At 37.7% G+C, this 68219-nt stretch overlaps 4 protein-coding genes across 4 annotated transcripts; all 4 read right to left on the reverse strand.

Annotated features, from left to right (window-relative positions):
- Positions 1 to 5439: 5439 nt before the first annotated feature.
- On the reverse strand, positions 5440 to 9285 carry LOC116111802 (putative disease resistance RPP13-like protein 1). Its single transcript, XM_031397950.1, has 2 exons — positions 6351 to 9285; positions 5440 to 5963 (listed from the first exon to the last, which is right to left on the reverse strand). The coding sequence occupies exons 1-2, from the start codon at positions 9283 to 9285 to the stop codon at positions 5440 to 5442; spliced, it is 3459 nt and encodes a 1152-aa protein (XP_031253810.1).
- Positions 9286 to 12135: 2850 nt separating this feature from the next.
- On the reverse strand, positions 12136 to 14799 carry LOC116111803 (probable disease resistance protein At5g63020). Its single transcript, XM_031397951.1, has one exon. The coding sequence runs from the start codon at positions 14797 to 14799 to the stop codon at positions 12136 to 12138; it is 2664 nt and encodes an 887-aa protein (XP_031253811.1).
- Positions 14800 to 19868: 5069 nt separating this feature from the next.
- LOC116111804 (putative disease resistance RPP13-like protein 1) lies at positions 19869 to 21164 on the reverse strand. Its single transcript, XM_031397952.1, has one exon. The coding sequence runs from the start codon at positions 21162 to 21164 to the stop codon at positions 19869 to 19871; it is 1296 nt and encodes a 431-aa protein (XP_031253812.1).
- Positions 21165 to 25421: 4257 nt separating this feature from the next.
- LOC116111805 (disease resistance protein SUMM2-like) lies at positions 25422 to 28079 on the reverse strand. The gene has a single exon (XM_031397954.1). It carries the CDS (start codon positions 28077 to 28079, stop codon positions 25422 to 25424), a length of 2658 nt encoding a protein of 885 aa, XP_031253814.1.
- Between the last annotated feature and the right edge of the window lie 40140 nt (positions 28080 to 68219).

Genomic DNA, 68219 nt, shown 5'->3' on the forward strand with positions numbered 1-68219 from the left:
TTCACTATTTGTTGTATCATACCTATAAAATTCTTGTACCTTTTTTTTTATGTACCCATATTACTAAATTTCTATTATAGACTATAATTTGAATCTTAATTGTATTATTTATTTATTTTATTTGCTTGGAGCTCTAGTTCGACTTTGAATTTTGATTTTGTTATGTGTTTAGTTTGAGATTATAGTTAAATCTTAGTCATATATTGTATTTGAGTCTAGAAACAATAATTTGAATCTCAATTATATATTGTATTTTATTATTAGGTTTAATGATTTTTGTTTAATTAAATATTTTGCATTTGAAATGTTATATTGATTTTGTCAGGCCAAAAATTATCTTGGGTTTGACGAGACCCAACAACGAAATACACATGTCATAGCCTAGGGTCTCAACTCAATCCCGATTGGACCTACGCTTAAAATCATCTTATGAACTACCCACTCTATGAGTTGAGCTATCCTATAAGTTAAGCTAAACTAGGTTTCAACTCATTAGTCTGCAATAGTCTATAATTAGGAAATCAGAATCTCATTTTATTTTCTCTTCTACTAAGATTCCAAATCTTACTCAAACTATCAAACTTAATCTAATAAAGTCAAGAAATCATATCTCTTTCATAATAGAGATTATCTCTCAAAATAGGACTTAGTGTCCTATTAAGATTTCAAATCTTATTTAAACTATTAAACTTAATCTGCTTAAGGTTAAGAAATAAAATCTATCTCTTTATGATAGAGATTATCTCCCAAAATAGGACTTAGTGTCTTACTAAGATTAAATTATTTAAACTATTAACTTAATCTGATAAGGTCAAGATATTTCTTCTTTGATAGGGATTATCTCCCAAAAAAGAGGACTCAATGTCCTACTAGGATTTCAACCCCTTGAGTTCACTATAAAAACAGAGGTTTGCCCTCTATTAGAGGGGCAATCTCCCATAATCAATCTACAATCAAAATTATCTATTTGCTCATAAAGTTCTTGCTTCCAAGAACCGACGCCTTTGCTGTAGTCCTAATTTTCGACAAGATCTTGGTAATTCTTCATCTCCTTAATCTTGTCAAATAATCTCTTCAATCTCGCTGACATGAGCGTCAGAATGCCTACGGTAAACACCACCCTAATGTTTTTCAAAAGCTTTACGCTTGTCCTTTCATATGTGCAGTCTAACAGATTGTCAGTGGCCAACCTTACGAGATCAAACCCTATTTTCATGACGATAGATTTTTTGTATCTATATTTTAATCAAACGGTCTATAAAAATGTAAAATCAAGATTGATGTTGCCGTATTTTTTAAAATATATATTGGTAATATATCATATAAACTGCGTATGCCTTTATGCATTATATTTTTTTTTCTTCCAAACTTTAAAACTTTTTTATCATTTATCATATTATAGTATTATACCGTAAAATCTCCGTCCCTAGCTTATAGCTATACTCAAAGATATAATGAATTAATCTTAAGATGATGGAAGAATCGAGGAGGTCGGAGACGTGTCTTAACATTATTGAAACCGTGTGGACTCCACCACCTGCCACAAAGTTTGAAGACTGATTGACATGTTTGCTTGCTTTAATAATAGAGGCTGAAAGGAAAACTTAAGTAAGAAGGTTACAGTTTGATTGAGTGAATTTCTTGCATGATATATCAGTTATACCAATCTTTAGCACAAAACCTTTTGATCTTCTATTGCAAAACCCCAAAAATATTGTATAGGATTAATCTTTTGCATCAACAGCTAATCTTTCCATGGCTCCAACAGCAAGTGCAAGTGCAAGTACAAGTGCTCTACCTCCACCCAGCCAAGTACTCTAAGTCCACCACTACCAGCAGGTCCATTACTAAGTCCACTACTACCAGCAGGTCCACCACTAAGCCGCCCCCAAGCCGCACCACCACCAAAAAATAGACCATGGCCAAAAGCATAAGAAAATTGGAGCTTCTTCATCAGCACCAAAAGCTAAAACCAGTCAATGAGAAACCACTACCCGATCACCACTATCATCGACAAATATCAAAGCCAAAAGCACCAAAAAATGCCCTCACTAACCAAAGCCTACACTAGGCATGGCAAATGCCGGGGCCACCTTCAAATCCACCACCACCAAGGCCACCCTCAGGTTGGGACAAGGAGTAGAATTCGAAATGGTAACAGAAGAAGCAGTATTCAAGATGGACAGCTAGTTTTTATCAGTTAATGGCATGCAAGTTCTCAGTTTATAAGGTATCAAAAAACACTTTTTTTCTGAAGTTTTTATACATAGAAATTTTCTGTTAATATTTCTTTAGTTGACTGAATGAAAATTGTGTTTCATATTCAGGAGTTGGATGCTGCAGCTATGAAGGAATCCTTAGCTGAATCTATCCTGGGATTCATCAGAACTGTAATATGTTAGGAGATTAGTTGAAATTTTATTTTTTTTTTTCCTTTTCTGGTGTTTGTACTTGGTGAACAAAATAATAGAATTATCTAATTATAACTGTGGTTCCAATGCCGTCTAAATGAAGACAGTCTTGTGCAGATTAGGCTTCTTGATAAGGATTTTTACTCCACGAGATCATCAAAGTTGGTATATAAACCGTAATAGAGATTCTAGTTTCGGAAACACGATGGTTAAAACGATCCAGTTTGAGTTCTATGTCGCTAAGAGAATTTTGAAGTCATTTAGAATTTATAGATTAATGCAGCTGTTAAATTAAAGAATGTGAAACCAAATTATTGCAATATGCCCTGGCATTCCTCCCCACTGTCAATCTAATCTAGAACTTTCCTTCGTATGGTACATGTGGACTATTAACTGACACAATAGCATCTCCATCTCGATCAAAGTTTCATGTTTCGATACAACAGCCAAACCCTTCTCTTTGTCAGCTCGACCGCTCTTGTCTGTGAAGGATGTGGAACAAGGATTCTCCTTCACAAGCAGTATAGAACGGAATGCCTCTTGCTGGTCTCTTCCTCGCCATTTAATCCAATCCGCTACTTCCATGATCAATGTGGCAGGGTAAGTTTCCTTGCTCGGTATCAGCTTCTTCTATTCCTGATGTGGCATTTGGCCTGAAAACAGCTTGCATTCGATGCCTGCTCTTATATATGTCCCATCCCCTTCCTCAGGAGTGAAGTTACTTTCCTTGGATCAGACATGGCATTTCTCTATAAGATAAGCGGTTATTCCTCCAACTTGGGATACCTTTATACGCTGAAAATATGTGCCTTGCCTCTCGCATTTTTCACTTTCTGTATACAACAATACCTTGACTCTCCCGCATAAATGATGAATCCACTAAAAAAAATGCAACTAAAACCAGAGAGTATTAATATATTGGTATAAATTTGAGTCGGCACATCAACTGTCTTAACCTCTGTGTTACCCAGTCCCAAAACCGCTAAAGGGATTCTAAGTTCCCTTCTGAAATCCTATCTTTACAAGCGGGTTCAATTGGCGTAGGATCAAGTATGAAGAAGTGAAAGCAAAAATTTTGTTCCTAGGTCATACTGATTCAAGTATTGTGTGTTTCTGCTACAACCTATAGTTAATCTGTAACATGGTCACGGAATGGCGAAAGTAATGTCAATATTCTACAGGAGTAAACCATCAAAAATAATTCAAGATACGGAATATTAACCAAAAAAAACAAAGAGAGAATCATTAAAAACAATCATGAAATTTCCATATATTAATGATCAAAGACTGAAATTAATTACCAATCTACGTTTCGAAGGAGGGAAAGAAAGCAAATACATCAGATAGTAGTCTCAGATTCTGTATACACAAATTCACATCATTGTATCAAAATTGTCATTACAGGTTCATAGCACAGCAGGATAATATAAGAGGCTTTGAGAGAGAACATTCTGATCAATTGTATAAAGCGACATGCCGATTCAAACTTGAAGTACTCGGCTGCCCGAACAGAAGATGAACACATGCCGGATGAAATCCAGTTTACATAAATGATGAATCCACTTGATTTAAAAAAAAAAAAAAAAAAAAAAAAAAAGGTTAGAGTAGGATGAGTTCTACAAGAGAAAATTGAGTTTTAATACCTTCCTCTTAAATTTTTGTGATAAGATTAGTTATTTTTTATCAAGGCTAACATAAGGTCTTGGACATAATATTATGATAATCTTTATTTACTAATACAAATTTAACAGGTCTAAAGTAATAAAAAACCAATTTATTTTATATACTTCTTCAATACATTCATTAAGACTTATTTGAAGAAAAAAATCTTCCTTTTTACCAGACCATGCCAAGAAGAATTTCAGCCCTCCTCAAAATAAAATCCTGGTTTTGTCCCTGTGGAGAGCTCTGTCATTACACTGCATTGTCATTGAACTGAAAACATTATAAGTAATGAACTACAGAGTTAATTAGGGAAATGCATAATAGAGGGTATGATCAACCTCAATTTATATAAATACCAAACAACTATTAAACTTATTACTTTCATACTGATATCCAAATAAGACTTGCATACTATCAGGTCCATTTCCTCACATATCATAAAACGGCTCCACGAACTGTTCGTCTGAGATTAAAATAGTATAATTTAAAAAATTACAGTCAAATTTCAGATAGAATGTATTACATTCAACTAACCAAACAGAAAGACAAATGCAAAGCACTAATTACTACTTCAAAATATCTGCTACACCATTAAGCATCTTCTTGACAATCTCGTAAATAAGCATTGATAAGCCAATTTACTGGAGAATTGAAATGAGAAAATGTTAGTGACAGTTCTCATCAAGTCATGGCACTGATTACAAAAGCCAACAGGGGAAAAAAATTACAGAATTGAAACAAAAATTCATTTAACAGAGGAAAGAAAAAAAGGTCTAGAAACTGGGGCTTCATTGACTTCCATTTCAACTAATTCAGCAACTAATTTCAAGATGTAAGAACCTGACATACCAGGATTAGTGTGAGAGAAAGAATGAAGTAATTCTCTGATGTTATTCTATTTTCTTCATTTCTGAGATAAGGAGAGCTCATTCTTCCTCCTCCAGATCTGGATCAGAGATGAATCTGCCATCTATTCGAATGCGAGGAATATGGGCTATTTTGGACCAATCTTGAACTTCGTCCTTTTGCATCGTTTTTTTAACAGGGGACAGCCATAGATATAATTGTAGAAGCGACGATGGTAAGCCTGCCTCTGGAAAGGATGTGAGATTTGGACAATCGCTGATGACAAATATCAAGAGCTGAGAGGTTTTTAAAACCGTCAACAGATAGGAATTTCAATCTCTGGAACCTTGCAAGGGTTATCCGAGATAGAGAGGTGGGCAACATCATTGCGTTATCATCTTGTGGAAAAGACACCACATGGGCATCCTCTGATCTCAAGGTTTCTCAGAGATGTAAGTCTTGCAAACCCCATCAAATAGTGGCTTATAAATATTAAGATCTGCAATCAAAAGTGATTTCAGGTTAGTGGGAAAACCTTCTTCTGGAATGGATGCAATATCTGGACACTGCCGTATTGTAATTCTTGGAGAAATTTGAGGTTGTGCATGTGGTTCGGCAGAGCTTTAAGTTTCTTACATCTCTCAATTGAAAAAACTCTTAAGCTGGTCTTGGGAAGGCCTTCTTCTGGAAAGGAAACAAGATTCGGGCAATCCCATATGTAAAAATCACGAAGACTGCTAAGATTGTGGAGGCCCTCAGGTATGAATTTAAGATTGTTACATTTACAGAGCTTAATATATCCGAGAGAAGTGTTATTGCGAAATCTGTCAGCTATCATCTCCAGCTTTGCAACATCAACAATGTTGAGGTGTTGAAGTGTATCCGGTAACGTCGCCTGGTTGATAGGTTGTGAGTTTGGGCAACTCCAAAGCTCAAGGTGTTTAAGTGCCACAAGTTGTTGGCCTATGGATGATATGCTCGTGAGAGATGGGCACTCAGAGATATACAAGTACTCAAGACTAGATGTATCGCTACTGTGCACTGAAAAAGAAGAAGATGAATGAGAAGTACAAGTATTCTCTTTATAATCCAACAATCGCAGCAATTTTTCACAATTTTTTATCTCAAGCCGTTTTAAAGACAAAGGTGCTTGTCTTTTACAATGAATCTTAGAGAACGGCAACCTCCAATTCTCAATCTTTCAAGAACTGCATTGTTACCCTGTATTCTCCTCAGGCAAGGACAATAGAGCATTACAATTTTCATCACAAGGACACTCAAATTGGGAAAGAAAGCAGCCTCTGGAAATGAAACAAAACTTGGGAAATTTCAATATATAGTTCTTTGACAGAGGTGAGGCTGTGTAGCCCTTGTGGTTGCTTCATATGATGAATATCTTTATCCCAGACAACATTAAAAGTTCTTCACAATCAACAATCTGCAGATGTTCAACATTATGAAACTCTTGTTTTAACCAATTTCCAACGTCTCTGATATTTGCAAGAGTCATAGACTTCAGTGACTTAGAATCAATCTTTTGACTGCTGCACACAATCTCTTTGCAACCGTCTATTTCTAGTTTACAGAGCATTGGGAAGCTTGAGAATGAAACCACCAATTGCAAACATTGAAAAATAACAAGCTTCTTCAATGAAGGAAGATGACTAGGCAATCTTCCAGACAGTTTGGGGCATCTTAAAATGGAAAGCTCAAGAAGGCAAGGAAATCTGTCAGGTAATCTTCCAGAGAACTTGGGGCATCTTACAATAGACAGCTCACGTAGGCAAGGAAATATTTCAACATGCTTATTTTCTACGATAGAATCCCAAAGCTCCCATTCATCCAAATCCACTAAAGAAAGAGTCTCCAAACTTTGAAAAGGCTTTGAACAACTTTCCCCATAGATCTCTAGACCTATCCTTTTAAGTCCTGTCATCCCCTTGATGGTTAAGTCTTTAAGTGACCCTAAGAGCCCCAAAGAAGGCAAGGATGTACAGTTTCTACAGCTTTCCAATTTTAGGGTCACCATATTAGAGAATGATGGATCTCCTAACCAAGAAGGAAGTTCTTTGCCACCGTAGCCTTTAATAGTGAGCTCTTTTAGATTTCTATGAGGCTGTAGCATGGCGAGTATATCCTTTTCCAGTAGATTATTTCTTGAGTCATCAAATTGCAAACTCCATTGTAGCGACAATACTTCTAAATCTTTCTTCTCACTTAACAAGGCCTCTCTTGCATCATGAGAATTAATCACATTTTCTAATCCTGAAATACAAAGTCTTCCACAAAGGAACTTTAAATTCTTCAATTCTTTCAAACTAGCTCCAGTTTGTTTACCCACAACAAAATCAGACAATGTCCGAAGTTGTTTCAGATTTTTCATTCCAACAGGCATTTCTGTTATTAAATATACATTTGTAATATCGAGACGACGAAGATTGATCAACGTTCCTATCTCCAAAGGCAGTTTCTTGAGACGAGAACAAGCATTTAGAAGCAATGTTTCCAAGTGGTATACTAAGCCCAATGACTCTGGTAAACATCTAATTTGAGTGTCAGAAACATCAAGATACCTTAGAAGCCTCAATTCTCCTATAGAATGGGGTATTTCAGTGATGTAATATTTTGATAAAGATAGGGCCCTTAAATTTTGTAACTTGGGCAACAAATCAGAAATTACCCTATCAGATATGTATCGACTGTGACCATCTAGTGGCAATGGTAAAAATGTCCTTAGGCGATTAACTTCATCTAGGACCTGAAATTTACTTTTACTATCATAAGAACCAGTGATGCAAGAAAAATGACGAACCTTCTCACATTCTTCTGACTGCATATAGGCCTCTGATTCATCCTCCAACATAAAAGTAGTATCTCCAGCAGCCCATTCAGCCAGATCATGGATAAGGTCGTGCATGAATACCACAGAATGATCACCTTTGGAATGCTGAAAGAACGATCTTGACAATAGATCATCAAAATATTCACTGCCAACGTCTTCCAGCTGCTTATTTTTTGAGGGGTGAATATAACCTTGCGCCATCCACAAATAGACTAATTGCTCCTTGTAAATTTTATAATTCTTGGGAAAAATTGAACAGTACGCAAAACATCTCTTAAGATGAGACGGAAGATGAAGATAGCTTAATTTTAACACAGTGAGAATATCAGTTTTCTCTGATAAATCCCAAAGTTTGCTATCCAATAATTTCACCCACTCATCTCCTCTCCGCTTGTGGCGTAGAAGCCCACCCAGAGTTCTTGCTGCCAACGGTAGTCCCCCACACTTCTCAACAACTTTTTCACGGATTAATTCCAACTTCGGAAGCCCAGCGATAACTCGGCTCCCACCAACATGATTCTCAAATATATCCCAACAGTCATCGTACGATAGAAGATTCAAATGGTAAGTTTCGCCATTTCCAACCGTTAAAGCAACATCTTTGTTACGTGTGGTCAATACAATCCTACTCCCCCGTTCACCACCCATAAAGGGAGATTTCAGAACTTGCCACAGCCCATAATCAATCGACCAGACATCATCCAAGACCAGCAAATATTTTCGTCTAGAAATTGCTCTGCTCAGTTGTAGCTGCACCGCGTTTAAATCACTGAGATCACAGGAATTACAGGTGACAGACTCCAGAATTGTCTTTGAGATTCTCAGAACATCAAAATCATGGGAGACGCAAACCCATGAGTGTAGATGGAAGTTCTGCGTTGACACTTCATTGTAGAGTTTTTGAGCAAGAGTTGTCTTTCCAATGCCGCCCATTCCCCAGATGGATATAACACGAACGTCTGCATCACCGGCTTCATCGGTTAATAACATGTCAAGAATTTTGGCTTCATCATCATCTCTTCCAATAACAGCAGCTTCAGTTAGCACACATGTACTTGGTGGTCTTTGCCAATCACGAGTTAAAGAGCTTCCAGCAATCTCTTTCAATCCAAGATCAGTTTTTTCATCACAGAGATCTTCCAAACGGCCAGTGATTTTTTGTATCTTGGACTTCATATTGAGCTTGGACATGAGAGCACTTGGAGTCCAAGATGAGAGATGGTCAGAAACAATTCTCCTCGGTTGTTCCGTCACCAACTTGCGCTCCAAAACAAAGGCAAACTCATCCAATACATCATCCGCATCGTAAGCCAAGTGTCGGAGATCATCCAACCATGATTTCACATACACGTTCTTCACTTGCTTCTTTTCAGCATCATCAAGCACTCCCTGAATCGTCAACAATTGCTTCTTTAACTGCTTCAGCTCTGAACTTATCCACTCTTCACATGGCTTCAGAGTCGTCAATCTGTCAAACAACACCTCAAGGAAGGCAGATAAAAAAATATCTCCCACAGGCATATTTTCTGAAACGAAGGAACTAACAATGAGAAACAGACTATTACAGAAAACAGAACGATCAAACTAAGCAAGACCGACTGCAGTGCTATAAACTGTGAGTCTAGAATTATTATTCCATGAAACATTTTTATCAAAATCAAAGACTCAGTCACACTCCATTACCACAACTATGGTTATCCCTTTAACCATGGTTAACTGATCATAGTAAATATTTCCTTTTTTTTTTTTTTTTTTAAATTATTTAATTTGATGTCCACTGGTAAAGCCGTGTGGACTCCACCACGATAGAATATGAGAGCACCTTTTAACGTTTTCTTTGGAGCGTCTTTTGATATGTGTTTCTTCTGTCCGGGACCAGCTGGCCTCGGTAAATTGACTTTTCTCATCTGGCCCAAAGGCCCGCGTAAATGGGTCTGTAATTTGCTTTCCTTTTTATCTGAAAATTGAATGTTTTTGGTTCCGTTTGGTTCAAAATTTAGGGGTTTTGGGAAAAGTTTTTTGAAAAAAGTTAAAAAAAAGTTGAATTGGGCAGGTATTACGATGTAGAATTTATAAATTAATAAAATACCCTTTATGTTTATTTTTTTTACAAAATACCCGCTATAATAAAACATTAAAAGTTAACAAAAGTACCCCTAACCCACCCTCAAACACCCCCAGCCGGCGACCACCACCGGAGGTGGCCGGAGTCGCCGTATGGGCGCATGAACGGTTGGATCTTGCCAGTCATGCGTCGCTATGGCCTTTTCCGGCCAGATCCACGGTGGATCTGGCCGGAAAAGGCCAGATCTGGCCGTATTTGCTCTCAACATCAACGACGACCGTTTGTTGGCTGTCGTGACCGGGTGTTACGGCCAAAGATCTGGCCGTCAACGGCCAGATCTTTGGCCTTAGATCTGGCCTTTTCCGGCCAGATCCACCGTGGATCTGGCCGGAAAAGGCTAGATCGGCGCACTACCGGCCAGATTCAGCCGGTAGTGCGCCATCCTACCAGATTCCGACCATTTTCCGGTGGTGGTGGCAGGAATCTGGTAAATGTGGATTATTGGGGTGTTTTTGTAATTTTAAAAAAAAATATTTAGGGGTATTTAATTAAATTATCAAATTTAAGGGGTTTAAAAAAGTTGAATAATATTGGGAGTAGTATTCCTAAAAATCTGAGTTTTTAGGTATTTCACTGTTTAACTTTTTTGGGAATACTAAAAGTAGTATTCCCGATTATGAAACAAACGCAGCCTTTGTTACTTATGTTTGGTAAAAAAATGATTGATGAGTTCTTGAGGTTGAAATCCTTCTAGATCTAGGAACTTATCTGATACGAATCCAGTTCCTTTGATATATATATATATATATATATCCTCATATTTTAAAAAAATAAGAATTATTATACATATACCTAGATCCACAAAAAATTTACTATTAATATATATATTCCACACTCATATTATATTATAAATTTAAAATTCTCTCTATTGCTCTATCTGCTTTTTATGATTTTATCTCCCAAAGTCTTTACTCTCTCAATCAGTCTATTCGCTCTTAACACTTTTGAAAACTGAAATTGTCGAAGTTTTCACTATTCAAAGTACCACAATTACCTCTATTTTTTGTTTTATCAATTTTAGGTATGTGTATATTACTCATTTTAATTTAGTTTATTTTAGGGTTAAATCCTGCTTGTTTTTTAAAAGTTTTTTTATTCTAATTTGATGGAAATAAGCATGTATCTTATGAGTTTGTTTTGTGTTTTATGTTTAAGAATGTTCCTCATTTTCCAAATTAAACCTTAACTATATTTTACTAGACGTTATTCTTTACCCTGCACCCACTACTTTCCTATATTTCAAAGGTCATCGTTTAGCTGCTCAAAATTATTAAAGAAATTTGAGTTAGTATCTATGTTTATACCAAGAAAATTCCTTTTTTTTTTTTTTTTTTTAAATTCATTCATATCAATACAACGTTAACTTGATTTAAGTTTTGGTTGACTTTAGTTTAGGTTAGGTTAATTAAAATCTTGAAAATTTATATTATAATCTTTGGAAGCCAATATAAAAAAAAAAAAATTAAAAGAAAAAAAGAGGAGAAAAAAGAAATTTGTGTGAAATATTTTTTGTAGATTGTGATTGTTGTAAACTTTTTTTATTATATTGGATTTAAGTAAATCGTTAGATTTCATGATTTTGTACTTTCTTCACGTTGAAGAGGTTTTTCCATGTAACAATTTTCTTATGTTTCTTTATAAATTGCATGTTATTTTCAACACATTTACTCAATGTTTTACTTCTCATAGATTTATTCAAGTAAGAACGTTGCATTCTTTCCTTTCAGGTTCTTGCTATTGTATTATTTATTTTACTTAAGGTTTGATGATTTTTTAAAGTACCCCCTCAGGGGAAAAAAAAAAAATCTTGGGTCTGCCAGTGTCTGGTCGTCAACTTCAGATCTTAGAGGATTAATTACGGTGCAAATAAGCTGGCCCGAGCACCTCGGATTAAAAAAAAATATATATTTTGAATATTCCAGTATAATGATTAATGAATATGTTTATGGTTTAATGCACACACCGAAACCATCTCATAGAGATAAAGAGCCAAAATATTTTTTATTTCCACTTTTCTAATGCTCTTCTTGTGGTCTCATATCTTGTAATGAGTTAAAAAAAGAAAAAGAAAAAGAAAAAGAAAAAAAAGATACATGAGAGAGCTAACCGGGGCTTCAAAGAAACTCTATGTACAAAAATACAACACTGAAACTTGATTGGTATTACTGTATTAACAAGAAGTCAGTGACACAGGACGAAAATGGGGCTTCAAAATCCTCATCCATGACTGCTCGTTTGTATTAACCTTACCACCAAGGCTTGAAAAAAGGATCAAAAGTACTGCTAATGGTAGGGTCCTCCCATCGCAGCCCGTCCCACCATTGTTGCTCTCCCTTGATGACAATTCCACCTTCCTTTGAGCTTTCAGAATCAAGTGGAAGCGTCTTAAGCTGCGGGCATCCAATTACTTCAATTTCCTTCAACTTCAGGAATGGCAAGGCATTCTCATTGATGCTCTTCAAGTTTTGAAGACCTCGCAATGCAAGAAATTCGAGTTTTTTGAATGGGATACGACCTCGAACCCTTTCTGGAAAATCAACCAATCTGCCCACGCTGATAAGTTCTTCCATTTCAGGGCAATCAGATATCACAATGCGCCTGAGGCTTGTTGCAAGAATAAGCCATGTGAGGTCCTTCAATTTTGAGCAAGCCCTTATTTTTACTTCACAAAGGTTACGGAAACCACAAAATCCTTCCGTGTTTTCTAATCCGTCTTCACAAATAATCTGCAACTCTTCCAAATTTTCACAGTCCAAAATATGTAATTTCTTGAGATTCTTCAAATCAGCTAAGAGGACTCTGATGAACCTTGTTTGGGTTAAGTTTTGAAGGCATACAGATTCCAAACAGCTTAGCAACCTGTGGGAGGTCAAAAGTCTTTGGAGAGCAGAAGAACCGTTTAAGCTGATGTCCAAACTATTTAAACGTTGCAAGCAAATCACCTCCCCTACCAAAGATTCCCCATTTTGACTCAGAGCACCGCATTCCAACATTCTCAATACCCGCAACATTAAGAAGTTGGATATCAATGGCTGCGAAATTGTTTGGAGTGCGGGTGTATCCTCCAAAATCAAACACCTTAGTTTTGACAAGGCCCTCAACTCTTCTCGCAGTTCTTTTATACCAGTCCTCGATAGATCAAGATGCTGTAATGAAACCAAAATTGAAATCTCTGGAGGTAGTTCAGTAAGAGAGCGGTTATTTGAAAGCCTTAGAATTGTGAGACAAGACATAAACGTGAAGAAGCCACCATTAATAACCTTTAGATTGTTATCATTAAGAAACAAATCTTCAAGACAATGGGCTGAAGGTCTCTCTGGTAAAATCTCAACTTGATTTTCCATCATTGACACCCCTGTAAGCCCTCCCCATTCTCCAGCCTCAGGTGCTTCAGTTAATCCAGCACCAGTATTAACAAAAACATTTTCCTTCCCTTTGTCATTTATTATTAGCCACAAAGCCAAATCACGAGTAATACCATTTATTTTCACTCGGTCATCATCTTCTTCTTCCAACAACCCTGCATGGAGAAGAATACCAATTATGTGGTATCCTTTGTTTTGCGCTACATGTTTGTCGTCCAAAAATCTCCGACCAATCCAACAATCTATCAAATCCCTCTTAGAGATTATATGATTTTTTGAAAATAAACTACAATATAAGAAACAAGACTGAATTATCGGGTCTTTAGGCAAGTGATCATAACTTGACCTTAGCACCCGGTACACTTCCTGCATGCCTGAATATTCATGCCCCATTCTCTGAAACTCATTGATAGCATAATCCCATTCTTGAGGTGTCTTCTTGTGAGTCATGGCTTCAGCAACTTTGATAAGTCCCAGTGGCAAACCACCACACTCTTTTGCCATGGTTTCAGCAAGCGAAGGAATTTCTGGATGACTGCCAAGAGCCCAATCTCCAACAGTACTTAGAAATAACTTTAAGGCATTTTCATGTCCCAAGCATTCCACAGGAATCATGTGAGGTTTCATACGGCCACAAACATTCATCAGAAGGCGCGTTGTGAAGAACACCTTCGATACAGCATTTGAATCTGAAAGAGGGACACCTGCTTCGGTCAAATCAACCCACTCCCATATGTCATCTAATAGCAATACGAACTTCTTCGTTTTCAGAATCCTGAGGATATCCTTAGCTTTCTCCAGGGAACTTTTGTTTTTCCATGACTCATCATACAAACGTAGATTCTCCCCAATCTCATCTTGAATGTTTTCAAGATTTTTATTGGTCGCTGATATCCTGATCAAAATAATATCAGCTGACGTCTCACGAATTTTGTTGTAGATCTGATTTAATAAGGCAGTTTTTCCCACTCCCCCCCTGCCATACAGGCCAATAATCTTCACTTGATCTTCTTCATAACATCTCCAAACTTCATCGAAGGTTGATTCTAAACCCACCGTTGGTTCAGAAGGTATTTGATCATCCACCGGATCATCCGGTCTCCGATCAGCCACCACTCTAAATTCTCCTCCTTCTTCCTTCAAACTCTTCACAACTTCCAGCTTTTTAGCTACTCTTTTTCCGAAGCTGAAGCTTGCGTACTTGTAGTTCTTGTAACAAAAGCCTCCAAGACACAGCCTCTCCACTTCTTCAGAACTGTCTGTTATCAGTTCATCAACTTCGGTTAGCGTGTCTGCTACCCTTGTAAGCCACCCTTGCACTTGGCTCAGCCGTTCCCTTTGTGGTTGTTTCTCCTCATTGTCAACTCTTCGAAGCAAATCGTTCTTTACTTCAATCAACCTTTTCAATTCAGCCTTTAAGGAATCAATATTTCTTTTGAGTTCGCGTTTATACTTTAATTTTCTTGAAACATAATTTTTAAAACTAAATAAAGCGGCAAGAATTGTGTCTTCAGCTGGTTGTGGGATTGAATTGCAGCTACCCATAGTGGGAAAGGTTTCTAATATAGAAGAGAGTGACGAGTTACAGGCAACTGAGAGATTCAAAGGAAGAAGAAGGAAGAAGCCCTAGAAAGGAAATAGAGATGAAGAAGCAATAGAGTGATGGAAAAGACATGCTTCTAAGGTCTTGATCAGAGGAAGATTTGACGAGTTGGCGCACGGTGGTGGTGCTACTGCTGGAGAGAGAAAACTCTTTAGAACTACATTTTGTTGAGTAAGGGAGACTTGGGTGAAAATGACCAATTTCTAAGTTGATCATTGTGAGGATTAAGATGCCCTTCTTTTGAAAACTTCTGAGTAATTGTTGAAAGAACATTATTGAAAGTTTGTCAGCTTCCTTTTCTCTTACATTTTTTTTTTTCCATTAAATCAGAACAACTCCATTAATAGATGATAATAAATTCATATTGGTCTTAATATTTAGATCTTTGATCAAGTCAAGCTGACCCACATCTAAGACTTTTGAAAAACTTGGTAACATTACGTTAATTTCCAGTAACATAGTTAATCTAAATTAATCTGATGATCATTCAAGAATGGGGTAGATCACTAACGATGTTTCAACAATGAGTAAACAACATATTCCCACTTGAGGTTTAGTAAAATCCCAAGTTGATACCTCTTATTGCATTTATTTCAGATTCTCACCCTTAAACTAATACCGTTAGTGATCGTTGGAGGTGATTGGAAATGGTGAGTGAGGTTGACAAGTGAATGAATGAGTTTTGTACAGGAGGTTATGAGGAGTCCACTGGTGATCTTGGAAGTGATTTTGGACATCGGAATTGTTAGGGCCAAAAATCGTCCTTGGCCCAAATAGCGAAGAAGGACCAAGCCCAGTCCTGCAAAGGCCCAAGCCATAGTTCTCTTCTAAACATGAGGAACAAACCGACCCAAACTGAGCAGGCACAAGCCTCTCAAACCTGGCCCATGTCCTAGGTCCATGGACAAATCCAAAGCCCACAACCCCCTAAGAATACTTTCGTACTCCCGATCAATCTCTCATTCAAAGTCACCTTCCTATTCCTGATCACCTTCCTACTCTCCACTCTCACATGGCTCAGAGTCGTCAATCTGTCAAACAACACCTCAAGGAAGGCAGATAAAAAAAATCTCCCACAGGCATATTTTTAAACGAAGGAACTAACAATGAGAAACAGACATATACAGAAAACAGAACGATCAAACTAAGCAGACCGACTGCAGTGCTATAAACGTGGAGTCTAGAATTATTATTCCATGAAACATTTTATCAAAATCAAAGACTCAGTCACACTCCATTACCACAACTATGGTTACCCTTTAACATGGTTAACTGATCATAGTAAATATTTCCTTTTTTTTTTTTTTTTAAATTATTTAATTGATGTCCACTGGTAAAGCCGTGTGGACTCCACCGATAGAATAGAGAGCACCTTTAACGTTTTCTTTGGAGCGTCTTTTGATATGTGTTTCTTCTGTCCGGGACCAGCTGGCCTCGGTAAATGACTTTTCTCATCTGGCCCAAAGGCCCGCGTAAATGGGTCTGTAATTTGCTTTCCTTTTATCTGAAATTGAATGTTTTTGGTTCCGTTTGGTTCAAATTTAGGGGTTTTGGGAAGTTTTTTGAAAAAAGTTAAAAAAAAGTTGAATTGGGCAGGATTACGATGTAGAATTTATAAATAATAAAATACCCTTTATGTTTATTTTTTTACAAAATACCGCTATAATAAAACATTAAAAGTTACAAAAGTACCCCTAACCCACCTCAAACACCCCCAGCGGCGACCACCACGGAGGTGGCCGGAGTCGCCGTATGGGCGCCATGAACGGTTGGATCTTGCCAGTCATGCGTCGCTATGGCCTTTTCCGGCCAGATCCACGGTGGATCTGGCCGGAAAAGGCCAGATCTGGCCGTATTGCTCTCAACATCAACGACGACCGTTTGTTGGCTGTCGTGAGGGTGTTACGGCCAAAGATCTGGCCGTCAACGGCCAGATCTTTGGCTTAGATCTGGCCTTTTCCGGCCAGATCCACCGTGGATCTGGCGGAAAAGGCTAGATCGGCGCACTACCGGCCAGATTCAGCCGGTAGTGCGCCATCCTACCAGATTCCGACCATTTTCCGGTGGTGGTGGCAGGAATCTGGTAAATGTGGATTATTGGGGTGTTTTTGTAATTTTAAAAAAAATATTTAGGGGTATTTAATTAATTATCAATTTAAGGGGTTTAAAAAAGTTGAATATATTGGGAGTAGTATTCCTAAAAATCTGAGTTTTTAGGTATTTCACTGTTTAACTTTTTGGGAATACTAAAAGTAGTATTCCCGATTATGAAACAAACGCAGCCTTGTTACTTATGTTGGTAAAAAAATGATGATGAGTTTCTGAGGTTGAAATCTTCTAGATCTAGGAACTTATCTGATACGAATCCAGTTCCTTTGATATATATATATATATATATATCCTCATATTTAAAAAAATAAGATTATTATACATATACCTAGATCCCCAAAAAATTTACTATTATATATATATTCCACACTCATTTATTATAAATTTAAAATTCTCTCTATTGCTCTATCTGCTTTTTATGATTTTATCTCCAAAGTCTTTACTCTCTCAATCAGTCTATTCGCTCTAACACTTTTGAAAACTGAAATTGTCGAGTTTCACTATTCAAAGTACACACTTACCTCTATTTTTTGTTTTATCAATTTTAGGTATGTGTTATTACTCATTTTAATTTAGTTTATTTTAGGGTAAATCCTGCTTGTTTTTTAAAAGTTTTTTATTCTAATTTGATGGAAATAAGCATGTATCTTATGAGTTGTTTGTGTTTTATGTTTAAGAATGTTCCTCATTTTCCAAATAAACCTTAAATATTTACTAGACGTTATCTTTACCCTGCACCCACTACTTTCCTATATTTCAAAGGTCATCGTTTAGCTGCTCAAAATATAAAGAAATTGAGTTAGTATCTATGTTATACCAGAAAATTCCTTTTTTTTTTTTTTTTTAAATTCATTCATATCAATACAACGTTAACTTGATTTAAGTTTTGGTTGACTTTAGTTTAGGTTAGGTTAAAAAATCTTGAAAATTTATATTATATCTTTGGAAGCCAATATAAAAAAAAAAAAATTAAAAGAAAAAAAAGAGGAGAAAAAAGAAATTTGTGTGAAATATTTTTTGTAGATTGTGATTGTTGTAAACTTTTTTTATTATATTGGATTTAAGTAAATCGTTAGATTCATGATTTTGTACTTTCTTCACGTTGAAGAGGTTTTTCCATGTAACAATTTTCTTATGTTTCTTTATAAATTGCATGTATTTTCAACACATTTACTCAATGTTTTACTTCTCATAGATTATTCAAGTAGAACGTTGCATTCTTTCCTTTCAGGTTCTTGCATTGTATTATTTATTTTACTTAAGGTTTGATGATTTTTTAAAGTACCCCCTAGGGGAAAAAAAAAAATCTTGGGTCTGCCAGTGTCTGGTCGTCAACTTCAGATCTTAGAGGATTAATTACGGTGCAAATAAGCTGGCCCGAGCACCTCGGATTAAAAAAAAATATATATTTTGAATATTCCAGTATAAGATTAATGAATATGTTATGGTTAATGCACACACCGAAACCATCTCATAGAGATAAAGAGCCAAATATTTTTATTTCCACTTTTCTAATGCTCTCTTGTGGTCTCATATCTTGTAATGAGTTAAAAAAAGAAAAAGAAAAAGAAAAAGAAAAAAAAGATACATGAGAGAGCTAACCGGGGCTTCAAAGAACCTCTATGTACAAAAATACAACACTGAAACTTGATGGTATTACTGTATTAACAAGAAGTCAGTGACACAGGACGAAAATGGGGCTTCAAAATCCTCATCCATGACTGCTCGTTTGTATTAACCTTACCACCAAGGCTTGAAAAAAGGATCAAAAGTACTGCTAATGGTAGGGTCCCATCGCAGCCCGTCCCACCATTGTTGCTCTCCCTTGATGACAATTCCACCTTCCTTTGAGCTTTCAGAATCAAGTGGAAGCGTCCTAAGCTGCGGGCATCCAATTACTTCAATTCCTTCAATTCAGGAATGGCAAGGCATTCTCATTGATGCTCTTCAAGTTTTGAAGACCTCGCAATGCAAGAAATTCGAGTTTTTTGAATGGGATACGACCTCGAACCCTTTTGGAAAATCAACCAATCTGCCCACGCTGATAAGTTCTTCCATTTCAGGGCAATCAGATATCACAATGCGCCTAGGTTGTGCAAGAAAAGCCATGTGAGGTCCTTCAATTTTGAGCAAGCCCTTTTTTTACTTCACAAAGGTTACGGAAACCACAAAATCCTCCGGTGTTTTCAATCCGTCTTCACAAATAATCTCAACTCTTCCAAATTTTCACAGTCCAAAATATGTAATTTCTTGAGATTCTCAAATCAGCTAAGAGGACTCTGATGAACCTTGTTTGGGTTAAGTTTTGAAGGCATACAGATTCCAAACAGCTTAGCAACCTGTGGGAGGTCAAAAGTCTTGGAAGCAGAAGAACCGTTTAAGCTGATGTCCAAACTATTTAACGTTGCAAGCAAATCACTCCCCTACCAAAGATTCCCCATTTTGACTCAGCACCGCATTCCAACATTCTCAATACCCGCAACATTAAGAAGTTGGTATCAATGGCTGCGAAATTGTTTGGAGTGCGGGTGTACCTCCAAAATCAAAACCTTAGTTTTGACAGGCCCTCAACTCTTCTCGCAGTTCTTTTATACCAGTCTCGATAGATCAAGATGCTGTAATGAACAAAATTGAACTCTTGGAGGTAGTTCAGTAAGAGAGCGGTTATTGAAAGCCTTAGAATTGTGAGACAAGACATAACGTGAAGAAGCCACCATTAATAACCTTTAGATTGTTATCATTAAGAAACAAATTCAAGACATGGGCTGAAGGTCTCTCTGGTTAAATCTCAACTTGATTTTCCATCATGACACCCCTGTAAGCCCCCATTCTCCAGCCTCAGTGCTTCAGTTAATCCAGCCCCAGTATAACAAAACATTTTCCTTCCCTTTGTCATTTATTATTAGCCACAAAGCAAATCACCCATCCACAAATGGACTAATTGCTCCTTGTCAATTTTATACTTCTTGGGAAAAATTGACAAGTAAGCAAAACAACTCTTAAGATGACATGGAAGATGATCATAGCTTAATTTTAAGACAGGAAGAATATCAGTTTTGTCTGACAAATCCCAAAGTTTGCTATCCAATATTTTCACCCACTCATCCCCTCTCTGCTTGTGTCGTAGAAGCCCACCCAAAGTTCTTGCAGCCAACGGTAGTCCTCTACACCTCTCAACAACTTTTTCACGGATTAATTCCAGATTTCGCAGTCCAGAAACAACTCTGCTCCCACCAACATGATTTTCAAAAATACGCCAACAGTCATCGTCCGAGAGAAGCTTCAAACTGTAAATTTCGCCATTTCCAATCGTTAAAGCAACTTCTCTGCTGCGTGTGGTCACGATCATCCTACTCCCCGGTACACCACCCATAAGGGCGGATTTTAGAATTTGCCACAGCCCATAATCAGTCGACCAAACATCATCCAAGACCACCAAAAATTTTCTTCCAGAAATTGCCCCTCTCAGATGGACCTGCACCTCGTTTAAATCCTTGAGATCACAGGATTTGCAAGTGACTGACTCCAGAATAGTTTTGGAGATTCTCAGAACATCAAAATCATGAGAGACACAAACCCATGATTTTAGGGGGAAGTCTTCCACTGACTGATCATTGAAAAGCTTCTGAACTAGGGTGGTTTTACCCAACCCTCCCATCCCCCATATACCTATAACACAGAAGTTTGCATCTCCGGGTTCATCTTTCAATAACAAGTCAAGAATTTTGGCTTTATCATCATCTCTCCCGACAACAGCAGCTTCAGTTGGCACAGATGTGCTGGGAGGTCTTTGCCAACCACCAATTAAAGAGCCTTCAGCAATTTCTTTCAATCCAAGTTCATTTTTTTCTTCACAGATATCTTCCAAACGGCCAGTGATCTCTTCTATCTTGGACTTCATATCAAGCTTGATGTTCCTCGGTTGTTCCAGCGCCAAATTCCACTCCAAAACTGGAGTGGAAAACACATCCAGGAAATCCTCCGCATCATAAGCCAAGTTCCGAGTATCATCTAACCATTTTTTCACAGACACGTTCTTCACTTGCTTCTCCTCCGCATCATTAAGCACTGGCTGAATCGTCAGCAATTGCTTCCTCAGATGCTTCAGCTCTGAATGAAACTCATCTTCACATGGCTTCATAGATGCCAAACTCTTAAGCAACACTTTAGTTAATACAGAAAAAACGATCTCTGCCATCGGCAGGGTTGAACAACAAGAAAAAAAGTTGATAAGTCAAAGTAAGCAAGAGCAACCAGTCTCAAATTGCAGATCTGTAAATGGTGAGTGTAGTCATTCTCAATACTTTATCAAAATCCTAACTTGGCCACTACCAGTGTCAAAAACTGTACTGATTGTTAACTTATCTCCACGGTAACGTTACTGGTTCACTGGTTATCCATAGATCGAGGTCCCTTGAACCATGGTCCATGGACCATAATCTACGGCTGTGAACGACTCAGTGTTAGCAAAGCCAGTAACATTACAGGGATAACGTCATTCAGAATTTTTCTTGAACCATGGCCCATAATCTACGGCTGTTAACGCCTCTTTTTGGTAACGCGTCTTTTGGTACCGCGTTATCAGTGTTAACAAAGCCAGTAACATTACAGGAGATAAGCTTAACAAATCAAAAGCCATAAAATTAAAAATTCCTTTTTGGGTCAATAATACACACGGCAATCAATAATTATTTAAAGAGTCCATTTATTTAATCCCTTGAAGTTTGCTTAATTACCAAAAATTCCTCACAAGTTTCTAAAATAACATAAAACCTTCTATCATTAAGTTTTAGATATTAAAATAAATTGCAAAAAGATAATTCAGTAAACATCTATAAACTCATAATGGTGTATGTTCAGAAGGTTCACTAATCTTGGTCATGACCTTATTCCACAACATCATGACAAGAGCTGCAAGTGTGGGAAGTGTATGATGTTGAAGGGTTTTGCCAAGCATTCACGTGGGGTGTGATAATTGAGATGTCGGGTTTATTTTCTCTTGGGACATCAACAATGCTTTATGAGACTGTTTAGGAGGGAGGCTCTGTGAAAGAGAATTATAAGAGTTGTTTTTCTTCATAGTCGACGATGAAGAAATGATTAGGTCATCTTTACACAAATTGGTCGGAAGCTAGAGCTGTTTCCTTGATAAGTTCATGGTAGGATTAAACCAATAGATCCGAATGACATACATCTAAGCTTACCCCATCTCAAGTATGATGTTGGGGTGCGACACGGGCTGTTCTGTTGTGTAGAAACTCTAGGCTCATGACACTTTACACTACAGTAGAAAATTATTATTTCATATTATTTCAAAAATATCATGGTGTATTGGTGTTTTTATAATTACATCAAACTTGAGGGATGAATGCCTTTTTAATTCTTATTTAATTGATTTCTTCTTGGTAAAACCGCGTGGTCTGCACTTTTGACGTTTTGTTTGTAGCATCTTCTAACCTGTACCTCAGTAGCCTATCAAAATATTCTAACTTAATTTAAATAAAACTTCTTTTTATTCAGTAAATTGACTTTTCAGGCATGGCGGAAAGCAGCCTTAAATGCTATTTAAACGCCCACATAAAATTTCAAATGACCTTTTAACCCCCAACATTTGACACAAACAATTTATAGGTTACACTTGCAAAAGAATTTTACTGGTTTATAATTTTGATTTTAGTTTTAAAAAAAATTATTATAATATAATTTGAAATCACATTCGGCAACAAAACATATTTAAAATAGAATATAATTGGATCTAAATAACCATCTCTGAATAATCCAGTAGTTAAATAAGAGTTCTTAAATGTATTACTTAATAATAGTGCTATAATTTTGTGGAATTGCATGTTAAATTTGGTTAATGTTTGGGGAAAAATCCAGTCAAGTATTGGATGGGCTGGTATGGTTGAAATTGAATGGAATAAGAGAAATTAGTAGTGTAAGGTTGATAGAAAGGATTTTGTTTATGAACTTGAATGAAAATTTAGTGGCTTTCGTTTATTAAATTTTTGGTATGCATGTGTTCGAAATTGAGAGTATGGGATTATGTTCATTCATATATTGGATGTGTTTCTATTAAAAGGTTTGATGCAAAGACTTTTTAGTTAATTGATATATTTGCTAAATCCCATCTTGCATGTCTCAGCTGAATTGATTTTTGGATGTTATTGGATTAGATCTGGCTCTAAAGAATGTGGTTATATGCTTAATGTTACCCATATTCATATATGGCTTTCACATGAATTGAATGATAGTGAAGATGTTAATTTGTAAATTGTTGCTGGAGTTTTAAGCATGATGATGTAATAATTTATGCCTTGTATATATTGTTTCTGCTGAAGGCCTCGAGAAGTGTTGGTTGTGATTTGTTGCTGGGAATTTGATTGGAGAATGATGCCTTGCTAGATGACGATTTTATAAATACATTTGGCTGAGTTAAAATGAGAAATGTTGGTGGTGACTTTGTGTGACTGCATGCACTCGGCTGGACTAGGTATTAGGAGGTGCATGAGCTATGTTTTTTTGAATGAACTGTTGCTGGGTATTTACATGCATGCTCTTGGTTGGAATACCTTGAGAAAATCTGCTGTTTGGTGTTCTAAAGGGCTGGGAATTTTCAGCAGTTTGGGTGTAAATTTAAATTGGGAATTTCGGTAATTAATGAGAAAGCTTAATTGACATTGCTTAATTGGAATAATAAAATGTGGGTTGATTATTATATATATTGTGCATGCCTGCCCTGTATTGATTATAATTTCAGATTGTGAGATTGAATTAAGATTATTTATGTTTGGAGTGAAGTATTGACATGTATATGGATGATGTGAAGGTTATAAACTTCGGCCAAGAGATGGGATGGATGGGTAACTAAAATTGGAAGATTGAGTACAATAATGTTACGTGGGTAAAACATATATGTGTTTCTTAAACAAAATTTGGTTAAAGATGTGATTTTGATATAAGAGTTCACTGTATAAAAATCTGGCCCGTTGGAATTTCGAAAATTGTTTGTATGTTTTGGTTTTTGTTTGAAGATGAATTTCAGATATGTTGTTGTATACTTCTGGATGAGTATTTGAAAGTTTTTTTTTTTTTTCTTTTTTTTTGTGAAAATTGTTGTTGATAATATAAAAATTGGGCTAAAGTGTCATTATGTAATCATGTTGAAAACTTGCATTTTAGCCTTATACTGCATGTGAGAATTTAATGTTATGTTGTATGTTTTATTGATGAATGAAGGCATGAGATTTATATAAAATGGTGAGTTAAAGGTATGTATATTGATGATAGTAGTTTTCAAACCACCATATATAGTACCCATCCCCTCATGATATTGATTTGATTCTATGCATGCGTATGGCATGATTTTGCTGGCCCAAAGTGGGTCGAAGGCTCGAGCGAGGTAGATATCACTAGCCATGATTTTCTTGACCCAAGTGGGTTGAAGGCTCGAGCGAGGCAGATATCGCTAGACCTGATTTTGCAAGCCCAAGTGGGTCGAAGGCCCGATCGAGGTAGATACCGCTAGACAAGATATGATTGTGTCGATCCGAATGATGCATGGTCTCGCTGGGTCAAAGGCTTGAGCGGTGACCGATTATGTCTAGGAGGATGGATCTAGTGGATCAATCTGCACGATGTTAGATCTTGTCGAGTTTGACAGACTTACCCCTGATATTAGTTGGATGAGAGTTTTCAGATGTAATTGAGAGATGGTTTGGATATGTATATGTATACCATGAATTTAAAATGGAAATCTATAAATACAAGTGCTATCTGTATATGAAATGTTTTTAGAAATGATATTTTTTAGAGAACTTTAGTCTTAATCTGTTATCATAAAAGTTTTCAGAATGAAGCTTTTGTCGTGAGAGATTTCAGCATTGGTTATGGAAAATGGTTTATATTATAAAATGTGTTAATGGAATTGAGATCTTACGAGTATGAATGTTTTATTGTATATTGAAATATTTTATTGCATATTAACCTACTCTCCACTCATTGAGCACTATAGCTTACTCCTCGTTTTTAAATTTTTTTCTTTTCCAGCCCCACCAGGTCAAGAAGGAGATAGTGCATATGAGTGAATCTCATTCAATGTCGAGCCACACGAGTTCATTTCATCATATGTGTCATAGTTGTGTTTTATTTTTTGCTTCAAAGTTTATGTTCCTTCTTCTTGTATTCATTTCATGTTTTAAATTGTAAAAGATATGGAAAAATATGATACTATATATTTCATTTTGTAAAAACCAGTTGCATCTGAATATTTACAAATTATGTTATATTTATGGAGCAACCACAAGAATACATTTATGGAGCAACCACAAGAAGCAACCAGGGCTTCAAAGAAATTCTATGTATAGAAGTATAATAAAGAAACTTGAATGGTATTTCTGTACCTAATAATGAGCCAGTGACACTGGACATTGTACTCAACTGCGGCTTCTTCGTATTACCACCACTGCTTGAAACAAGGTTCAAAAGTAGCGCGAATGGTCGGGTCCTCCCATTGAAGCTCGTCCCACCATTGTTGTTCTCCCTTGATAACAATTCTTCCTTCCTTTGCGCTTTCAGAATCAACCGGAAGCTTCTTGAGCTGAGGGCATCCGATAACTTCAATTTCCTTCATATTGGCGAAGCGCAAGGCAGTCTCATTGATTCTCTGCAAGTTTGGAAGACCTCGTAATACAATAGATTCGAGTTTTTGGAATGGGATACGACCTTGCACCCTCTCTGGAAATTCACCTAGTCTTCCAACACTGATAAGTTCTTCCACATTAGAGCAATCAGATATCACAATACGCCTGAGGCTTGTTGCAAGAATAAGCCATGTGAGGTGCTTCAAGTTTGAGCAAGACATTATGTTTACTTCGCGAAGGTTACGGAAATCACATATTTCGGCGTTTTCTCCGTCTAAGCAAATAATCTGCAACTCTTCCAAATATTCACAATCCCAAATATGTAATTTTTCGAGCTTCTTCAAATCTGCTAAAAAGACTTTGATGGCCCTTGTATGGGCTAAGTTTTGAAGGGATAAAGATTCCAAACAACTCACCAAACTGCGAGAGCTCAAAAGCCTTTCAAGAGCTGGAGAACTTTTTATGCTGATGTCCAAACTATTTAATCGTCCCAAACGAAGAAGCTCCTCTATCAAAAGTTCTCCACCCTGATTCACAGCACCGCATTCCAACATTCTCAATGTCTCTAACTTTGAGAAGTTAGATAACAGTTTTTGCGGAATTGTCTGGAGTTCAGATGTATTCCTCAAGTTCAAATACCTTAGATTTGACAAGGCTTTCAACTCTTCTCGCAATTCTTTTACACCAGTGCCTGATAGATCAAGATGCCGCAGTGAACCCAATTTTGAAATCTCCAGCGGTAGTTCAGTTAGGGAGGGATTGTTTGACAGATTTAGAACTGTGAGACAAGACATAAATTTGAAGAAGCCACCATTGATAACTTTTAGATTGTTATCATTAAGAAACAAAGTTTCAAGACAATGGGCTGAAGGTCTCTCTGGTAAAATCTCAACTTGATTTTCCATCATTGACACCCCTGTAAGCCCTCCCCATTCTCCAGCCTCAGGTGCTTCAGTTAATCCAGCACCAGTATTAACAAAAACATTTTCCTTCCCTTTGTCATTTATTATTAGCCACAAAGCCAAATCACGAGTAATACCATTTATTTTCACTCGGTCATCATCTTCTTCTTCCAACAACCCTGCATGGAGAAGAATACCAATTATGTGGTATCCTTTGTTTTGCGCTACATGTTTGTCGTCCAAAAATCTCCGACCAATCCAACAATCTATCAAATCCCTCTTAGAGATTATATGATTTTTTGAAAATAAACTACAATATAAGAAACAAGACTGAATTATCGGGTCTTTAGGCAAGTGATCATAACTTGACCTTAGCACCCGGTACACTTCCTGCATGCCTGAATATTCATGCCCCATTCTCTGAAACTCATTGATAGCATAATCCCATTCTTGAGGTGTCTTCTTGTGAGTCATGGCTTCAGCAACTTTGATAAGTCCCAGTGGCAAACCACCACACTCTTTTGCCATGGTTTCAGCAAGCGAAGGAATTTCTGGATGACTGCCAAGAGCCCAATCTCCAACAGTACTTAGAAATAACTTTAAGGCATTTTCATGTCCCAAGCATTCCACAGGAATCATGTGAGGTTTCATACGGCCACAAACATTCATCAGAAGGCGCGTTGTGAAGAACACCTTCGATACAGCATTTGAATCTGAAAGAGGGACACCTGCTTCGGTCAAATCAACCCACTCCCATAAGTCATCCAACAGTAACACGAACTTCTTCGTCTTCAAATTCTTGTGGATTTCCTTAGCTTTCTCCAAGGAACTTTTAGTTTTCCATGACTCATCATCTGAAACTTGCTTCTTCCCAATCTCATCTTGAATGTTTTCAAGATTTTTGTTGGTCGCCGATATCCTAATCAAAATAATATCAGCTGACGTCTCAAGGATCTTGTTGTGGATTTGATTTAACAGGGCAGTTTTCCCCACTCCCCCAATGCCATATAGGCCAATAATCTTCTCCGGATCTTCTTCATAACATCTCCAAACTTCATGAAACGTTGATTCTAAACCAACTGTTGGCTTACAAGGTATCCGATCATCCGCTGCATCATCCGGTCTCCGATTAGCCACCTCACCGAAGCCTTTACTTTCTGCCTTCAAACTCTCCACGAGTTTCAGTTTTTCAGCAACTCTCTTCCCGAACCTTGAGCTTGCAAACTTGTAGTTCTTGTAACATAAGCCTCCAAGACATAACCTCTCTACTTCATCAGGGCTGTCTTTTATTAGTTTATCAACTTCTGTTATCGCGTCTGCCACCCTTGTCAGCCACCCTTGCACTTGACTCAGCCGTTTTCTTTGCGGTTGTTTCTCCTCATTCTCAACTCTTTGAAGCACATCGTTCTTTACTTCAATCAATTTTCCCAATCCATCCTCTAAGAGAACAATTTTTTTTTTGAGTTCACGTTTATAATTTACCTTTTTAGAAACACAATTTATAAAACTAGTTAAAGCGGCAAGAATTGTGTCTTCAGCTGGTTGGGGGATTGAATTGCAGTTACCCATAGAGATTAGATTTCTAATATAGAAGAGAGTGAGAAGAGAGTGACGAGTTACAGGCAATTGAAAGATTCAAAGGAAGAAGAGAGGAAGAAGCACTAGAAAGGAAGTAGAGAGGCGGAAGCAATAATAGAGTGAGGGCTGATGATTGGAATGGAAAAGACAAAAGCTTCTGAGGTCTTGAGAGGAAGCTTTGACAAATTGGCATTGTGGTAAAGAGATATCTCTAAGTTGATTTTGGGACTGGGGAACAGTGATCTACCAATGGCCCTATAAATTCAGCTTTCCGATGGCCCCCCTCAGTTTTTGAACTTAACATTTGACCCCATAATGGAAATTCTCTGGCTCCTTTATTCATTAGTGATTACATTTTAGCCCTTCAGAATAAAATTGTCAGCTACTTATGAGACTTTTCAGTCTTCACATGCCGCAGCTTACTCACATATTCAAAAGGAAAACGAAAGCGCATTATTGAAAGGTGCCGGTTTCTTTTGGCTTTATTAGGCTCCTATAGATCATAGATGATAAGTTTTGGTCTTAATCTTTTAAGTCGTTGATCAAGTAAAGCAGTCGCACATCCAAGAATTATGACAGCTTGTAGCTTCCAGTAACATTCGCTACTCTCTCACAGATATAATAAACTAATGTTTTAACTACTTGACTCCTCCACATGCGAAGAGCTTGGAGTTCCTTTTTTTTTTTTTTTGAAATACGTGAAAAACTGAACCTGTGAACTAAAAATGTTCAGTAATTTCGTTGGCGTCAAAGCCGTGTGGACTCCACACCTGCCACAAAGTTTGAACATTTGAAGACTTAGGTAAGTCTTGTTGTTTGGTCAGTCTTTATTTCTTGTGGTTTGCTTAAGCTGAGAGATAAAAACATAGATGATTTTAGTGTGACTCACAAAGAATTTAAACAGTCTGTATTTATGTAGGAAACTTTTAGCCCTCGTTTTATGTTAAGATACCACTCGAACTAAGCATTTAAATCATTAAATAAGGATCTGCATTAATATTTTAATTACAATACATTGATAAAACCTCCATGCAGACTTATAAACATGAAAGAAATTAAAAGAAAGTGAAAAATTGGCTTTATTACTATAAATTGATGTTAAAATGGCAGCTTTTCAGATAAAATTTTGTTACCATATTGAGTCAAGCAAATCTATTTTAGACTAATGCAGTTCGTTGCCTAATACTGACAACATTTTAAACCTTTTTTTCTGACTCCTGAAATGCAAACGCAATTTCTCCGCATCAAACTTAATTTGGCCTTCTCACATTGACTCCATTAGGAATATGGTCTTTGTTGAAAGAGTAAATACTCAAATAATGATTTAATTGTGCTTTTTTATTTATATATTTTTAAAATGTTATTTTATTATTTAAATTTAAATTTTGTTTTCGATTCTGGTATTCTTCCGACCCTATACCATTATCATTCTCTTTTCTAATTATCATTTATTAAAACCCCTCAAACTTTACTTCTATTTATCCTGCTAATCGCACACAATTAAATGATTAGGGTTTATATACTTGTCTCTTTCAAGTTAAATTTTAATCAATCCTAATAACTAAAATCTAACTTAAAAATCTTAATGTGTGGACTGAATTTGTTTTCAGCTGATTGTTAGAATATAAATTTGATTTGTAAATTAATATTTTAAAAATTTGTGTGCGAAAAAGTATAGATAAAGTCACCACAGAGATCTCCTTTTTTATTTTATTTTTAAATCTGGGTTTGCACAAGTTTTGGGTAAAGAGTTTATTATAAAGAAAAAAGAACGTGACCACCACAGAGATCTCTAAGAGAGTCAAATGCCCTGCACATGCCCAACGACCAAGCAAAAAACAACATCAAAACCACTAATAGGTGGTTTGACCGTAAAAGAACAAATTTTTTTTTTTTTTTAACTCTTGAGTTCGAGTTTATTCAAATCTTAATAAGGATGATTATCATTAAGGAATTATCTGATCAAATTTTTAGGATCTTAGAAAATTAATTAAAATATATATAAACTAACATGAATATCCTGTCATTAAAAAATAAAAAATAAAAAGAGGCAAGGGTGTACCATCCCTATGAACCAACGAGCTAGACTCAATAAAGAATATACATAAAGCATACCAGCATCCGCAAAACAGGAGAGGTCTTGGCGTCTTGCGAAACAGTAAAAAATAATCTGCACAATCTATACACAAAGACCAACCACCAAAAGCCCAATACATAGCAAAAAAATAAAAAAATATAAAAAAAGCAGACGTGGCACGGTGCAAGGCAGACCAGCAGCAAACATTTCAGGCTCTGCAAAACCGCCGCAAAAGCCCAGCAAACATTGCAAAAATTTGTGTTTTAACAAATTCACTTGGGTTGGTATTAATTAGCAAACCCTAATTATTTGGTTCCTCTTTTTCCCATTTGAGAAAGAGCCAGTTGATATTTCAGTTTTATTTTAACTTACGTGAATATTAATTAAAAAAAAAAAAACGTCATTGCTATTGTTTTGATCTATTGGCTAAGGGGTTGTTGATCTTCTCCCATATAAGTGTTATATATAGATATATATACAAGATCTTAGTAGAATGAACCAACACAGAATCTAAATATTGGTTTGACAAATTTAAGTGGTAAACTTTATAGAAGTAGAGCACTGTTTATCATGAAAATGTGCCTAGTAAACTTTATTTTTCAGGAACCTCCAGTGTCCATAGGTATTGTCCATTTGGGCTTTGGGATTCACATGATTTTGTCCTAAAAAAGCACATTTGGGTGATGAGGACATCTTTGTGCTATTTAAGTGATCAATACCCTCGTCTTCTAACTGATATAAGACTTTTACGCCAACAAAATGATACACTTTTGATATTTTTTCAACATCTTTTCTTTTCTTCACATGCCGGTCGATAACATTAGAAGCCCACCATTGAAATCTATGGCGCTTTCTTTTGTCTTATTGTTGTTTATATTTCTTAATTCAAAACCCTAAAGTAATATAAATAAACAATTACATCATCTGGGTACACGTTACCCCTTTATAAACCCTTTAGATTATATGATACATGATTACCATATTACTCTTGATATTTTGTTCTATCTGAAAACCGTGTGGACTCCACCCCAAACTAACTCTTACTAATAGCCAATCCTGCAAGGAGTTTTGAATTTTAATTCACGATTAACAAGACAAAAGTCACCAACCTCAGATATCAATTGTCTCTTGCACTAACTTATTCAAAAGCACTGAAGCAATCAGTTCTTACCCTTTATTTTATTGTCTGAATATGTTCAGTGAAATGCGAAGGCAATTTCTCGGAAGGAAAGGTGTAGACTTTGTCAAATTGACTCAACTATATGAGGAAACATCAGTCCTTGAGGTGCTGATGACTTCAAAATAAATTTTGATGTAGGAACTCGTTTGACTTAATTGTTCAGCATACAAAATTTCCAAGGTTGGGAACTCGTTTGAGTGAAAAAATCTATGGTATTAATTAGCCCAACTTATTTGTTTCCTTCAGTCTTTGGCCCATTTGAGAAACAACCAGTGGATGATTTCAGTTTCAATTTTCAGATGCATTTGGTTCACTTGTACTCTCATTTTTTAACCTTAATTTCATCTGTCTCTATTTGATATCTCTTCATTCTTGAAGCATCTATTTGATAGTGCCACAGAGAGCTGCTCTTTTGATGCATTCTACCCAGCTCTCTACTCTTCACCAATTTAAGAGGGCAAAGCACACGGGCTTCTGATTTGGGCTTTGTTGAGTTGTTTTTCTGCTTAGAATTCACTGTTTTACAGGATTATGCTTGGGCCTGATCCTCTAACAACCTGAGCTGGATCCACTATTTTTGGTATAGGAAGTGGTCTTCACCAGGAGACCAAGGATAGATTCCAAAATTAATCCAGGGATTCATCGTAAACAAAAAGCCAAGCTAATTAGATACACATTCTAGCAACATACGTAGACCCTTTACAACGCTGGATGTGAGGCATTTATGAAATTATGCGACACAATTATATTGAATTGAATTATTTCCAACATTTAGTATATATTTTATGTATAATGTATACACAAACATCTTCAAATGTCAGAATTTAATGAAAGTGAACAAATTTCTTTCAGTCAGTTACCTTTGACTAACCCAGTTCATTTCAAAGAGAACTGAAGCAATCAACTTCAAGAGCAGAGATGGAAACTTCATTTCTATGTTTTGTTTTGATTCATTTGAAACGAGTGGTTATTAAAAGTAAAGGTTTATGTATTGATGAGATGTATGAAATGAATTGACTCCACATATGTGGTTGTTTTTACTAAATCTTGGCCAATTTTTTTTAATTGACTTTTGCTGTGTTCAATCAGGTATGTACTGGATAGTAAAGTTCAGTTTATTTTGCTTTGCATTAGTATACACTTTCTGTGCTGCTGATTCAGACTGAGGGTTTGGGGCTGCTTCTTATTGTATATAATAGGATGATTTAGCTAATTACTTTGGTCCTTCGAGACTAGAAGGGGTTAATAAGTGATTGTGGTAAGCTTAATATGGTTGGAAATTGGGAAAGTGATAGACCTCCCATCAAGAAGGTATACCAATATAGAGGGCATAAGGGTAAAAAGCCATTAACTGATTTGAAGATGCATGCATTAATGGAGGATGGCTTGAGGCGTGTGGCGTGTGAAGAATCAATTAATTAGAAGGGAATAATTCAGTTAACTGATTTATGTATAAAAGGGAGAGCTTAAGTAGGAGAGGCAGATTATTATCATTAGTCAATCAAAAAGGTCCCCAGCTCCTCGAATTGTTGGGACTATCTGTTACATTTTCTATTTCATTGTAATTGAGCACTGCTCTGGAAACTGCCATTTCTATTCTATTAATATCAATTTGAGTTAATCCAGCATTACATTGAATATTATCATTCAGTTTGTCTCTGTCGAGTTTGCTTATTGTGTTGCGTGATTGAGTGATTTGTTTGAAGTTCTATCAATTGGTATCACTGGGTTGAATCAAGGGCGCCAATCAGTTCATGGGAAGCCTTTAAGGCTGCTGTGGTTGCAAGGTTTCGTCCATCCTTCAAAGGATCAGCATACGAAGCACTAGTAGCATTAAAACAAACTGGAATAGTCACAGAATACAGGGAGAACTTTGAGGCGCAATCTGCACCTTTGCGTGAGGTAGGGGAATTGCTAATGGGGGTTTTTCTCAATGGACTCAAAGAGGAGATCCGGGCCGAATTGCGCCTGTCCCAACCAACCACACTCTTTACACTCATTAAACAAGCCCATAGAGTAGAGGAGAAGAATAAGATCTTGGAGAAAAGTAGGTCCAAATCTTTTAGAGCTCAAAACACAAAAATGGAGCATTATAACCGGGTCACTCCCAACCTAGATACATGGCGAACAAATGCGTGGAGCCCTAGCCCCTTTTCACGCACTTCAGACCTCACCCCAAGCAAATTTGGTGAACTACAAGAGAGATCAACAGAGACCCTCACACTAGGATCTTGCGGAGAGGGATTTCGGCACATGACTGACTCCAAGATATAGAGCAAGAAGGAACGCGGGCTCTGCTTTAGATGTGACAAAAAATATAGTCCAAATCATCGATGTAAAGGGAGGTTGTTGCAGATTTTGTTGGTCACTGATGAGGACGCATCGAAAAAGGAGGAGCCCAACTCTAAAGCTGATGATGAAGTCAACATGACAGGTATCCCTTTGGCTTTGTCGATGAACTCTATTGTAGGTATGACAACGGACAAGACTCTAAAGCTCAAAGGGTTGATTGGAGATGAGAAAGTAATTATTTTGGTGGATAGTGGGGCATCCCACAACTTCATTTCAAAGGAATTAGTGCGGAAACTAGGCCTGGAAATTGAGAAGGGAAAACAATTTGGAGTGATGGTAGGGAATGGTTTCACAGTTAGAGGAGAGGGAATTTGCAAGAATGTGAGTATGAGGATTTAGGAGGTTGAGCTGACATAGAACTTTTTCCCATTTGATCTAGGATGAGCAGATGTGGTGCTGGAAATATCCTGGTTGAGCACTTTGGGAGACGTGTGCTCTAATTGGAAAAACTTGACCATGGCGTTCGACAGTAACGGGAAGAAAATAGTGTTGCAAGATGATCCTTCCTTAGTTAAGACTGTAGTCTCTCTCAAAGCAATGCTCAAGACACTGCAGAGTGAAGGAGCGGGGTATGTGGTAGAATTTTGCTTTATCGAGAGAAAAGAAGAGGAGAAGATTGAACCCATGGAGCCTAGGGTTGTTGTACTAATAAAGGAGTTCCACCATTTGTTTGAACAATAACACAATTTACCTTCCAAGAGACCTACTGACCATGCCATAACTCTCCAAAACCAATCCAAACCCTTTAACCTATGTCCTTACAAATACTCATATGCCCAAAAGAATGAGATAGAAAGGTTGGTGGGCGAGATGATGGTGTCGCGAATAATCCAACTGAGTACTAGTCATTTTGCTAGTCCGATGTTGTTGGTTAAGAAGAAAGATGGCAGCTGGCCTTTTTGTGTTGATTATCGCACCTTTAACAACATAACCATACTCGAAAAATTTCTCATACCTTCTATTGATGAGCTGCTAGATGAGTTGGCGGGTGCTACAGTATTTTCTAAACAGGATTTGAAATATGGATATCACTATATCAGAGTGAGGGTAGAGGATGTGCCGAAAACCGCATTCAGGACTCATGAGGGGCACTATGAGTTCCTGGTCATGCCGTTCGGGTTGACTAATGCCCCTTTCACTTTCTAGGCGTTGATGAATACAATTTTCAGACCAGTTTTGAGGAAATTTGTATTGGTATTTTTTGACGACATCTTAATCTATAGCCCAGACCTAGAAGCTCACCTCAATCACCTATGATATGCCTTCTAAATCTTGACTGAACATGCGCTTGTCGTCAACCACAAAAAGTTTCTCTTTGCGTAGCTGAGGTTGGAATACTTAGGACATCTGATTTCTTCGGAAGGAGTAGAGGCAGATCCCGCAAAAGTTGAATCAATGTTATCATGGCCCATTCCACATACTATCAAAGGTTTGAGGGGTTTCTTGGGATTGACAGGGTACTACTGCAGATTTGTTAAGGATTATAGGTTGATAGCTCAACCATTGACTAGACTGCTTCGAAAAGATGCCTTCGAATGGAATGAACAGGCTCAACAAGCCTTTGAAAAACTAAAAGCTACTATGTCCTCAGTTCTCGTGTTTGGCTGTCCCAAATTTCAGTCTTCCATTTGAAGTCCACATAGATGTATCTGGCCAAGGGTTGAGAGCTGTATTAATTCAAAACCAACATCCCATAACCTTCCTCAGCAAAGCATTTTCCAACCAATCGCGACAAAAGTCAGTATATGAAAGGGAATTGATGGCAATCATGTTCGCATTTCACAAATGGAGCCACTACCTTAGCGGACAAAGTTCATTATCAAAACGGACCAGCGCAGTTTGCAATTCTTGACAGATCAAAGGGTGAATACTCTTAAACAACAAAAATGTATTTCTAAGCTTTTGGGCTACTTGTTTGATATCATCTACCAACCTGGTAGCTCTAATCAAGTGGCCGATGCCCTATCCCAAAAGGAAGACACATAGTTGGCTGCTGTATCTATTGTTACTTTCTCAGAATTTGATGATATTGCATTTGAGGCATAACAAGATGCAAAGCTCTGGACTGTCATCCAAGACCTGATGTTTGATCCCCATAGCCGCCTAAACTACAATCTTCGCCGTGGCGGTCTTCTTTACAAACACAGGTTAGTACTCCTAAAATCCTCTAAATTTATTCCTTGGTTGTTAGATGAATTTCACAGTAGCCTAGCAGGAAGCCATTCTGGTTTTTTTAGAACATATAAGCGAGTGACAAATCTGGTTTATTGGGAGGGCATTAAGAGGGATGTTTAAGCTTTTGTACAACACTACTCGGTTTGTCAATTGAATAAACAGTTAGCCTTTAAGCCAACATGACTTCTCTAGCCTTTACCCATTCCCACCTAGGTGTTTGAGGTCATTAGTATGGACTTTATAGGGGGGTTGCCCAAAGCCAAAGGTCAGGACACGATATTGGTGGTCGTGGATCGGTTAACTAAGTATAGTCACTTCCTTCCCTAATGTCACCCTTACACGGCCAAAGAGGTGGCTGCTCTTTTTGTTTCGGAGGTTGTCAAACTGCATGGCTTCCCAAAGTCAATTGTATCTAACAAAGACCGAGTGTTCATCAGTCAGTTTTGGCAAGAATTGTTTAAGGCAGCAGGTACCAAGCTGAAATTCAATTCGGTGTATCACCATCAAATCGACAGACAAATGAAGGTAACAACCATTGTTTAGAAGCCTATCTCCGTTGCTTTTGTAGCAACCAACCTAAACACTAGCCAAGGTGGTTAGTATGGGTTGAATTTTGGTATAATTCTACCTATCATAGTGCAGCCAAGATGACACCATTCAAAACACTTTATGGCTACGACCCACCCACTATTCTATGCTTCACTGATTGCCCATCATTGGTTGAAGAGGTGAATTAGTAGATGGTTGACCGTAACTCCATTTTGGATACACTGAAGCATAACCTGAGTGTTGCCCAGGCCCATATGAAAACCCATGTTGATGCCCATCGTCAGGATGTCACCTTTCAGCTAGGAGACCAAGTGTTTTTAAAACTTTAGCAATACTGCTTCAAGTCCTTGGCTTCTAAACTCAATGAAAAGTTGAGTCCACGTTTTTATGGACCGTTTCCCATTTTGGAAAAAAATTGGGCAAGTCGCCTACAAACTTGCGCTACCTCCAATAGCCAAGATCCATCCCCTTTTTCATGTATCACAGCTTAAGCACAACCTGCACAACTTGGTTCCCATCCCACCCCTACCCTCATGCCTCACTAAGGACATGGAGCTGCTGTAGGTACAACCAGAATATGTTTTGGTAGTCCGCACGTTGGTGAATGGCTCTTAGGAAGTCCTCATTAAGTGGAAAGACTTAGCTCCATTTGAAGCCACCTAGGAGCTGACAGACATCATCAACTTCAATTCCCTCACTTCCACCTTGAGGACAAGGTGGCTCTTTAAAAGAGTTAGGGGGGGGGGGGGGTTGGGTATTGATAGACATCCCATCAAGAAGGTATATCAATATAGAGGGCATAAGGGTAAAAAGCCATTAACTGATTTGAAGATGCATGCATTAGTGGAGGATGGCTTGCGGCATGTGGCATGTGAAGAATCAATTAGTTAGAAGGGAATAATTTAGTTAACTGATTTATGTATAAAAGGGAGAGCCTAAGTAGGAGAGGCAGATTATTATCATTAGTCAATCAAGGAGGTCCCTAGCTCCTCGAATTTCTGGGACTATCTGTTACATTTTCTATTTCATTGTAATTGAGCACTGCTCTGGAAACTACCATATCTATTCTATTAATATCAATTTGAGTTAATCCAGCATTACATTGAATATTATCAATTAGTTTGTCTTTGTCGAGTTTGTTTATTGTGTTGCGTGATTGAGTGATTTGCTTAGAGTTCTATCAAAAAGGTTTAGAGGTTGTCATGGTTATGGAGCTGATTTGATCATTTCAATTAAAAGGGTTGCTATAGCATAGCGTAGATGTATGTATTCAATGCTGTAATAGTTTATCTTATGATGATATCTGTGTTTTTGTATTTAGTACTGTGATATATATAGTCGATTGAGAACTTAGTTTCTAAGTTTAACCTATACACATTGTACTACTGAGGATCAAATCATGATATACATACTGAAACTGAAGGAAACAAGAAATTGAACAAGTTATTTGAGATCCTTGTTTTGCCCATTAAGAACTGTAGCTTATGATATTAGTGCTACCATAAGGATGCGAGGGGTACCAAGTTGAAATATAAGACTGATAATTACCCATATGATATTCATGAGACAATATATGGAAGTTTTCCAGATTCAACAAGTTTCTCAGCTGTAAACCGCAGGCCAAAGTACTCCACTTTAATTTCTGCATCATAAATTGCTTTGTCATAAAAATAAAACTAAAATTGGGGTTAAATTTCATATACAAGGCATCAAATTACTCAACCAAATGAAATGAAACAACAAAAAAAGTATTAATAACCTGGTTTCAAAGCAGCTTGTTAAGGAGTCAATAAGTCTATCTTTGATAAGTGAAAATTACCTGAAGAAGCCACTGTAAGTTAAACATGTAACAAGCCGGTCACCTTTTGAATTTAAGGCAGACAACTAATTAACAAAGACTAGATAATGTAGAAAAAAAAATTTATGGTTCAGTAGCTACAGAAATTGACAAACCTGAGATGAACAGTACAAGGTCGAAACATGGTAAATCTCTGAATTTTACTCTCTTAGCTTTCTATTCTGGGTTGTAGATGTACTTGTGATCTATCTTCACTTCAGGAATGTGAGCTATCTTGGACCACTCCTCCCCTTTTATCTCTTTTGCACCATTTTTTTAGCAGATGACAATTTATAATATACAATTGCAAAAGTGAGGATGGTAAGCCTGCCTCTGGAAACCATTTGAGCTCAGGGCAGCTTTTCAGCCTCAAAATTTCAAGCAAAGTGAGGTTCTGAAAACCCTTGGAAGACAAGTGTTGCAAGTCTGAGAACTTTTCAATTTTTAGTAAAGTTAGAGAGGCAAGTGACATCACTCCCATGAGGCAAGTAACATAACTCCCATCTCTTCTTCTGGAAAAGACATTACTTCTCTTCTGATATTTTAATTATGCGGAGTTGCCTAAGAAATGTGACCTTGTGCAACCCCCGTTGAACTAATGGCTTATAGATATTATGACACGACCCGGCCTGACCCTCCTTATCCCACAGGATCCAGGCACACCCATGAGACTCGAGCGACTGAGACGTGCCATGTGGGAAAATCGTAAAACCTGTTTCTAAATATACTTCTCATACATTCCTTTGGTTTCATCCCGAAACATAAACACATAAGATATACATACTCATTTGAAAAACCTGAAAACATAACACATTCATTTTATAAACTCATAAAACTTGAGGCATCAGATTCTCATATCCTTTACAATCAAAATCATGAATATAACACATGAAATAAAACGTTGTTCTGCAATGGAAACAAAACATTATAGTTTTACACACACACTAAAGCATGCAACTAAACACTCAAAGAATTTCTAAAAATAATGTTCTATGTATATCTTGCAATTATCTAAACAATGCTTATGAATTGAATCTCTAACCATGTAATTGTTGTTTTCTGAATACTATGAACTGAATACTGATTCTCTTTCCTTAATCTGAAACTGATCATGAATACTAATCTCAATTCTGATACTAAAAACATTCTCACTGCAACTAGTACCTAGGGATAAATCTCCATACCTGGCGAGATCTAATATCGCGTAGGTAGAGTTACTGAAATTCATCTTGCCTAGCGGAATCCTGCATCGCCCTGGCAGAACACTCATGCCTTGTGAAATCTTGCATCGTTCAGGCCAAGTCTTTCTCAATACGTATGCGCAAATCCTTTAATTGAATTTGAAGGGGATGGGTACTTTGTAAAGTGGTTTTAAGACCACAATTTTCTCATGCATATATGACATAATATTTGAAAATCACATCCAAGGGTGGAACTGCAAATTTCTAAACATGTTTCAAACAGTCTAACCCAGATTTAAAAATTTCAACATCACTTCACAATATCACATGTCCGACACCACTCATGAACAACTATCACTTTTATGTTATAAATCATTCACAATTTTAAAGACAATTTCACAGGTAGCACATCAACTCCAAATATATATATATATATATATATATATATGCATAAAAAGAATCTTTAATCCAAAAATGTCATGCAAGCATATAAATGGGATATAATTCCATTACTTCAAAAACTCTTATTTTTCTTTTGTTGGCTGGACAAACATTTGAAACATTTTTAAGCAAATGTATGAGAATTAACACAAGTGTTTTCCACAGGTGCACTTAAATAAAAGAATTTGGACATTTCATACTCTTCCTATAAAATATCTCTCAATAACCCAATACATTTTCCACCCAAGCTGCCTTAATTTCCAGCATTTAAAACACAAATCAACCAATTTCTCAAAGGCATTCCAGCTGAGAGCATGCAGGTATACTTATTCAGCAAACATTGCAATAAAAAAAACAACTCAAGCATCTTCTAATATGCTGTCCAGTCGAGTGCATGCAAATGTAACATCCAGCAAACATCACAATTAAATGAACAGTCGAATGTGTGCAGGTACATTTCACTTTAAACCTCAATCAAACACTTCTAAATTCATCCGAGATCGTGGAAGAGAAAACAATTTTTAAGCAAGCTTCACATTTAACTCAAATATCATCAAAACGCAGAAATGGCGAACCACAAATTAACATGCAAGCATAGATCTGAGTTTTCAAGGAAAGCTTTCGTTTGATCCACTTACTCTTTAACTAGCAAAACTATCTCCAAATTAAACCAACAACCCCCTTTAAAGAACAAACCACCAAATTTTTTCGTTTGATCCACTCACATTTATATGATAAGGTCTCATTCTAAATAAATATATCCATTCTACAATTTAACAAGCCAACATCAACATTTTCCGTTACTAAAAATCTGCACTTCATAATTTTTTTCTCCACTCTTCAACCTAATCAAACCCAACTCCTCCCAACTACACCCCAAAGTGAGTGTTGTCATCAACATCTAATTTCATAAGAAAGCCATATACATATATTGAAATAACATACAGCATGAAAACTCATCCCTTGGGAACTAGATCTAATGCATTATCACCCAAAAATTTGCTCAGTAGAAACATGCAAGGCAAGATTCAGCAAATATCACACTTATCCCAAAATTTGCACCAAACATTTTAATAGCAATCAGTAACTTGACATGCAAAACAGGAATTAAGTTTTTAAAAGAATTTTTGGCTATTAAGTCATATCTACCAATGGCCCCATAAATTCAGTTTTCCAATGCCCCCTTTAGTTTTTGAACTTTATATTTGACCCCATAATAGAATTTCTCTGGCCAATAATACTATGCTTACAAAGATTTTCATATAAAGTGAGTGGTAAAAAATGAATGAAAGAATAAAATAAAAAGTCTAACTCATTATATTCACTCTTTCATTCATTTTTTTTATCACATCACTTTTTATGGAGATTTAAGATTTTCGTAAGATTTCTTTATAAATGTAGCATTACTCCTCTCTCGCTCTTTTGTTCATTGATCATTACATTTTAGGCCCTTAGGATAGGACCGATTTCTTTTGATATTTTCTTGCAATTCTTCACATGCCAGCAACTTACTCAAATATTCAAAAGGAAAACAAAAGTACATTACTGAAAGGTGTCGGTTTCTTTTGGCTTTAACTCTTTAGGCTTTTGTTGATGATAAATTTTGGTCTTAATCTATGATTTTTAATCAAGTCAAGCAGACCCACATCTAAATTATGATGGCTGTGGAAATTTTAGCTTCCAGTAACGTAGCTACTCTCTCACAGATATAATAAATTAATTTTTGTAGTGCACTACATAAAAATACGTGAAAAGCTTAACGTGGGGTTTGGAAATTTTGTTCGTGTTAAAACCGTGTGGACTAATGTTTTAGTTACCGATCAGGGGGTGAAACCTAGCAAAGTGGTCAGGTTTCGGGTTGGCTAGTTGAACCGATTTGACCGACAGGTTAGACTGGTGATGTTAGCATGTCCAGATGTTTAAAATCTAGCAAACACACCCCTAAAAAATTACGCATCAATCCCTATAGGTTTAAAATTTAGCAAACACGCCCCTGCAATTTGGCCAAATGCAAATCGGCGATCGACTGGTTGGTGGAGGTGACACACTTAATGCAAATCCCACTTATCTTTTGAGTCATTCCCCAACAAATCTACCCAAGATCTAGACCATTTTCCCCAAAAAAAAAAAAACACCACCACGCATGACTGCCAATCTAAGCCAAATAGGCATGTTTTCGACGTTGACAACCGCCCCCATCACCATGAAAACACTCTCCTTAGCCTCTTGACCAAAAGCCCTATTCGCCCCGCCAATCGTAAACAACAACTTCTTGTTGTGGTTGTGCGACTTTTGCCTTTTTCGATTGTTTCACTCACCAGAAATCACCTTCGTTACCACCTTTGTATAACATTTGTGTAAGCCTTGTTGTTTAATTAATCTTCATTTATTATGGTTTGCTTAAGTTGAGAGATAATCAATAAGTTTCCGTCATATTTATGTATTAAGGCATTGTAAAAATATAGATGTAGTGTGACTCATGAAGACTTTAAACAATCTGGATTTATATTTGTTGGATGGTAATACATGCAGAATGAGGAATGGACATGTGTCCACCAGGTGGACCTACTTTCAGAAGACAAAGCTTGCAAGAGAAGAGATGAAGCCGCCTTTGCTAGGCTCATGTGCTCTCCCTGCATGAAGAGAGCTTCACCAATAAGAGTGCGACTTGGATATCTTTCCACATGTCCATCGTATGAAGGTTGTTTCATCTATTTAGATAAGAATATGGTGCCACGTGTTGAGATGCATGTGAATTACTTCACACCCAAGATTACCTCCATAACACTATAAATAAGGGGTTCTCACTCCGTATGTGGGGATAAGAAAAATCTTTTGATAATAAGAGCTACTCTTATTCTGTAAACTCATCAATAAAATAACAGTGGATGAAGGAATTGCTTATTGCTTCCGAACCACTTTAAAAATCGTGTTTGTTTATTTCTCATTTTCTTTCACGCACTTGTTACTTTTCCTTACATATAAATCCTACCGAGCCCTTTGGTTCAGCATCATATTTTTTACTTCACGATCTTCCAAGGTTCCTATGTGCAAACTTTTCGAAGGCTTGCGTACATCTCATTGGTGCAAAAAATCGCATCAACATTTTGATGTTAGAATGAGGGCCTTCGCCAAAGCTCTCATTTATTACTAGCAGTCATACTCAAAACTCATTTGCAACTCTTTGCTATGCATAACATAAGAGCCAACTCAAAAGCCCTACTTAACCAAGAAGGGGAGATGGTAGAAAATCAATTGTATTCCATTCCTAAAGAAATCCAGCCTTCACCACTCGAGAATGGGGTTGGAAATCCCCAATGATTGGTATGCTTGGGACATTGACCACCACTGTTTAGGTGTTGGTACAACATTTGGATGCTACCGCCAATGCCGTAAATGCTCTAGAGGGAGAAAGAGAAACAACCAACACAGAGCTCTTAACATACAAGGCCAAGGGGATTGATTGTCGAGATCCCCCCATGCGGCTATTACTACATCACGGTACACTCCAAGAAGGAATGTAGGAGACCGTCGGTGACTTATCCTAGATTGCTTAATATGGTCAAAACCCATCCTCAATCATGCTTTCCCATCTGAAGAACAAGCACCACATCATGATAGACGATCACGAGGTGCGAACACCAATTTGCGACCTAAAGAGGCTCATGAACAAATTGCTGAGAATGATGGGGGATTTTATTAAAAGACCATTTTAACTAAAAATTTAATTAAAAGGCTATAGAGTTTGTAACTTTTAACTAAATGGCCTTGTTTTTTATTAAGCTTAATTAAACATGATTAGGGGGTTAATTAGGATTAATGAATAATTAGGTAATCTTTAAAAAATTATATAAGTCTCCAAAGAGTCAAAAATCTTGCAAACAAACCCAAACACATTCTTTTTCTTCCTCTCGCCACATTAACGCATTCCTCTGCCATTAACATCTTCTCCAACACAGATTCTCCTCCTTGTCCTCGTCCTCCTCCTGCTATTGAAAAAGCGATCCAGGTATGTGTCTCTCCCCTTTCGATTTACAAAGATTTAATGATGGATTGGGTTTGGGTTATGATTTTGATTTAGTTGTTTAGGTTGTTAGGTTGTGTTTGATGTAATGGAAGTTGAAAGGAGTGTAATTTGTGGAAAATTTTCTTGCATTGTGGGTAGCTGGGGGTGGCAGCACCGATTGTAGGTGGAGATGTCTGAAAACATGTTCTGGATATGATGGATCGCTTAAGCGATCTGGTACATCTGGTAATGCAGTAGATAGATCGCTTAAGCGATCAGGTATGTGGCATAAGATCGCTTAAGCGATCTGCTAAATGTCTGGTGTATAGCAGCAGATTGCTTAAACGATCAGTAAATGACATAATATCGCTTAAGTGATCATGCCTATTTACATTGGATTGCTTAATCGATCCATTATATCGCTTAAGCGATCATGCTTATTTACACTGGATCGCTTAAGTGATCCATTATATCGTTTAAGCGATCTAGTAAATTATATACCAGATCGCTTAAGCGATACAACAGATCTGTCAAATGACTGTGCAGATGCTTTTTAAAATATTTCAACCCTTAGTACATCAGTTAAGAATAGTTTTTTTCTTGCATTATAGGTTGTTGACTATTATTAGACATGGGACAAGTTGTTTTGGGTGTTGAATATTTTGGTGAGTGGGTGGAGGAAGAAAGTAGGTGGAAGTGGATTGGGAAGAGCAAAGAAGTTATACCAATTGCTGTGAGCACAGAGGTTAGTTTTGATGAGTTGATTGATGAAATAATTAGAAGAGGTGATTTGAGTTGCTCATGTAGTGATATAGTTATGAAGTATGTTTTAAACAGAGTTCCTGAACATTATAAGGTACCTCCTGTTATATTAAAGTCGGATGAAAGTGTGAAGTTATATATGATTGATGTGGCCGATAATGGTTCGAGGCAGATTTTAAGGGTTTCTTTTGTAGGAAAACCGTTGGAAGTTGATTCAAAGGAAGGGGATAATGAGGAAGTTGGAGGAGATTTGCCTGGTTTTAATTTGAACTACAAGGGCATTGATTTGTTAGTTGAAAAAGTCAAGAGTAGACGGTGAATTGGGTGGTGAGGAGGACACTGTAGAAGAGGTTAGTCATGGGCGGCAGAATGAAAATGTTGAGGAGGAGGACCCCGTAAATGTTCCCGCAGATGTAGAGATTCCTTTAAATAAAAATTATGCAGAAGGTGTAGTTTGTGAGGAAGAGAACACTATGGTCGTTTATGCAGGTTCAGAAGGGGCAATTGCAGGTATTAGTGGATCAGCTCATGTTTTTATGGATGGATCGGAGTTGCGCATAGGGTTTTTATTTGACAACAAAGAGGAAGTGGTGAGAAAGCTAAAACTTGTTGCGATGAGAGGTAATTTTGAGTTCATCACCAAAAAGTCAAATTCATTGGTTGTGACGGTTGCATGTTGTGACCGAAAGTGTAAGTGGCGGAGTCCAAAAATTTTATTCTTAGCACATATACCCGTGAGCACACATGTGGTTTGTGACATATTTCATATGAGCATCGATAAGCCTCAGCTGATGTTATTGGACAATTTGTCAAAAGTCAGTTCGTTGAAGAGAAAGGTCCATCTCCTAAAGAGATTCAGAGACTTGTGCGCACAGAGTTGGGATGTGTTGTTAGTTATTGGAAATGCTGGCAAGGGAGACAACATGCATAAGATTTTGTGAGGGGCATGGCGGAGCATGAGTACGCAGTATTGGAAGCGTATCGTTATATGTTTGAGTTGACAAATGAAGGTAGCAAGACGGCTTTGAAGTGGGACAGGAATATGATGTTTAAATATTTTTTTGTTGCTTGTGGTTCTGTTATAAGGGGTTTTGCAAACATGAGAAAGGTGTTGGCTGTTGATGGTTGCTTTTTGACAGGAAAGTATAGAGGTACATTGTTGGTGGCCATTACACAGGACAACGAGAATCACACATATCCTCTTGCATGGTGTGTGGTTGACTCTGAGAATGACAAGTCGTGGACTTGGTTTTTTCAGCAATTACATACGATAGTGCCTGACAGTGACGAGTTTGTTAGAGTCATGAAAGTGACTCTATTTTGGTGATAAAAATACCTCATGTGTGATTAAATTGAAGTATATTGAGACAATTAAAGAATTTATGAACGAAAATCGCTTCCTAATATTTTTCTTATGAATTTAACGTGTTTGAAATGATTTTGGAAAGTATATGAGTTGATATTAGGTTGTGGTGTATGGATTAAGGGTGATTTTGTCTCATTTATGCTGTTTAGGGGGTAAAATGTCATGTTTCAAGAGGCTGATTTTGTCATGTTTTAATATGCAGGGACCAAATGGATATTTGCTGTAATGGGTATAAATTTCCAGGTGACCATCGTGAAAAGAGGCGCGCAAACCCAAACCCAAAAACCCTAGCCTCCCACCAAAATTTGGTTGCCGGCCGACGACGTTTCATCTTCCAGGCCGGCGACCCTTCACCTTCTGCTGGCGAGCCTCCACCGCAAGCCACCACCGCGAACCAAGGGCTGTCGCGACGTTTTGTCTTCCAACCACCGCGACGTTTCATCTTCCTGGCCAGATTTAGCCGTTTTTTGGTGACATCTCAGCTCCCCAAGGGTCGATCTCCCTCCCCCACGGCCAGATCTACACTTCCCTAGCTTCAGCCGCCGCGAAAATCGCCGGAATCCGTGATTTTGCCGCCGCACCTCTTCATCTTCCAGGCCAGATCCTGCTCATTTCCGGTGACTTCTCAGCTTCCCAGGACCTGATTTGAACTCCCCATCACCAGAGCATTCCATCGGTACCTTCGGATCCCATTTCCGCCACCGTTTTTCGGAAACCCGCCGGAAAATTAACGTTTTTCGGTAAAGTGTGGTTGTTCGTATCCCGGGCAGTCCGTTGGTTGTTTTCGCCCCTTCTTCGCATCATATTGCTGTCGGTTACCTCCTCTCCGCCATGGTCAGCTCCGTTTCTACCGTTTCGACCTCCGTCATCACCACCATAAGCAGCTAAGCTCCCGGTTGTCTGTTACGGCATAGGCGAGATCGGGATTGACTCCACGACTCTCCTCATCAGCTCTCGACTAGTTGGATGAGCCCGATTATAGGACATTTGGTAGTATTGTGCTTCGGATTATATTTTTTTTCGTTTCAGTTTGTTTGCGATACTTTAATATTATTTTGATGCTCGACGTGTTGAATTGATAATGTCCATTGAGAATGTTTATTGATATATAACTTTTCGCATAATTGAATGTCGGTTTGAGATTATTGAATGTTGATTATGACTTTAAATTGCTTCGGTACTGATTGCAATCAAGTTGTAGTAGTGTTTAATATCATTTCTACTAGGAATGCATTTATTGTGTAATTAGTTGATTAGATGATACAGGTTGATAGGTTGTACTTGTTACGTTGTACCAACTAGTGGTGTTTAAGGGTTTAGCATTTTTTGGTTAGTCAATGATAGTCTTTAACCAATCGATTTGTAACTAAGACGACGGGGAGACATGATAGATTATGCCTAGATTGCCGGGAGATATTTCTATTGATTTGCCTAGCCTTGTAGGATTAGGAAATTGAAGAGCAAGGAGAGGAATTGTGAGAGTTGGTCTTGAGTCAAACCGAACCCGTAGCGACAACGCTTTTAATATTGTGTTTTAGTTAGCAATTTATTAATGCTTTTAATTTCTGCAAGTAATTAGTTTCCTTAGTTTTAACATCATTTTGCCAATTTCTCTTTCGTTAACTCAAATATATATTAGGTCGTAGTTTGCTCTCTGTGGATTCGACCCTGCTTCCGCTAACTACGGTACTTAGGTTTAATTTTTAGACCTGACGATCGGTCTAACAGAGTTGTGCATAATATCTGATAAGCACAACTCTATAAAGAAGGGGATTGCACTATTTACCCTCAAGCACATCATGGATTGTTGAGGCACCTTGGTAAGAACGTAAAACAAAAGTTTAAGTGTGCTGGCCTCTTTCAGACATACAACATGGCAACAAAAGCTTATCAGGTTGATGAGTTCGAAGAGCACTCCAACAAATCTGAATCAAGGATGATAGGTTGCTAAGTATCTTGAGCATGATGTTGGTTTTGAGCGATGAGTAGAGCTTACTTTCCTGGAAGAAGGTTTGATGTCATGACCACGAACATAGCTGAGTCCATAATTCAAAGTTGCTAATAGAAAGAGAGTTTCCATAGTTGCACTTTTTGATGCAATACAGAAGACATTGTCACGGTGGTTCCATGAGTGTCGTACGGAGTTAGATAATTTTACTACAACCCATGTTCCGTCAGCTGAAAAATTATTGCGAGAACTTATAGAACTGTCAAATGCACCGTTTGCCTATCCTCTTAATTCTCAAGAGTCACTGTGCGTGGCTATGACCGAATACCCTGGTTAATTGTTGTGTAAAACTTGCAGCTGTAAAGTGCTTGACATAACGTTTACCTTGTCCTATGCACGAGCAGCATTGAAACACCAACGGAAGCCGGATTTTGGTTCAAGAATGTAGTGTATGCCCTAGGAACCAATCGTGTCGTCGGTTCCAAGGCATTATGTTTTGTATATATGTGAATGTATATAGTTTGTATATACATTTATCTTATCAATAGAAGAAAGTTTTCTTATTTCACATGTGGTTTATTGTTTCATTTATATATGTATTACATGTGAAATGTCCGGATGATACAAATCTTAGAAGATCAAATCATCAAAGTATTCCCTACATAGGTAATATTAATGGGCAATAATATTACATAGTAGGCATGCTGAATGCCTTGAGAATATCATGTGATGGTATTGGTGTGGGTGATATAAAAGTTATATCACTAGGGCATTAGCATGGATACGCGGTTAATGAACTATTTATCGAATGGCCATTTATGATGAATCACATGGACATTTAAAATGTAGTCAATGATTTATCATAAGACTACTAGGGTATTATTAATCCTTAGACCTGAGATATCACGGTTGGATTCTGCATAACGCATATGGTTTATGGTGTATAAACATGAGGCTAATCATGCCATGTGTTAATAAGCCGATTTGGCAGTGTTGTTTATGTGTGAGGCAAGTGATAGTTAAGATGGGATCCGTTGACTTGGTATAGATTGATATCAAGTTCCTAGACAAATGTCAAGATACATTTCAAGGGAAATCTCCGGCCGTGGTGTATAAAATGTACATGAAAGGTTGTTTCATGGTGACACGTTCCGTATGTATTGTATTAAAATTAAGATAAGGATTTTGAATACCATGAATCCATTCTTAATTGGGATTAGATAACGGAAGATTTGATTATACAACGTGTATGATTGTAAAAGGTTCGTTGAAGTATACTTCATTGTGACTTAGGGGTTATGGAGGATTGCTAGTGCCTACCATAATCAGTGGGAGTTTTGTTCATAAAGAGTTATGACAAAACATATCGAAATAAACTGTGATATTAGGCTACGGCTAGGCCACAGTGAACCTAAGAGGTCACACATAAAAACAAGGAGAATGGAGAAATAGCCAAAGAGAGTTGATTATCCAAGGTTGGCTAGCACTACCAAGGGTAATAAAGTTATTTATATTAAACATTTTCTTTATATTAAATGGATTTTACAAGGGGGGTTGTAATTGTAAACATTATAAGGGTTAAATTGTTATGTAAACAATTTAAGAGTTAAGTTGTTAATTGTGATTAAATGTTAATCCAATGTTATCATTTAAAGAAGTTTAACAACTTCATAACAATTATGGAATTGTTTAAGGAAGTCCAAAACAATTATTGAATTGTTTACAAGGATTCCTATATAAAGAAAATGATATATCAATTTTTGGGTAGAGAAAAAAAAAAAATCTCTAAGAACCCTAAACCTTTCTCTTGGTCAAATTTCTTCTTCCCTTGGTGTGGATACTATTTTGCTTAATTTCTCTTGAAATTAAGAGGCTCCAAGGTTGCTAAGGGCTTAAGGTAACATGTTCTACCTTACTTATTTCAATTTGATTGAATTTTTTTTTTTAAACTATGACTATACTTGTTATAGTATGATATGCTTGATTCTCCATGCATCCATCTTTCAGAATTTACATGGAACTTTGCTCCCCTCTAAATATGGCAAATCACTACATGCTAGCTTATTCAGAAACGATATATCCAGTGCCTCTAGAAGAGCAGTGGGTAGTGCCGCCAGATCGAGTTGGCTGACATTATCATCCACCCGCCATTTAAGAAGACAACAAAGGGGAGAAAAAGAGTTAAGCGTATTTCATCAACCTCTGAGGTTCCTCGAAAGATGAATAAGTACTCAATTTGCAAGCAACCTGGCCACAAGAGAAGCAGTTGCCAGAAGTAATCACATGCAGATCCTGAAAATTAGGTTCGAAGAAGGATGAAATTCAAGGAGTTGCCAAGGCCAACTATTGATGAGTTATTGTTTTCAATTATTGATGTTTTCAATTTTATTGTTACCTTTAATAAATAATTCTTTATATTTAGTATTCTTGTTACACGACCTAAATATGTGTTGGCTGGTGATTTTAGTTTGGAATTAGATTGTCAAATTGAGGAGAAAGTATGGAATTAATATGTGTTGGTAATTGTAGTTTGTCGAAAATCAGGAGAAAAGATGGAAAAGTATGTATTGCCTAAGATAGCACGGATTGCTTAGGCGATCATGCACCTGGGCAGATATTGATTCTGCCCATCACATGATCGCTTAAGTGATCTACGATCGCTTAATCGATCAAGTGAAAAAAGAGAAGAATCGTTTAAGCGACATCGTGGATCGCTTAAGCGATCATGCACCTGGGCAGATATTGATTCTTCCCATCACATGATCGCTTAATCGACCAAGTGAAAAGGAGAAGAATCGCTTAAGCGATATCATGGATCGCTTAAGTGATCTACGATCGCTTAATCGACCAAGTGAAAAAGAGAAGAATCGCTTAAGCGATATCACGGATCGCTTAAGCGATTCTTTCGGTCGCTTAATTGACCAAGTGAAAATTTAACTGTCTTTTTGTTTATCCGTATCTCAACTCTGAAGCCATTTTCTTGCTCGAACTCTGAACATATAGGGTGTATGATTCGTTCAGTGAAACTTGACCGTTATTATATTTTAATTAAATATATAGTTCTTGTACGTCTATATCAAACATATATAGTGTACAATGTTTACGTCTATATTAAACATATGTCCATAAACTTGGAAAAGAAATATGGTAGTAAATTACCCTTAATCACTTAAGCGATCTCGTCTATTTAGTAGAAGATCGCTTAAGAAGATTACAGCAGTTATGCTGGAAACCTTATTGTGATAACAGGAGCCGTTGTTAATAGTCAAAAAGTTTATGAAAAATTATGGCACTCTCATGGTCTACAGACTACAGAGCATATGGTTATAGGGTTCAAATTTTTATTATTATTATATTTTAGTGTTAAGCGAGACATTAAATTGCTTAAGCGATTAAACGAATTTCCTTTTGTAGAGGCGATCAAGGATCGCTAGATCTTTGGGTCGAACAGAACTAGATAACCATGCAAGCTTAATGAACATATTTTCTTCTTCTTTCTTCAGAACATAAAGGGTGCGTTTGGTTGAATATTCCAATCCATATTCCCAATCCTATTCCCAAAATATTTGTTTGTTTAATTATTTAGGAAATATTAGTATATTTTTTTTAATTATTAAGAACCCTTAAGTTTATTAATTTCATTAAATACCCCCAGAAAAAGTTTAAAAATTAACAGAAACATCCTCACCCATCCATAGTTGCTAGATTCCAGCAACCACCATCGGTAGTAGCCGGAATCTGTCACCACGGCTTACAAACGACCGGAACAGGCTAGTAATTCATCAATGTGGCCTTTTTCGGCCAGATCTGGCCGTCATGGATGACCAAAGAAATGGTCGTCGTTGACGGTCAACGACGGCCAAATCTTGGCCATCGTTGACCGACAACGACGGCCATATATTTGGCCGTCAGATCTAGACTTTTGCGGCTGTTGACGGCCGCATCTAGCCGTAGATTTAGCCTTTTCTGGCCAGATCCACGGTCGATGTGGCCGGAAAATGCCATATCGACTCTCTATGGGCCAGATCCGATAGGTCTGCATCATAATGCCCTTTTCCGGCCAGATTTCGGCAATGGTGGGTAGGTGGAGGTGTTTTTGTTAAATTTTAAAATTTTTCCTGACAGTTTTTATGAAATTAATAAACTTAAGGGGTCTAAAAGTAATTAAAAAAATAAACTAATATTTACTAAATAATTAAACAAATAGACGAGAATGATTATTGTACAATACAAAGGAAATTAGGCATGATCGCTTAAGCGATGCAAGATATCACTTAAGCAAATCATGACTTATGTATATAGGATCGCTTAACTGATATATAAAATTGAACAGTGTAACAATATGCTCTGCACTCTGTACACCAAGAGACTGCCAGAATTTTTCAGAAACTTTTAGACTATTAACAATGGCTCATGTTATCACAATAAGGTTTTCAGCACAACTGTTGTAACCTTTTTAAGCTATGAAAGCTAAATAGACAGGATCGCTTAAGTGATTAAGGGTAATTTACTACCATATTTCTTTTCCCAGTTTATGGACATATGTTTAATATAGACGTAAACATTCTGCACCGTATATATTTAATATAGATGTAAAAGAACTATATGTTTAATTAAAATATAATAACGGTCAAGTTCCACTGAATGAATCGTACACCCTCTATATTTAATATAGACGTAAACATTCTACACCATATATGTTTGATATAGACGTACAAGAACTATATGTTTAATAAAAATATAATAATAGTCATGGTCCACTGAACGAATCGTAAATGGCTTAAGCGATCCTGTGTATTCAGATTTTATTTATTGTATTTCAGAAGATCGGTTAAGCGATTAACACTATCTTAAACATATAACGTTAAGCGACTGAGTTCTTTTTGTTTTGCATAAACAAAGAAAGAGCGAGAAGTACCTCATGAAGTTTGAAGGGTTTAAGAGAACTAGGTAACCATGCAAGGTTAACATTTTTATGTTCCGAGAAAAGAAGAAGAATATATGTTCACTAAGCTTGCATGGTTACCTTCAACCTTTCAAACTTCATGAGCTACTTCTCGCTCTTTCTTTGTTTATACAAAACAAAAAGAACTATATGTTTAATATAAATATAATAATGGTCATGGTCCACTGAACGAATCATACACGTTATATGTTTAAGATAGCGTTAATTGCTTAACAGATCTTTTGAAGTACAATAAATAAAATCCGAATACACAGATCGCTTAAGCGATTTTCTATATCGCTTAAACGATCCTGTGTATTTAGACTTAGTCGCTTAAGAGATCCAGTGTTATTTATGATATCGCTTAAGCGATCCTAACCTTTTACACTTGGTCGCTTAAGCGATTTACGATCGCTTAAGCGATCATGAGCAAAGAATACACAAGTGCCCACACAGACGATCGCTTAAGAGATCGCTTAAGCGATGACCACGGACATGATCGCTTAAGCTATCATTACCGAGGCAGAATGTAACAGCCCACAGCCGCTACTGCTGCTGGGTCTGGCCACGGAGTTCACACAGCTCCCTCCTGACGTGGCAGGATATCTCTCCCCCACTTAAGGAGATTTCTTTCGCCTCCCTCACCACTCGAACCCAAGACCAAGGGGCTAAAGTGATGGTACTCACCATGCTTCCCAATTGACTATAGCCCCTTGGTCTTGGGTTCGAGTGGTGGGGGAGGCGAAATAAATCCCTTAAGGGGGGGACAATACTTTGTGAGTCACGAAGAGTGGGTTGGTGCTCTGTGAACTCTACCCGGCCGTGCCTCTGGTAAGATGGGGCCGTGACACATAATCATCTGCCCAGACCTATAATTGCTTAAGCGATCCGTTTGTATCGCTTAAGTGATTCTTTGCTTTTATTCTCGGTCGTTTAAACGATCTTTACCGAGGCAGAATCATCATCTGCCCAGATCTATGATAGCTTAAGCGATCCTTACTTATCGCTTAAGCGATTCTTGGCTTTTACTCTTGGTCGCTTAAGCGATCTTTACCGAGGCAGAATCAACATCTGCCCAGATCTATGATCGCTTAAACGATCCTTACCTATCGCTTAAGCGATTTCTGGCTTTTACTCTTGGTCGCTTAAGCGATTTTAAATCGCTTAAGCGACCTTTACCGAGGCAGAATCAACATCTGCCCAGATGTATGATCTCTTAAGCGATCTTATGAATCGCTTAAGCGATTCTTCATAAAATAACTCTTGGTCGCTTAAGTGATCATTTGTGGAAAACTCTTGGTCATTTAAGAGATATATGTGGTCGCTCATATACGTAATTGTTTGGTACCATGGCTGTCTTTAAGTTAATTAATTTCGAAATGACTGTGATTGGGATACATTTCTACCTCACTCATTTCCCTCCCAAATCCGAAAAGAATTTGTATCGCAAAATTAAGTAATTTATATCAATCTAATTCATCACAACTCAAAATATAAGAGACATCAATGTAATTGAAAGTTTAAAGACATCAATGTAATTGAAAGTTTAAACTTAAAATCATCCATAATAGTGCCGAAATACAATAATTCCTAAGACATTTAACTCTAGTTCTGATTGTAAATAAAATTTCCTCCACCCAAACAATTACAAAGAAGAACCCAATTCCTAGAATCATTTTTCGTACCATTTCCCTTCCATACATTCTCATTTCCCTCCTGTGACCTGCCAACCAGCCTCTGAGAAATTTTTGAATTCTGTATAATCACTGTCTGAGATCATTGTTTGGTACCATGCCTTGCCAGCAGGCTTGATTGTAGATGCCTCCTCTTGCCAACCAGCCTTTGAGAAGTTTTCGAATTCTGTTTGCCAGGAACCTGTCTGAGATCATTGTTTGCTACCATGCCTTCCCAGCAGCCTTGATTGCAAATGCCTCCTCCTGCCAACTAGCCTTTGAGAAGTTTTCAAATTCTGTTTGCTAGGAACCTGTCTGAGATCATTGTTTGGTACCATGCCTTCCCAACAGCCTTTATTATAGATGCCTCCTCTTGCCAACCAGCCTTTGAGAAGTTTCCTCTCATTGTTTGCCAGGAACCTGCAAAATTATCCGACACACACCTGCAGACACGTCAGCTTTTGTAAATTAAAAAAAAAACACGTAAAAAAGTTATAGAGTGCGAGATTGAGAAGTTCACTCATTCCATCTCTTTCGGTAAAGCTCCATATAAGCATGACACCTGTAGCATCAGCACCACAACCCAAGTATCAACATCAACATCACATAAACTACAAAATTCAAAGTCTAACTTTCATACCTTTTGATTGGGTTCTGGGCACTCAAACGGATCCATCTGCCCATGGAAGTAGTCGATAGCCCAGCACTCTCGACAGTCTCTCATTGTTTTGTCATGCAAGCCATCCATCGGGGTGTTGGTCATGTCGAACTGAATAAAGTTTACGGTATATGCCCCACATTCAGCACTACAATAGGAACAAGACATTAGTATTAGAATAAACTTATAGAACAATTGTATTATGTAAGTTAGTTTTATACAAAATTTACCTTGACTCATTTATTGGGATGGTAGAGCTCTTAAGTGGCCACTTTCTGGTTAGTACTTGAACACCCAAGTGCCTAAATATCCCGCTGTCACGCAACAGCCACGGGAACAACCTGGACAATGGCTCCAACTCGACCTCCAACTGCTTGTCTCGACAAAAAGTTAGGTTGCAGTCAAGGATCTTCAGCAACCCCTCCTCTAGATGCGCGACGACTACTATCCAGTGCATCTCTCTAACAATGATGATGCAGTAGACTCTTTTAACAAAGGCCCAACCGTGGCCATATTTGGGCCTTTCCCCCTGTACATATTGTATAATCCTGTCATCAAACTGAAAATCATCAAGGATGCAGTCCAACTCTAGGGCCAATCTTTTTCGCTTCGCTCCTTTTGTTGCACCTCTACCAACGATATTTTTAATTAAAGTGCGATATGTCGAAACAAGAGTTTGGCCAAATGCCACATCGGTGATGGCATAGTTGGGATACAATAGATCACCATCACTAGTCTGTTGTAGCCTTATCAGTGCCAATATCTCATCGATGTGCTGCATCAAATAAAAACAATAAGATAAGTATGGAAAATATAGGCAAAAATAAGGAAAATTAAGCGAAAATAACTCATCGAGTCCTCAAGCCACGTGCCCATCATCAACAACTTTTCAAACCATTCCCAGGGATAATCCCCTGTCTTACACTTATATGGGCATTACTTCCTAATTCATTGTAATATGCATAGAAGAGTTTTTTTTCCCTCTATTGGCCTATACAAATCGACATTTGAGTCCATTTTTGCTTGCCCACTTCCTCCCCCTCCCTCAATTTTTACATCCCCGCTTCCTTCGCCTCCCACCTCGTCCTCCTCCATTATCACTGCCCCACTTCCTCCACCAACCTCCTTAACCTCCTCCATTTCTGGTTCTTCCTCCATTTGTTTCTTAATTTTCCTCTTCTTTACCTGTGTCACTACCATGTAAGGCGATTTGACAAACTTGCTCTTTCGGCTCTCTCTTTTCAGCCCAGTTTGCACTTCAACCGCCTTTAATTCTCCACCAACTTCCTCCTCTACTGTACCAACTTTCTCTGCCAGCTTATCCATTTTCTCCTCCACCGTTTTCATGCGCTCTTCCATCTTGTCAAACCTGTCATAAACGTTTGTTGTAAAACTCTCAAACATGCTGTTTATGAGGTCAACCACCTCATTCTCCCTACGCCGATGTCTCGGCAAAGCGGTACTTGTTGTACCGGTTTGCTAAGGCATACGAACCTCTTCCTCTCTCTTCTCTTCCTCCTCCTCGAGCCTCCCCCTAATTGGAGCTTCATCATCCTCGGCATCAACCACGTTGTCAAGCAATGGCCCTGCAACTGCCGTCACATGCGTGACCCCTTTTAGATTCCACATCAAGCGATCTATTCGTTCATCCCTTTCATCCTCCAGTGCTTTGAAAGATGTGACATAGTCCTCTTCCGCTTCATCTCCAGTAGCGGTGAGAAAGGGACGGATAACTCCCTGCAATAAGAAACAAAATCAATCAGATTGAAGCGACATTTTAAAGCAACTGCATATTCAAAAGCTTAATCCTTTAATCTTACCCCAGCCGCTTCAATCTCAATGTCTATTTGGTCGTAGTCCCAATGGGTACACCTCTCGACATGCCACCACAACATCCTAGGAAATTGTTGTTGCACATCCAAACTGTTGCTCCTCCCCCTCCCCCTTAGCGAAGACAGGGATGGCCTCATACACCCAAGCCTACATTGTAAAAAATAGTCCATATCATAATTCAAACACATATATCACAAAAAATATAACAAAAAGCTATTAATATTTACCTGCATTGCCCATGGGAAGCCAAACAAATTGTATGTGCTTGGTTTATCCTTCCCGACCCATTGGGACTGCTTTAACGCCATGTCTGGTTTTTTCAAGCTCTTGATGGTTCACTTAAATAATATCCATCCCCATGGATAAGAATTAAAGAACTCCAAGTTGCTTGCAAACAACAACCAATCATTCTCAACAGCTTTTCTTGAGTCACCAGCCAATAAGATCGAATGTAAAAATAATACCAAGCACACTTTTATCTTCTCTCCATCCTTAAACCGAACTGTTTCTAGCCTCTACTCTAAAACGTGTCCTATAATAGACTTTGCCCCTTGCAAAACCTTCTTACGAAACCTTATGGCTCCCAGACTCTTCCTTATTGTTTCTGCCTCTGGCTTATCTAGCAATTTCCCACATTCTAAGCCCGTCACCAAGGCATATTCCATCATGCCAAAACGTAGTGGCTTTCTGTCCACCACGAACCACATTTCTTTATTTTTATTGCATTTTACTGAGTGCAGCAACATGTAATGCACTCCCTGCCTCCAAAAAGCCTTTTTCCAATTTGTTCCGATTCTTAAAAACTGACCAAAACAAGTGTCTTCGAAATCTCTTTCACCATGCCTCATTCCAGCTAAAATCTCCTTTATTCTATCAAGAACATCGCAACTTGACTTGACTGTCACCCTTATAAGGAAGTAGGGTACTTTATTGCTTACAAGCTCCAACTCGCAGTCTCTATAGTTTACGGTCCACACAATCTGCATAATCAATATAAACAAAAAGTCAGCAACAAAAATAAACCAAAACAACTAATAAACAAAATATCAGCAACAAAAAATTCCCTCTGTGGTCGCTTAAGTGATTCAGATCGCTTAAGCGACCAAGATTAAACTGAAAAAATCTCTTAAGCGATACAAAAGATCACTTCAGCGATCTTATATCTAAGATGGTTCTACCTCGGACAAGATTGCTTAAGCGACCTGAAATCGCTTAAGCGACCAAGAGTAAACTGAATCAATCGTTTAAGCGACCATGAGTAAAAGAGATTAATCGATTAAGCGATACAAATGATCACTTAAGCGACAGTACTCCCAAAACAAATACGTACCCTTTCTTCGCTGGCCTCCTCGTCGCCTGCATTCTTGCCGGCCTCCTCCTCATCACCTGAATCCTCGAAAGACTCCTCCTGGCCTGAATTCTCGCTGGACTCCTCCTTCTCGCTTGAATTCTCGCCGGACTCCTCCTCCTCCTCGCTTGAATTCTCGCCTAACTCCTCTTCAGAACCGTTTTGCGATTCTTCTCTTTGTTGTTGTGCCGCCATCGTCTCTTGTGCCTGTGGACCACCTTCACTGATCAGATGATCCACCGAAGCAGCCATTGAACTGCTTGCCCAACCGGAATCTAGGATTCGAAGTGGCGTTGGGTTTTCCTCCTCATTGTGAGTGTCAACCATGGTTTTGGATTGAATTTGGTGTCAAAATTTGCAGTTTCAATCAGAAATGTGGACTGTATTGTCAGAAATCGCACAGATTCCGTTTAGGGTTCAAGAAACCGATTTTAGGGTTCAAGAAATCGATCAAAAATCACAACTGTATCACCAAAAATCGTGACTGTATTCCATTTAAGGTTCAAGAAATTGATTTTAGGATTGAATATGGTGTGGAAATTTGCAGGTTCGATCGAAAATCGCAGTGTCTCCCTTTGGTTCAAGAAATCGCTTTTTGCCCTAATGAATTTCGATTAAGCAACATGAATAGATGGGGCTTGTTTTGTAAATTTCAAATTTTAAAAACTTTCATTATTTATGATTCGGCCCACATATGTTTTAATCTTTTTATTTTAACCCATTTTACGTGTTTAATGAATCCTAACTATGTCATGTCAGCTTCTCTAAATTAAAAAAAAATGAAAAACATTTTCAAGGCCATTTTGTTAAATGGAAACTTAGGATGGCTGCGCAGCTAAATTTTCTCGGGAATGACACCCAGCCAAAAACTATTCAAAGTAGTGACTAACCATACATAAATGATAATGCATGAGGAAACGTGTTCGATAGAATTGGGGGTGGTAGGCACCATCAAAATCAGCGAGGTCTCCATCCTCGTCACCAAAGAGCAAATTCCAATCATCACAGACAGCGAACAGAGGTCGTAAAGAGCAACCTTCCCGCTAGACACAAGTTAGCGGACTTGTAGCAAGCTCTAAACGAGCTTCGTGTGAGACAAGAGGAAAGAATCACAGGGCATAGGGGGTCACCATTCTCTCAAGAGATCCTTCGAGAGCTACTTCCCCCCAGATTCAAAATGTTCAATGTTAAGGTCTTTGATGGTTGTGGCGACCAACAAAACCACCTTGACGTGTTTAATGACCTGATGGAGCTACATCAAGTCTTTGATTTAGCTAAGCGTCAGTGCTTAGCGATAACCTTGAGTGTAGAAGCAAAGAGGTGGATAAGATCAATTCCCGTAGGATTGATCTCCTCTTGGCAACAACTGAGCGCACAGTTCCTCAGGCATTTCTAGGCAAATCGAAAGTTCTCCATGCCACTGAGCTATCTTAGTAATATTCGACAAGATAAGGACGAGACATTGAAGTCCTATCTAGAACAATTCAATCGCGAGCTAGGTCGGGTAGCAAATGCTCCTAAAGAATCTATACGAACCCTATTCATAGCAGGGGTTCATCCACAAACAGATTTATGGAAAGATTTACAGGCTAAAGACCATATGTCTTTCGCCCAATTTTATCGAATAGTGGAGAAATATCTCAAAATTGAGTATTCAGTGGCCACCCTCTAGGGTTGTCTTCCTAATGTGACAACAAGAGTTCATGTCAGGGTTGGCGATTACCCAGGAGAAAGAAAAAGAGTGGTCATCTTGCAAAAGCGTGAGGATAACCAGAGGAAGGTGTATAAAAAGCCCCAAGTAGATTTTAAGAGGAACCTCGCTCCGCTTCTTCAACCTCGTTTCACGCCTTTAGCCCACCAGTAGAGGAAATATTTGTGGTTTATGACAAAACTAGGTTACTTCCTAAACCTACTGAAATAAAGACACCTCGAGAAAAGCGTAATTCGAAGAAGTATTGCTGATATCACCGAGATATCGGACATATTACTGAAGAATGTTTTGCATTGAAAAATAAAATTAAAGACCTTATCTGAAGGGGTCATTTGAAAGAATGCATCAAAAGTCAAGCGAATCTTGAAGCAAATCATAAAGGTAGACAACAAGTAGAAGCTCTGCAACCTGGAGCGTAGGAAGAAGAAAACAATATTTGTGTCATCTTCAATGGACCCCGCATAGGGGAAAACTCACGATGCTCTTTGAATTTTTTATGCCTAGGAATCATGCTCAGATCCTTATGTAAATGTAAGCAGTCTCATGTTACGTCCAGCTAAGTATTAGCGAGCTGATGCTGAACCAATCTTCTTCACCGAGGAAGATGCAATGTGGGTTCACCATCCCCATGATGATGCTTTGGTCATCACGGCTCATGTGGGGAATTGGAAAGTCCACAGAATGCTCGTGGATAACAAGAGTGGTGTAAACATTCTATATTATCCTGCCTTCAAGCAAATGGGCCTAAAAAATAATGCCATTAAACCGGTTGTAACTCCACTTTACAGGTTCACCAGTGATCATATAATTCCATAAGGTCTAATCTCACTTCCTATTAAATTGGGAGAGGAGCACCAGGCAACCACAATGGCCACTTTTTTTGTGGTAGATTGCCCCTTGGCGTTTAACATAATAATTGGATGACCTCCCCTGCAGAGCATAAAAGGCGCGACCTTAATATATCATCAAACAATCAAGTTCCCTACACCTCGAGGAGCAGGTTATGTTAAAGGTTCCCAGCAAGACTCTCGAGAATGTTATAACAAAGCTATACAGATCACTTCTCGAGGCTGCCAAATGATGATGGTGGTCGAAGGTGATCTTCACCTAGAGGTGGAGGAGATTATCGACCCACAGGTCATTGAGGGGGAAATTTCCAACGGCCCAATCAAAAAGCTAATAGAGATCGTGATCGATGAAAATAATATAGATCGCACCTTGCAACTCGGAAGCAATCTCGATGGAACAGTCGTGGAAGAGTTGATTGGTTTCCTCAAGGAAAACCAAGATGTTTTTGCATGGACCCATAGCAACATGGTGGGCATTGACCCCAAGGTCATGTGTCATCATTTAAACGTTGACCCCGACAAGTGACTTGTCTGACAGAAAAGACGAGTTATGGATCCCGAATGCTACGAAGGGATAAACTCTTATCTATAATATTTATCCGGAGGCTCATTATCCACGATGGGTCATGAACCTCGTTTGGTAAAGAAACCCAATGGTAAATGGCGGACGTGTGTGGATTTTACAGATTTAAATCAAGTGCGCCCAAAGGATGCTTTCCTGCTACCAAGGATCGATCAGCTTGTGGATGCGACTTCAAGCCACGAGCTACTTAGTTTTATGGATGCATACTCTGGTTACAACTAGATTCCCATGTACGGACCTGACGAGGATCATACTTTGTTCATCATTGATCGAGCTCTGTATTGTTACAAGGTCATGCCATTTGGCTTAAAAAATGTTGGAGCCATTTATCAGCGACTAGTGAATCACATATTCGTTGAACAAATAGGGAAGACCATGGAGGTGTACGTATATGACATGCTTGTCAAGTCCAAACATGTCATCCACCTCACAAAAACTTTTAATGCTCTCTGAAAGGACAAGATGAAGCTAAATCCACTTAAATGTGCCTTTGGGGTCAAGTCAGAGAAATTTCTAGGTTTAATGGTTAGCTAGCATGGAATCAAAGTTAACCTAAAGAAAATTCAAGCTTTGCTGAATATGAGTAGTCCGACCAAGCCAAAACATGTGCAAAGCTTAATTGGCAAAGTGGCAGCCCTCAGCCGATTCGTTTCAAAGGTTACTGATCATTGCCTTCCTTTCTTTAAAGTCTTGAAGGGGAACAAAAAATTCCAATGGACAACGGAGTGTGAGCAAGCATTCCAAGAACTAAAGAGGCAACTGGGACAACTTCTTCTGCTCGCAAAGCAGATCCCCAGTTTAATATTATTATTATACTTGTCAGATTCTTTGTACGCGATTGGTGCTGCGTTGGTTAGAGAGGAAGAGAAGATTCAATGACAGATATAATATGTAAGTAAAAGGCTACTCGACGCTGAAATGCGATATCTGAAGATGGAGAAACTTGCTCTTGTCTTGATCACTGTGTCAAGGAAACTACGTCCATACTTTCATGCCCACACCGCCCATTTCCTGAGTAACTCATCTACCAAGTTCTATAGAAACCAGAAGCTTTGGGTAGATTACTCAAATGGTCGATAGAATTAAGCCAATTCGACCTGCAATACAAGCCATTAACCGCAATCAAAGGGCAAGCACTCGCAGACTTTCTATCAGAATTTTCCTACTAGCCAGGTCATCGAATAGAATCAAGAGAATGCAAAGATGATACGAGTATTTCTCAGTAGATGCCTCACCTGGGACCTATATGTGGATGGTTCCTTGAACGAAAGAGAAGCCGGTGTTGGCTTACTTTTGATCAGTCTAGATTGCATACACATACACAGTTCCGTCAAGTTCATGTTCAAAGACTCAAACAATAAGGTGGAATACGAAGCACTACTAGTTTGGCTATGTCTAGCCAAGGAAGCGAGGGCCAAATCTATTAAGGTGAATAGTGATTCCCAACTGGTTGTGTTGCAAATTCTCGAGGAATACTAGGCCAAGGAGGAAAAAATGATCGCCTATCAGCAAAAAGCCAAGTCTAAGCTAAGATCATTTAAAAGCCACCTAATCAGGCAAATCCCACGAGAGCAAAATACCAGCATAGATGACATGGCATGAATAACCTCAGCTCTTGGCTCCAAGATTCCTAATTCCATTCTCGTGCGACTCCTTGAAACTGCTAGTATCTTAAATGACGGTCCCATGGTGATGGCCATAGACCAAGCTCTCTCATGGATGGACCCCATCATTACTTACCTGAAAGAAGAGATCGTACCAGCAAACAAAGTTGAAGCTTGCACACTTCGGACAAAGGCAACTCGCTACACTATGATCGGAGATACACTATACAAAAAAGCTTATAACATGCCGCTTTTGCACTGTGTAAATGATGAAGAAGCCAATTATATTATGCAGGAAATCCATGAAGGAATTTGCGGAAACCACACAGGCGCAAGGTCGCTTGCTCACAAAATTATGCAGCAAGGATATTATTGGCCTCAAGTCTACAACGACACGTATATGTTTGTCAAGAAGTGAATTAAGTGTCAAAGGTTCGCAAACATTCCATGAGCTCCCCCACATAAATTAACCACGATGACCAGCCCATGGCCATTTGCATGTAAATTACTTTACACCCAAGAATAACTCCAGAACACTATAAATAAGGGGTTCTCACTCTGTATGTAGGGATAATATTTTGATAATAAGAGCTACTCTTACTCTGTAAACACATCAATAAAATAACAGTTGACGTAGGAATTGTTTATTGCTTCTGAACCACTTTAAAAATCGTGTTAGTTTATTTCTCATTTTCTTTCATGCACTTGTTACTTTTCTTTACATATAAATCCTACCGAACCCTTTGGTTTAGCATCATATTTACTATTTCACGGTCTTTCAAGGATCCTCTGTGCAAACTTTCTGAAAGCTTGCATACATCCTGTTGGTGTGAAAAATCGCATCAACAATATTGTATAAGAGACTTTTAGCTCTCGTTTCATGTTAAAATATTACTCGAACTTAGAATTTATATTATTAATTAAGGATCTGCATTAATATTTTAATTATAATACATTGATAAACCTTCCATATAGATGTAGAAACATGAAAGAACTTAGATTATTAAATAAGTGAAAAATTGATCGTGGTTGTGCTTCAACATTTTTTTTTTTTCTATTTTGAGGTGCTAGATTTCCATTTTTTTTTTCCATGTTCGAGAAAAAAGGTTCAAACGAGACACAAAAAATAAAAGGATGGGGAAATTTATTACTATAACTAGATGTTAAAATGGTAGCTTTTCAGTAAAATTTTATTACCCTTACTGAGTCAAGTAAATCTTGTTTAGACTAATGCTGTTCGTTGCCTAAGACTGGCAAGTTTTAAACCTCTTTTCTGGCTACTGAAATGTAAACGCAATTTCTCCGCAGAAAACTTAATTTGGCCTTGTCATATTGACCCCATTACAAATATGGTCTTTGTTAAAATCTAAAAAAACATAACAAGTTACTTTTCATCAGATTTTTTATATTCCCAAACAATTTCAATCGAAATGCAACGGCAATTTCTCTGAAAAGAAGGTCTGGACTTCATCACATTGACTCTGGTAAATCAATGAGAAAGACAGCAGACACACCGACAAATTAAAGTAAGCTTTCCTTAAATTCCTCTTTCCTAGCCAAACATGCTCAAGTAAATTTCCTAAAGGTTTAGGAAGAGAGAAGACGAAAGAGAAAAAAAAATCATTTAAAGCAGTATTTTTCTCATTTAAAATCCATTAACTCAATAGTCATCTCTAGATCATTGATATTGTTTTGACCTAATGGTTATAAATTGATGTAATAATTTGTGTAAAGTTACGAGGTTGCTGATCTTATCCCATATAGGTGTTATGTATGGACAAGATCTTAACAGAATTAACCAACACAAAATCTAAATTTTGTTTTGACAATTTAAGGTTGCGTTTAATAATATGACTTGTTTTATAATAAACTTTATAGAAGTAGAGCATTGATTAACATGTGAAAAAGCTACTTATGAATTGATTGATCGTTTGGTTGTGCAATGTAACAGTGTTTTTGATGTCGAATTATAAACCAATCTATGTTAAGCCGTTAACAAATGAAACCCTTTTTGATCTTTTCTCAGCACCTTTTCTTTTCTTCACATGCCAGTAGCTAACATCAACTATAAAACAAGAAGCCCACCATTGAAATGTATGGCGCTTTCTTTTGTCTTATTTTTTTCATTTTTCTTCATTCAAAACCCTAAAGTAATAGAAATAAATTGGTTCTAACCTTTAAGATCTTGATTCAGTCAAGTTGATCCACTTCTAACATTACCTTTATCTACCGGTAACATAAACATAAACAATTACATATTATCCTTTATGAACCCCTTAGATCATGTGATACAATGATTAATTAATGGACCATAATTTTAAAGACAGAAAAATATTATGTTACTCTTGATATTTTAACAATATTTCTTCTTTGCGTATGCGATGAACCTAGAAAAATCTTTAAAAATTTTGCTCTATCTGAAAACCGTGTGGACTCCACCTCAAACTAAGTCTTACTAATGGGTAATGATATGGGTACTAACGGATTTTACTAACCAGCATACTAACTTAAAGCATAGTACGGGTACCATACGTATAGTACGGGTACTATTTGTGATTTTAAAAAAGGTTAGTACACTGGTTAGTAAAATCCGTTAGTACGCAAAGTATTATTCCTTACTAATAGTCAATCCTGCAAGAGTTTTAAATTTGAATTCATGATTAACAAAAGTTACCAACCTCAGATATCAACTGTCTCTTGCATAATCAATCAGTTCTTACCCAGATTTTTAATTTTTTTTTTTTTATTTTCTGAACATGTTCAATGAAATGCAAAGGCAATTTGTGGGAAGAAAAGGTGTAGGCTTTGCAAGATTAATTGACTCAACTACATGAGGAAACATCAGTCCTTAAGGTGCTGATAACTTTAAAATTTTTGATGTAGTATAATAACCATTCGTTTGGCTTAATTGTTCAGCATACCAAATTTCCAAGGTTGGGAACTTGTTTGAGTGAACACATCTACGGTATTAATTAGCCCAAATTATTTGGTTCCTTCGCTCTTTGGCCCATTTGAGAAACAACCAGCCGATGATTTCAGTTTCATTTTTCAGATTGTAAGTGTTGTTTATCAACTTATGTAATATGTGTGCACATCATTGGTGATGTATGTACATTTGGTTGTTAAGCACAATTGTGATTTTCTTTAATCGTTTACACATGTTGTAACATCTTGTAGATACTAACTTAAAACCTGAACCTAAATTTTCACAAATAAAAATTAACTCATTCAAACCTTAACTATTACTCGTATGTTAAAACTTATATACGAGAGATAACTTATGCATGTAGGAATTAACCCTTTTAATGATATAGTGATATAGGGTATGAGAATTTTGGTTGATTAGAGATAATGACAATTAAAATTTTGAAAGCCCCACTTCGTATAGGGTAGGTAATGAGCATTAATGACTAAATAATGGATAAACCTTTTTCTAAAGATGTAATTTAGAAACAAAATCTAGTTATAAGCTAAGAACAACCTTAATACATATATAGGTTCAAATCCCTCTGATTCCCAAGGTTTAAGCGGGTGATTATGGCGGTGAGATGTTGTGCTAGTGATGTACATGGATTAGTCGATATGCTCGCAAGTTGGCCCACATACCCTGTGTAGACGGTAAAATCTACTATCAATTTGGATAGGACCGATCCTGTGAGAATAGAGCTACTAACAACCTGATGGACCTGCACAGAGAAGAAAACAGAACGTGAAGGCTAGATAAACACTGGTGTGGTGTTTTCCATAGACACACAATGCTCAAGTCAGTGAGGCTGGTGGTATTTAGTGAGGGTTAAGGACGGGAAGGATTACCGGAATGATGTGGTGGTTCTTGGAAGCAAGAACTTTGAGAGCTAGATGCTATGAGTGATTTCTAAATAAATAATGAGAGGGTTTGCCCTTGCTTATATAGTGAACCCAAGGAGTCGGAGTCCTAGTAGGACTCTGAGTCCTACTTATTAGAGGAGTTCCAATTAGGAAGAAGATATGATCTCTTCCTCTTATTAGATTAGGCTTACAACTTTAGGTAAGATTCAGGATCTTGATAGAAGTGAAAATTGAATAGGATTCTGATTCCTATATTACGGACTGCTGTGGGCTAATGGGCTAGACCTAGCTTAGCTTAACTTGTAGGATAACCCAACTCATATAGAGGGCAGTTTACAAGGTGGTTTTAAGCATAGGCCTAACCGAAATTGGGCTAAGGCCTTAGGCCGTAATAGGTTCATTTTGTTACTGGACCTCGTCATGTCCAGTACGATTTTTGACCATACAGCTTGTCCCCCACTTTCTACGTTAAAAGGGTTTTCAGCTTAGAGAGTAGATTTGTTTGATCGGAGTCATTTGACCACATCTCCATAGTGTGAGGATGCAAGTCGGCTCGACTCATCAATAATCGCAAGTCAACTGTGCCAAAAATGTTTCTAAAATGAGATTAGCAATGAAGGAGCAAACACGTAAGACAAGTCAGGTCCGTTTGTGGAAATAAATAATGAGTGCCAAGCTAGATGGTTAATGAGAATTATTTTCAGCACTCTATATGGTGTGGAGCACTAGTGGGTTCGTTCAGTTCAGAGCTATAAGTGGTACAAAGGTCAACATCCATGTAGATCGTAATGGTTTATCGGAATCATTCTTGTGGCAGTACGGGATATGTATTGAATGGTGTAAAGAATGGCCTTATGGGTCCCTGAGGGCTAAGTGTTGGCATCACGAAGACGTTAACGTTGTTAGGGCAATGCCAAATGAGATGTCGTCGACCTTTCCATGACTAAGTTTAGGTCCAAACAGGCAAGAACGGGATTCGATTTCCATTCGGTGTACTTGCAAATATCCAGGTGATGTAGGAGAATCGTAGCTATTTTGGTCGAGCCGTGCCGTATAGGGGTGTAACACGAGTTTTGGAGGCGAGGCGAGAAGAATGGCCATGTGTTCCCTTACGTGTGTGGCATACGTGTGAGGCTCAAAAGGTGAGAAATGAAAAGTTTTTCACCTTTGGACTCCCAATGGATACATGCCACCTGTCCCTTTTTTAAATGACTTGCATTTAAGGG

Source organism: Pistacia vera, unplaced genomic scaffold (assembly GCF_008641045.1).
Source record: "Pistacia vera cultivar Batoury unplaced genomic scaffold, PisVer_v2 Contig650, whole genome shotgun sequence".
NCBI lineage: Eukaryota > Viridiplantae > Streptophyta > Magnoliopsida > Sapindales > Anacardiaceae > Pistacia > Pistacia vera.

Bases quoted from the DNA above. Each gene is read 5' to 3' on its own strand.
- LOC116111802 (XM_031397950.1), bottom strand. From the start codon at position 9,285: ATGCCTGTGGGAGATATTTTTTTATCTGCCTTCCTTGAGGTGTTGTTT. The intron at 5,964-6,350 runs GTGAAGAACTTT...CTTCTTTTTCAG, and splicing joins ACATCTGCAGATTGTTGATT to TGCACAGTAGCGATACATCT.
- LOC116111803 (XM_031397951.1), bottom strand. From the start codon at position 14,799: ATGGGTAGCTGCAATTCAATCCCACAACCAGCTGAAGACACAATTCTT.
- LOC116111804 (XM_031397952.1), bottom strand. From the start codon at position 21,164: ATGGCAGAGATCGTTTTTTCTGTATTAACTAAAGTGTTGCTTAAGAGT.
- LOC116111805 (XM_031397954.1), bottom strand. From the start codon at position 28,079: ATGGGTAACTGCAATTCAATCCCCCAACCAGCTGAAGACACAATTCTT.